We start from the raw sequence: 72,089 nt of genomic DNA, 5'->3' as shown, positions 1-72,089 counted from the left end.
GGCTGAAGGCTGAGGAGGAAGAAGAGATAAATATTGAGAGTCACCTGCTACAAATAAAGACTCTTGTCTCAGGCTTCCTTGATGGACCAGTGGTTAAGACTCCATGCTTCCACTGCAGGGGGAACAGGTTCAAATCCCTGGTCATGGAAATAGAAAATAAGATACCACCTGTCACTCAATGCAACCAAAATAAAAATGTGAGTCAACTTTTAAAAGATGAAAGAAAGGAAACAAAGACTCAGATGCTTACACCAGTGTTCATTGCAACATTATTCACAACAGTCAAGTGACTTACAATTATATTTAACATTTCTGAGCCTATTTCCTTATACCAAAAATGAAGCTAGTAAACAGTGATTAGAATTTACTAAAAATCAGATGACATGATATTAAGAAACATACTTTACTTTTTTTTTTAAAAAAGCATAAATGAAAATGAAGAGGAACACATTTCTTTTCTTCTTTTTTTTTTTTTTCATTTATTTTTATTAGTTGGAGGCTAATCACTTTACAATATTGTAGTGGTTTTTGTCATACATTGACATGAATCAGCCATGGATTTACATGTGTTCCTCATCCCAATCCCCCCTCCCACCTCCCTCTCTACCCGATCCCTCTGGGTTTTCCCAGTGCACGAGGCCCGAGCACTTGTCTCATGCATCCCACCTGGGCTGGTAGTCTGTTTCACCATAGATAATATACATGTTTCACTGCTGTTCTCTCGAAACATCCCACCCTCGCCTTCTCCCACAGAGTCCAAAAGTCTATTCTGTACATCTGTGTCTCTTTTTCTGTTTTGCATATAGGGTTATCATTACCATCTTTCTAAATTCCATATATATGTGTTAGTATGCTGTAATGTTCTTTATCTTCCTGGCTTACTTCACTCTGTATGATGGGCTCCAGTTTCATCCATCTCATTAGAACTGGTTCAAATGAATTCTTTTTAATGGCTGAGTAATATTCCATGGTGTATATGTACCACAGCTTCATTATCCATTCATCTGCTGATGGGCATCTAGGTTGCTTCCATGTCCTGGCTATTATAAACAGTGCTGCAATGAACATTGGGGTACACGTGTCTCTTTCAGATCTGGTTTCCTCAGTGTGTATGCCCAGAAGTGGGATTGCTGGGTCATATGGCAGTTCTATTTCCAGTTTTTTAAGAAATCTCCACACTGTTTTCCATAGCGGCTGTACTAGTTTGCATTCCCACCAACAGTGTAAGAGGGTTCCTTTTCTCCACACCCTCTCCAGCATTTATTGCTTGTAGACTTTTGGATAGCAGCCATCCTGACTGGCGTGTAATGGTACCTCATTGTGGTTTCGATTTGCATTTCTCTGATAATGAGTGATGTTGAGCATCTTTTCATGTGTTTGTTAGCCATCTGTATGTCTTCTTTGGGGAAATGTCTGTTTAATTCCTTGGCCCATTTTTGATTGGGTCATTTATTTTTCTGGAATTGAGCTGCAGGAGTTGCTTGTATATTTTTGAGATTAATCCTTTGTCTGTTGCTTCGTTTGCTATCATTTTCTCCCATTCTGAGGGCTGTCTTTTCACCTTGCTTATAGTTTCCTTTGTTGTGCAAAAGCTTTTAAGTTTCATTAGGTCCCATTTGTTTATTTTTGCTTTTATTTCCAATATTCTGGGAGGTGGGTCATAGAGGATCCTGCTGTGATTTATGTCGGAGAGTGTTTTGCCTATGTTCTCCTCTAGGAGTTTTGTAGTTTCTGGCCTTACATTTAGATCTTTAATCCATTTTGAGTTTATTTTTGTGTATGGTGTTAGAAAGGGAACACACATTTCTAAATGCCATTGTTATTCTTGTTGTGGGGAGTAAGACGGGAAGGGAGCAGTCTCAGGCACAAAACAGATCATTCAACTCCCTCTGGAAATCGCAAGACCAAGCTCACTGGAGTCGGGAGAGACTGGGAGGGAACACAGTTCTTAACACAGGCCCCTGAGAGCCACTCAGAGGCACAGAGGTGGAACCCAGGGCATTCCTCACCAAGCACCGTACGTCTCCATGTTAGGTCCCACTGGCCAACAGGAATCAGCACTCAGCCTACAGACATCTCAAGTCTGAGCACAAAAGGGATTCTGTGCAGCTCAAAGACATCCCCTCTGCCCCAGAGGCACCAGGACTCTGGACCCGCCCAGCCCAGTTCTGTTATTGACACTTAGAGGAGAGGTGAGAAGTGCTGTTCTAGGAGACAATCTCCTACAGTGCACCCTCTAGTGGCCAGTTTGAGAAATAGCAAGAAGCTGGGTGGGAATCCTTGTAATCTAAGAAAAAACAAAACAAAGGTTTACCTTCCTGATAACCTCTCAGTCTCTACCTCTAATTCCTGTCCAGTCCCACAAAGATGCAAAGGCTAAGGACCCCTTGTTCTCCACACATCTCTGACCTGGAATCCGGGCTCCTGCACTCACACACCTGTCTGAGTCTCAGTAGCACTTGCTTCCAGCATAGAGGTGCCCTCTTTTCTCTCCACACTGGGGCCAGGAACTGACAGCTGACATTCAGGTGAACACTGAAAGCTTTCTCTCTTGATACTCCACAGGCTCTAAAAGACACATGTTAAAGGTCACCTCTTAGCATAGTGTTCAGATCTGAGAATTTCGTGGACCTCTGTATTTTCCAAGTGAAAACACTTGAGTACAAGGCTAATAAGAGTGTGATGGTTTGGGCTTTTTCTTTGTATCTTTCTTTCTGGAAAAAATATACCCAAAAAAAATGTTTTTAACTGAACGTCGACCATCATCACCATTTCCTAGAAAAAAACACATTTTAAAAACAAAATTGGAAATGATCATCTCAGAAAACATAAAAATCTTCAGTTGAAATAAATTGCTTTACACAGTGACACTACTTTATCTTTGAATTTCTCATTTTCTCCCACAAGCTAGTGAACATTTACTACAGAGGAGCAAATGCAGAGACTACACATGGGAGGATGTCAGTACAAACCACCCTGATGCTTCAAGCTTCCTCCATCATTTCTATTCCAGTGGTGCTCCTCTGTTCTCAGATTCTCCCTTCAGCTATAATAGAATAGATCCATTCCTCCACAGTGATACCACATACCTAATACATAACTTCATTATACCACTGATCATATCTCAAGCCTTAGGAAAAGACTGAACCTTTTGTTATTGTTGTTGTTACGCCAACATCTCCTGTCTTTGTAGGTTCAGAGTACTGATTTACACAAAATACAAAACAGATTGATAAAGGAAAATAAAACACTGCCCAAGAAGAAAACTCCAAAGAAAACTTATGCTGGTAGTATGTTCTTTTATTACTTCTAAGACATAACTTTTCATACTTTGACATCTTCCATTTCCTTCTGCATTTCATCCTATGTGGTGTGAAGTTAAGGAGCAACCTACGGCTGACGGCACATAAGCATCTGGGGAAACGGTACAAGTAACATTAGGGACATCACACCTTCTGACCACCTTCATCCAGACACAGCCAGTGACTGTGTCCCGTACATTCTACCTCCTACTTCCTGTTCAATCTGTTTCCCACACCACTGCCCTTAAGCCGCACTGCCCCTGACATTTGATTAGTTCAGGTCTAGATCAGTTGCAGGGCTTCCCTTGTGGCTCAGCTGGTAAAGAATCTGCCTGCAATGCAGGAGACCTGGGTTGGGAAGATCCCCTGGAGAAGGGAAAGGCTACCCACTCCAGTACTCTGGCCTGGAGAATTCCGTGGACTGTATAGTCCATGGGGTTGCAAAGAGTGGGACACTACTGAGCAACTTTCACTTTCAGGTCAGTTACAAGGCTTTTAACTAGAACTAATACAAAACCTATCTCAAAGCGACTTGAACAAAAAGCATATACATCACGTCATGTAACAGGAAATTCAGAGGCAAGGCAGTTTCCGGCTTGATTGATGGCACCAGCTCAGTGTCTTCAAGGACCTGGGCACTTTCAGCCTCTCTACCCTGGCTCATCCTCTGGCTGAGGGTAAAATATCTGCTGCTGCGCAATACTTTTCTAGGTCTGTGCTTGCTCGCTCAGTTGTGTCCAACTCTTTGCAACCCCTATGGACAGTAGCCCACCAGGTGCCTCTGTCCATGAGGATTCTCCAGGCAAGAATACTGGAGTGGGTTGCCCAGCCCTTCTCTAAGGGATCTTCCCAACTCAGGGATTGAATCAGGGTCTCCCGCTTTGCAGGCGGATTCTTTACCATCTGACCCACCTCACACAGCAAAGAATCCCCATCGACAGAGGAGCCTGGCAGGCTACACTCCAGAGTCGGACACGACTAATAATTTCACTTTCCAGGTCTACCATAACACAGTACCACAGACTCATAAGGAGAAGGAACTTAAACAGCAGACTTTTTTTTCTCTCAGAGTTCTGGAAAGTGGAAGTCCAAGATCAAGTGTTAGCAGGTTCCAGTTTCTTCAGGGGCCTCCTTCTTGATTTGCAAATGGCCAGCTTCTCACTGTGTCTTCACATGGTCTTTCCTCTCTGCATGCATCCCTAGTGATGTGTGTTGTTGAAGTGCTCGCACTTATAAGGATATAAATGAGTGGATTAGACCCACACTAATGGGCTCATTTTAAGTACATAATCTCTTTAAAGGCCTGATCCTCAAATGCAGTCATGTTTTGAGGTACTTAGGACTAGGGTTCTGGTATGAATTTGGGGAGAATAAAGTACAGCCTATAATACTCTATAAGACTAAAACACATCCAGAGGGAAAAGAAGATTCTCTTCCTCTGGCTATTTTTGAGAAGAAATGAAGGTTTTCCCAGAGGCCCCAGTACACTTTTCCTCATTTCTCATTGGCCAGAGACAGGACACATGACCACTCCCGAATCAGCCTTTGGCTAGGAGTGAAACAATCTTTATTGCTTCAAATTAATCCTCCGGGATGATGTTGGTGACCATAGGTCAAGGTCCAGCTGAAGGAGGGGGAACTAAGATGACAGAGGAATAGGACGGGGAGACCACTTTCTCCTCTACAAATTCATCGAAAGAACATTTGAATGCTGAGCAAACCACAAAACAACTTCTCATCACTAGCAGAGGACATCAGACACCCAAAAAAGCAGCCCATTGTCTTCGAAAAGAGGTAGGACAAAAGATAAAAGATAAAAAGAGAGACAATAGAGTTAGGGACAGAAATCCATCCCGGGAAGGGAGTCTTAATAGAGGAAGTTTCCAAACACCAGGAAACCCTCTCACGGGCGGGTCTGTGGGAAGTTTTCAAATCTCGGAGGGCAACCTAACTGGGAGGAAAAATAAATAAAACCCACAGATTACAAGCCTAAAAGCAACTCCCAGCAGAAAAGTACCCCAGACGCTCGCATCCACCACCAGCAAGTGGGGGCGGAACAGCGAGGAGCAGGCGGCATTGCTTAGGGTAAGGACCAGGCCTGAATGCCCTGAAGGCAATCGGAGGGAGCTAACATGAGATAGCAACTTAAACTGTGGGATAGCAAGAGACAGAGAATTAAGTTGGAAAAAGCCCTAAACTTAGGCACTACCCACCAGTTCCCAGAACGAAGGACTGAGCAAATACCAGAGAAGAGCTAGCCGGCGGCGGACCAGCCCACCCCCCGCTGGAGGCAGGAGGCAGGGGGGAGGGGAAAGGGGCAAATGCGGCCCCAGAGACGGCACCCCCTACCAAACTGCAAACAGGTTTACAGCTTCTATCCAAAGACTTCCTGAGATTCTGGATGGTCGACATCTGCCGGGAGGGTCATAGCTAGAGACCAGCTCCCCAGATGTGACACAAGGCGCACCCAACCTGCGCACAGGGAAACTGAGGCTGGGACTGCAAAGGGGAAGGCTCACTGCACCTGAGTAGAGTGCGCCCGTCAAGCTCCTGGCTGCCTGAGCTGCTCCAACCCGGGAAGGCACAAAACGCAGGCCCAACCGAGTCTGTGCTTTTGTGGAGTACCCAAAAACCTGAATCTGAGCGGCTTAGGCCTGGGAAGTCCACACAACGCAGGGCCCACTCCCTGGAGAGCAGCCTGGAGCCTGAGCAATGTAGATGCGGGAAGCACACACCCACCCCTAGCGGGGGCAAACCCAGTGTGACCGGAAAACCGCAAGTGCTCCCCACACAGGCCAGCGACACTTGTCTGCAGTGCCCCTCCCTGCCCACAGCACGACTGAACAAGCGAACCTAAACAAGAGACCACCTCCGCCCATGTGGTTCAGGGCGGAAATTAGACACTGAAGAGACCTGCAAACAGAAGCCAAATAAACAAAGGGAACCGCTTCAGAAGTGACCGGTGCAACAGGTTAAAATCCCTGTGGTTAACACCGACTACACTGGAAGGGGCCTATAGATAGCGAGAAGTATAAGCTCGAACAAGGAGCTATCTGAAACTGAACCGAACCCACACTGCCCACAACAGCTCCAGAGAAATTCCTAGACATATTTTTACTACTATTTTTTTTATTTTTAATTAAAAAAAAAATTTTTTTTCTCTTTCTTTTTCTACTTTTTCTTCTTCTTTTTTTTTAAAGTCCTCTATTACTCTTCTATTACTCCTTAATTTCCATTTTTATAATTCACTATAACCTGGCCAAAAAAAAAAAAAAGACCCTATTTTTAAAGAGAACTCCATATATATTTTCTTAAATTTTTTTGTGTTTTTGTGGTTTTTTACTATTGTATTTCTAAGAGTCTAACCTCTACTCTAGATTTTTAATCTTTGTTTTTCAGTATTTGATATCAATTTTGGACATTTTAGAATCCAACCTTCAGTACCCATTTTTATTCAGGAGTGTGATTACTGGTTTGATCACTCTCTCCTCCTTTTGATTCTCCTTTTTCTCCCCCAGATCACCTCTATTTCCTCCCTCCCCCTTCTCTTCTCAATCAAATTCTGTGAATCTCTGTGGGTATTCTGGGCTGCAGAGAACACAGGGAACAGAGTACAACCTAGACATGTCTCTCTCCTTTTGAGTCCCCTTTTTTCTCCTCCTGCTCACCTCTATCTCCTTCCTCCCTCTCCTCTTCTTCATGTAACTCTGTGAACCTCTCTGGGTGTCCCTCACTGTGGAGAATCCTTTCACCATTAACCTAGAAGTTTTATTATCAGTGCTGTATGGAGGGAGAAGTCTTGAGGCTACTGAAAGAATAAGACTGAAACCCAGAGGCAAGAGGATTAAGCCCAAAACCTGAGAACACCAGAGAACTCCTGACTCCAGGGAACATTAATTAATAGAGATTAATTAATAAGAGATCATCCAAAAGCTTCCATACCTACACTGAAACCAACCACCACCCAAGAGCCAATAAGTTCCAGAGCAAGACATACCACACAAATTCTCCAGCAACACAGAAACATAGCCCTGAGCATCAACATACAGGCTGCCCAAAGTCACACCAAACACATAGACCCATCTCAAAACTCACTACTGGACACTCCATTGCACTCCAGAGAGAAATCCAACTCCACCCCCCAGAACACCGACACAAACTTCTCTAACCAGCAAACCTTGACAAGCCAAACACCCAGCCCCATCCACTGGGAGAAACCTCCATAATAAAAAGGAACCACAGACTACCAGAATACAAACAGGCCACCCCAACCCAGTAATCTAAATAAGATGAAAAGGCAGAGAAATACCCAGCAGGTAAAGGAACATGAAAAATGCCCACCAAGCCAAACAAAAGAGGAGGAGATAAGGAATCTACCTGAAAAAGAATTTAGAATAATGATAATAAAAATGATCCCAAATCTGGAAAACAAAATGGAGTTACAGATAAATAACCTGGAGACAAGAATTGAGAAGATGCAAGAAATGTTTAACAAGGACCTAGAAGAAATAAAAAAGAGTCACTTAAAAATGAATAATGCAATAAATGAGATCAAAAACACTCTGGAGGGAACCAACAGTAGAATAACGGAGGCAGAAGATAGGATAAGTGAGGTAGAAGATAGAATGGTGGAAATAAATGAAGCAGGGAGGGACAAAGGAAAAAGAATTAAAAGAAATGAGGACAACCTCAGGGACCTCTGGGACAATGTGAAACACCCCAACATTCAAATCATAGGAGTCCCAGAAGAAGAAGACAAAAAGAAAGGCCATGAGAAGATACTCGAGGAGATAATAGCTGAAAACTTCCCCAAAATGGGGAAGAAAATAGCCACCCAAGTCCAAGAAGCCCAGAGAGTCTCAAACAGGATAAACCCAAGGTGAAACACCTCAAGACACACATTAATCAAATTAACGAAGATCAAACACAAAGAACAAATATTAAAAGCAGCAAGGGAGAAACAACAAATAACACACAAGGGGATACCCATAAGGATAACAGCTGATCTTTCAATAGAAACTCTTCAGGCCAGAAGGGAATGGCAGGACATACTTAAAGTTATGAAAGAGAATAACCTACAACCCAGATTACTGTACCCAGCAAGGATTTCATTCAGATATGAAGGAGAAATCAAAAGCTTTACAGACAAGCAGAAGCTGAGAGAATTCAGCACCACCAAACCAGCTCTTCAAGAAATGCTAAAGGATCTTCTCTAGACAGGAAACACAGAATGGTTGTATGAACGTGAACCCAAAACAACAAAGCAAATGGCAACGGGAACATTCTTATCAATAATTACCTTAAATGTAAATGGGTTGAATGCCCCAACCAAAAGACAAAGACTGGCTGAATGGATACAAAAACAAGAGCCCTATATATGCTGTCTACAAGAGACCCACCTCAAAGCAAGGGACACATACAGACTGAAAGTGAAGGGCTGGAAAAAAATATTCCACGCAAACGGAGACCAAAAGAAAGCAGGAGTCGCAATACTTATATCAGATAAAATAGACTTCAAAATAAAGGCTGTGAAAAGAGACAAAGAAGGACACTACACAATGATCAAAGGATCAATACAAGAAGAAGATATAACAATTATAAATATATATGCACCCAACATAGGAGCACCACAATATGTAAGGCAAATGCTAACAAGAATGAAGGGGGAAATTAACAATAACACAATAATAGTAGGAGACTTTAATACCCCACTCTCACCTATGGAAGGATCAACTAAACAGAAAATTAACAAGGAAACACAAACCTTAAATGACACAATGGACCAGCTAGACCTAATTGATATCTATAGGGCATTTCACCCCAAAACAATCAATTTCACCTTTTTCTCAAGTGCACATGGAACCTTCTCCAAAATAGATCACATCCTGGGCCATAAATCTAGCCTTGGTAAATTCAAAAAAATTGAAATCATTCCAGTCATCTTTTCTGACCACAATTCAGTAAGATTAGATCTCAATTACAGGGAAAAAAACTATTAAAAATTCCAACATATGGAGGCAAAACAACACACTACCGAATAACAAACAAATCATAGAAGAAATAAAAATATGCATAGAAACGAATGAAGATGAAAACACAACAACCCAAAACCTATGGGACACTGTAAAAGCAGTGCTAAAGGGAAGGTTCATAGCAATACAGGCTTACCTCAAGAAACAAGAAAAAAGTCAAATAAATAACCTAACTCTACACCTAAAGCAACTAGAGAAGGAAGAAATGAAGAACCCCAGGGTTAGTAGAAGGAAAGAAATCTTTAAAATTAGGGCAGAAATAAATGCAAAAGAAACAAAAGAGACCATAGCAAAAATCAACAAAGCTAAAAGTTGGTCTTTTGAAAAGGTAAATAAAATTGACAAGCCGTTAGCCAGACTCATCAAGAAACAAAGGGAGAACCAAATCAACAAAATTAGAAATGAAAATGGAGAGATCACAACAGACAACTCTGAAATACAAAGGATCATAAGAGACTACTACCAGCAGCTCTATGCCAATAAAATGGACAACTTGGAAGAAATGGACAAATTCTTAGAAAGGTATAACTTTCCAAAACTGAACCAGGAAGAAATAGAAGATCTTAACAGACCCATCACAAGCATGGAAATCGAAACTGTAATCAGAAATCTTCCAACGAACAAAAGCCCAGGACCAGATGGTTTCACAGCTAAATTCTACCAAAAATTTAGAGAAGAGCTAACACCTACCTTACTCAAACCCTTCCAGAAAATTGCAGTAGAAGGCAAACTTCCAAACTCATTCTATGAGGCCACCATCACCCTAATACCAAAACCAGACAAGGATGCCACAAAAAAAGAAAACTACAGTCCAATATCACTGATGAACATAGATGCAAAAATCCTTAACAAAATTCTAGCAAACAGAATCCAATAACATATTAAAAAGGTCACACATCATGATCAAGTGGGCTTTATCCCAGGAATGCAAGGATTCTTTAATATCCACAAATCAATCAATGTAATACACCACACTAACAAATTGAAAGATAAAAACCATATGATTATCTCAATAGATGCAGAAAAAGCCTTTGACAAAATTCAACATCCATTTATGATTAAAAAAAAAAAAAAAAAAAAAAACTCTCCAGAAAGCAGGCATAGAAGGAACATACCTCAACATAATCAAAGCTATATATGACAAACCCACAGCAAACATTATCCTCAATGGTGAAAAATTGAAATCATTTCCCTTAAAGCCAGGAACAAGACAAGGGTGTCCACTCTCACCACTACTTTTCAACATAGTTTTGGAAGTGTTGGCTACAGCAATCAGAGCAGAAAAAGAAATAAAAGGAATCCAGATAGGAAAAGAAGAAGTGAAACTCTCGCTGTTTGCAGACGACATGATCGTCTACATAGAAAACCCTAAAGACTCTAACAGAAAATTACTACAGCTAATCAATGAATAGAGTAATGTTGCAGGATATAAAATTAGCACACAGAAATCCCTTGCATTCCTATACGCTAACAATGAGAAAACAGAAAGAGAACTTAAGGAAACAATATCATTCCCCATTGCAACAAAAAGAATAAAATACTTAGGAGTATATCTACCTAAAGAAACAAAAGACCTATATATAGAAAACTATAAAACACTGATGAAAGAAATCAAAGAGGACACACATAGATGAAGAAATATACCGTGTTCATGGATTGGAAGAATCAATATTGTGAAAATGGCTATACTACCCAAAGCAATCTATAGATTCAATGCAATCCCTATCAAGCTACCAACAGTATTTTTCACAGAACTAGAACAAATAATTTCACAATTTTTATGGAAATACAAAAAACCTCGAATAGCCAAAGCAATCTTGAGAAAGAAGAATGGAACTGGAGGAATCAACCTGTCTGACTTCAGGCTCTACTACAAAGCCAGTCATCAAGACAGTATGGTACTGGCACAAAGACAGAAATACAGATCAATGGAACAGAATAGAAAGCCCAGAGATAAATCCATGTACCTATGGACACCTTATCTTTGACAAAGGAGACAAGGATATACAATGGAAAAAAGACAACCTCTTTAACAAGTGGTGCTGGGAAAACTGGTCAACCACTTGTCAAAGAATGAAACTAGAACACCTTCTAACACCATACACAAAAATAAACTCAAAATGGATTAAAGATCTAAATGTAAGACCAGAAACTATAAAACTCCTAGAGGAGAACATAGGCAAAGCACTCTCCGACATAAATTATAGCAGGATCCTCTATGACCCACCTCCCAGAATGTTGGAAATAAAAGCAAAAATAAACAAACGGGACCTAATGAAACTTAAAAGCCTTTGCACAACAAAGGAAACTATAAGCAAGGAGGAAAGACAGCCTTCAGAATGGGAGAAAATAATAGCAAATGAAGCAACAGACAAAGGATTAATCTCAAAAATATACAAGCAGCCCCTGCAGCTCAATTCCAGAAAAATAAATGACCCAATCAAAAAATGGGCCAAGGAACTAAACAGACATTTCTCCAAAGAAGACATACAGATGGCTAACAAACACATGAAAAGATGCTCAACATCACTCATTATCAGAGAAATGCAAATCAAAACCACAATGAGGTACCATTACACGCCAGTCAGGATGGCTGCTATCCAAAAGTCTACAAGCAATAAATGCTGGAGAGGGTGTGGAGAAAAGGGAACCCTCTTACACTGTTGGTGGGAATGCAAACTAATACAGCCACTTTGGAGAACAGTGTGGAGATTCCTTAAAAAACTGGAAATAGAACTGCCATATGACCCAGCAATCCCACTCCTGGGCATACACACCGAGGAAACCAGATCTGAAAGAGACACGTGCACCCCAATGTTCATCACAGCACTGTTTATAATTGCCAGGACATGGAAGCATCCTAGATGCCCATCAGCAGACAAATGGATAATGAAGCTATGGTACATATACACCATGGAATATTACTCAGCCATTAAAAAGAATTCTTTTGAATCAGTTCTAATGAGATGGATGAAACTGGAACCCATCATACAGAGTGAAGTAAGTCAGAAAGATAAACACCAATACAGTATACTAACACATATATAAGGAATTTTAAAAGATGGTAACGATAACCCAATATGCAAAACAGAAAAAGAGACACAGATGTACAGAACAGACTTTGGGACTCTGTGGGAGATGGTGAAGGTGGGATGTTCTGAGAGAATAGCACTGAAACAAGTATACTATCAAGGGTGAAACAGATCACCAGCCCAGGTTGGATGCATGAGACAAGTGCTCAGGGCTGGTGCACTGGGAAGGCCCAGAGGGATGGGATGGGGAGGGAGGTGGGAGAGGGGATCAGGATGGGGAACACATGTAAATCCATGGCTGATTCATGTCAATGTATGGCAAAAACCACTACAATATTGTAAAGTGATTAGCCTCCAACTAATAAAAATAAATGGAAAAAAAAAAAAAAGTCAAGCTGAAGCCTCCATTCCTGAAATGGCTTCCTGCCCTTTCCTAATCTTCTGTGTCCAGTGTTGGCCCACAGCAATGCCTTCCCCACACTGCTGCCAGCAACGGTCCTTGTAAAGCAGAATCAAATACACAGTGCCAACAAAATACCCACGCCTTCAGCTAGAGCTCCAGGCTCAGGCTGCACACCATGGAGGTTGGATCAGTTACAATAAGCCACTCCAAACACACTGGTGTAACAAAGAATAATCACTTCTTTTGCTCATCAGTCTACAGTTTGAGCAGAGCTCAGTGGGGATGGCTTGTTCCTACTGCATGTGGTGTCACTGGGACATTTGAAGTGCTTCTCTCTCCTCTCTTCCCTCAGTGACCTTCCTTCCCAATACCTCAATTTTACCTTCTCTTTCCTGACTCTCCCTAGATTCTCTTTCTCTTTGCTTTTTTCAATCCCCTGACCCCTTCCACCTTTTCTCCTTCCTCTTTCTCTGCCCACCCTTGTCCTTGCTTTTCATGTGGGATTAACTGTCAATACCCACTTACTACCCCATTCTAGACAATGCACCATGGGACTTGGGACAGATTTTGGGTCAGTCCTCTGCTTCCTCCATGTCTTTTCCAGAATCAGTATAAAGAGACAGGCAGAATGATCCCAAATCACATAGCTTCTAATAAGTTTCATCTCTCCCACTTTTTCCTACTCCTCGTCTCTGCGCTGTCAGGTCCACAGTCAAGAGTTAACACTTGCATCTTTGCCTCAGGTTTCATGTGTGGAGGACCCAGGCTAAGATATACACCACAGAAATGATTCTGAAGACAGGCTGTGAGGATGGACTTTAGAATCAAAGTGCTCACATATCTGAAAGGAAGAGTGACCCGTTGCTGCTGGTCGGTGGGATTGTACGAACGCAGGCTGTCTGCCCTCTCCACCTTTCTCCTCCCCATTTTGTGTCTTTGTGCCCTGTAGATCAATTTCTCTCACACTGAACATCCATGGACACCAGAAACTAGGAAACAGGGAGAAAAGCTAAGAAGGAAACTGTAGAAAAAGAAGCAAGAAGCTGTTCGAGTACTGACCATGAAGACAAGCAGGGGAAAGTGAGGGGAACATTAGGAGGTAGTGACTGCAGCCAAGGGATCATCCTAACACAGGACAGCCTAAAATGAGGAGACAGGGTGGAATTTGAGTCTGGACTGTGTGTAATGACAGGTTGGAAATTGCTGGAAGGTGGAGGAGGTTTTGAAGAATTAAAAGAAGGAATAAATAATTGATTCCAAGAGACTACTGCTTTTTTGAATTTAGATGCAGCACCAAAGAGCAGTCCTTGTCAGCAGAACTCAAAAATACTTTGGGCTAAAAAAGAATGTGTGTGCATAGAGAGAAAATGAAATTTTTCCCCCATCCTCACCTCACATCCAACCCAGCTTCTCCAACTGACATTTTATGTCTTATGCTAAAAAGAAAACTTCATTGTAAAAATTAAGACATACAGAGAAGGATATAAAGCAAAAATATACCATTTAATGAATTTTAAAAAGAAAATGCTATAGACTCACTAACCTCCATAAGAAATAAAATTTTGTCAGGACTCCAAACGTGTTCCCTCCAGATGACAAATACCTTCTGAGACATATCCTTCAAGATCATTTGAAGATACAAAAACCTCCAATGGGTAGTTAACCATATGCTGTTACAAGCCGGTAGAGTCCAGATCACTGAAACCAGAAGGCTGATGATATTGACCCTCAATTACATCACTAACAACCAATCAGAAGAATGTCCTCTAGCTGATCCTGCACCACACAACATTCTTCCTCACCCTGTCTTTAAAACCCTTTCCCTGAAAACCAATGGGGAAATCAGAGGCAATGGGTGGGGGGAGGAGGGTGATGTTAGCTACCCAAACTTCTTGCTGTCACCTGCAGTAAATGCCACACTTTCCTTCACCATAATCCTGTGTCAGTAGATTGGCTTTTTTGTGCACAGGCCAGCACACTCAAGTTTGATTCAGTAACCCCTTGACATGAGAAGACAGAAATAAGGCAAGAGGTAACTAAAATAAATAGAGGAATAAAAAAATAAATTAGCAGGAAAATCAAGAATGAGCTAGTAAGGAACAAATTTTCTTCTTTTATTTTCCTCCTTTTTTTTCTTTTATTGGGCTCCAAAAATCACTGCAGATTGTGACTGCAGCCATGAAATTAAAAGACATTATCTTCTTGGATGAAAAGCTATGACCAACCTAGACAGCATATTAAAAAGCAGAGACATTACTTTGCCAACAAAGGTCCATCTAGTCAAAGCTATGGTTTTTCCAGTAGTCATGTATGGATGTGAGAGTTCAACCATAAAGAAAGCTGAGCACTGAAGAATTGATGCTTTTGAACTGTGGAAAGACTCTTGAGAGTCCCTTGGACTCCAAGATGATCAAACCCATCAATCCTAAAGGAAATCCATCCTGAATATTCATTGGAAGGACTGATGCTGCAGCTGAAGGTCCATAATTTTGGCCACCTGATATGAAGAGTTGACTCATTGGAAAAGACCCTGATGCTGGGAAAGATTGAAGGCAACAGAGGATGAGATGGTTGGATGGCATCACTGACTCAGTGGACATGTTTGAGTAAGCTCCAGGAGTTGGTGATGGATGGGGAAGCCTGTCGTGCTGCAGTCCATGAGGACACAGAGAGTTGGACATGACTGAGCATCTGAACTGAACTGAACTGGAGTAAGGAACAAAGATTTAATAAGGAGGTGGGAAAAAGAGAAGACACAAGGGGAAAAAAATGCAGTTAACCCTGGAGCAAAGCAACTTTGAACTGTACTGGTCCACTTACACGTGGGTTTTATTTTCCACTATTAAATAATATAGACTACACAATTCATGCCGTTGAATCTGCACATGTGGACCGCAAACACAGAGGAACCTCAGATGTGGAGGAATTATGGGTACAGATGATTGACTATAACTTATATGTGGATTTTAGACTCTGAGAAAGAATGGTGCCCACAATCCACACGTTGTTCAAGGGTCAAGTGTACATTAACAGTAGCTTACCAACTACCACACAAATCAGGTTTAGCCAAGAACAGCTATAGGCTTTCACTTCATCCTTCTCCAGGCCGTCTGCCTCTCAACCCATAGCAAGCCCGTGGCCTCAGCTGTGGCTGCAGCTCTCCTTCAGGAGACACCAGACTACCCATTCTCACAGTCTTGTCTTGAAACCTACACAGTGAGCTGTGGGTAAATGATGTATTCCTCTGTCATGAGCTGACCTTGGCAAATCTGCCAGAGATACTTTCAAGAAAGGATTGGTTTGGCTTTGTCTGGATGAGAAAACAAAATCATGCACTGACACAACATTTTCAACATCTGCATTATCTAACAGACAGTGGTCAAGTTCCTGGGACTGGAGAAGGGAATGGTTACCCACTCCAATATTCTTGCCTGGAGAATCCCATGGACAGAGATGCCTGGGAGGCTATAGTCCATGGGGTCACAAAGAGTCAGACATGACTGAGTGACTATCACGAGTTCCTGGGAACTTGGAAACCAAACACTGTCACAAAACAGTGCAAAACTGACAGAACTCTGAGAGCGGAACTGAATTACCGCTGAGGCCCAGATCTGACAAGGTTTGACTCTGAGATTTGATGCTGCCTTCTCACACTGCCATGGTAAAGAATAGTAACATCAAGTCTTCTTACAAGAGGGAGTCTATACACCTTAGTTGTGATGTTGACTCAGATTTTGCTGGACCTGCAATCCATGGTTCAGCTATCTTTGATTGTGATGGCCGGCTTGCCAGGTTCCAGCCCATGACCTGGGACAGTGCCAAATCATAGCTAACAAGGAATAACTTTGCAGGACACTACAGGACTGCGGACTTCCAGCTAAACCCAGTGTCGCTGATTCTGGGGACAGAATATGAAGCATCAGTTTATCAGAGAGAAATTCATCTTGACATTTGGGTGAATGTTGCTCAGACATTAGGTACCAGCTGCACTCATTTGGGCGTTACAGCTAAATATCACTTGGATCTCACTGCTTCTGTTTCTGAAAAAACCAACAACTCTAGTTTAGTTGGAGTAGGCTACACTCAACCTCTGTGCCTGGTCTGAACCTAACACTCTCCTGGTAAACAGGAAGAACATACTGCCTGGAGGCCATGAACTTGACCTTTCTCTGGGGTTGGAAGTTTATCCAGCTGGAGAAACCTCTGGGAAGGGGTATCAGAAGATTGGGTCTTAACACAATTGCCCTGTGACCAAGTAGGATTAACTACCCCTCCTGGGCTTCCAGGTGGTGCTAGTGGTAAAGAACCCACCTGCCAATGCAGGAGGCATAAGAGACGCAGGTTCAATCCCTGGCTCAGGAAGATCCCCTAGAGAAGGGCATGGCTACCCACTCCAGTATTCTTGCCTGGAGAATCTCATGGACAGAGGAGACTGGCAGACTACAGTCCATGGGGAACCAAAGAGTTGGACTCGACTGAAGTGACTTAGCATGAAGGCACACAACCCTGAACCCCAGTGATCAAAACAAAGGATGATCTATACAAGAACTGTATTTTAAAAGTCTACACAATTTCATATTACCTGGTCTCTTGTGAAACTGGTTATCTATCTAGTTATCAATGCCGCATTCATGGAACATTTTTAAATGTATTCACCTTGCATTTTTAAACCTATTTAACTGTTAAATGTACTAACCACCAAAATGAAACTGACCTTTGTGAAAATTGTTTTTTAAAAAGTGAAGACAAAAACCCTCTCTCCAGGGTTTCTCAACTACAGCACTGTTGGTGTTTTATATCACTCTGCATTTGGGGAAGGGGTCCTGTACCATGCCCGGCATTTCTCAGCAGGAGCTGGCCTCTATCCAGGAGTACTCATGTCCCCCCATATCAAGTGGTGTCTGCACTGGATCCGTCAAGAGGCAGCCTTCACCTGGGGATCTGAGGATTTCTCCTGGTAGATTGGGTCAAATTTGAGTTGAGTTGGAGGACACTCAGCTAGCTGTCAGTGAATTACTTGATGTTGTGGGAACCTGCCCCAACACATAGATGTTGCAATTAGCACTAAAATCATTTTAGGGACACTGTCCTAAGGAATAAAGGACATGGCAGGTGTGACCTCCATCTTTTTTTCCTACTGAATCTAAGTAACAGTTATCTTTTCTGCTCTAAGATGTTTATGTTGAGGGTTTGATTTGACCAGCCGATAATGGAAGGGTAGGAAAATTAAGGAATGGATTCCCCTGTTCCTTATCTCCCTCAGGGAGTCCAAAGAAAGAGGAGCAAACTTGTGTCTGGGACCCAAGACTTGAAGTTCCAAACTCAAAATGTCTAAAATGGAAATCAACCCCAAAGGAGGCATTATTTAAAAGTCTCCTTTTAGGTCTCAGTCAGCTTGCAAAATGAAGTCAGAGAAACTCAGAACCACAAAGTGATGTAATTTATTCCCCTCCCCTCCATGTTAGCATTCCATTTTTCAATCTCAGAGTATCTGGGCTTAGGGGCTGGCTTCCATGTCTCACACCACACAGCTCTCAGCTGTAGAACAGGAGTACAACTGCCTCAGTGATCTCCCGGCTGGAGCTGTAACCCCGGTGAGCTCCACACCTATTCCAGTCAAAGGAGGAGAAATCCCCACACTGCACCGGATTGCCCTCTGCGAACTATCCTTCTCCACCGAGGCAGTGCTGGGGGGCAGGGAAAAGTCACAATGAGGGTTGGCTGTGGACACCAACAAGCTCTGGATCTTCAAATCCCCTGGAATCTTTAGTCTGTTCCTACTTGGTTTTCCTCCCCCCCGTCCCCCCCCCCACCCCATCCATAAAACCCACTCCTCCAGTAGACTCCAAAACAATGTACTTCTCTGAATTCCTTTAGAACTCCCTTCACATTAACTCTCAGGCCTGCTAGCCTACCTTCCCCCATAAATGCTTTTCCTTGGGGCTCTGTCCACACCTCACTATCTGGATGATGGCTCGTCTTTTTTTGTTGTTGTTTTTGTGGGGTTTTTTTTTTTTTCATTTATTTTTATTAGTTGGAGGCTAATTACTTCACAACATTGCAGTGGGTTTTGTCATACATTGACATGAATCAGCCATGGAGTTACATGTATTCCCCATCCCAATCCCCCCTCCCACCTCCCTCTCCACCCGATTCCTCTGGGTCTTCCCAGTGCACCAGGCCCGAGCACTTGTCTCATGATGATGGCTCATCTTCATAAACCAGGGCCCCTTGTTTATGTTGCTACCATAGGTGATACCTCATGAAGATTGCCATCATGCATTTGTATCTCTGTCCCACTTCATCTGAGTTCCTTAATAACTCAGTCAGCTGTGCATGTCTAATATCTATTGCTTTGTAAGTACCTATCATGTATTTTACAAGAATCATTTTTTGCAGGGGTACATGCAAATGAGGCTTTCTAGGTGTCCCAGTGGTAAAGAATCTGCCTACCAATGCAGGAGATGCCAGAGACGGGAGTGGGATCCTGGGTCGGGAAGATCCACTATAGTAGGAAATGGCAACCCACCCCAGTACTTCTGCCTGAAAATTTCCAAGGACAGAGGAGCCTGTCTGGCTACAGTCCATGGGTTGCAGAGAGTTGGACACTACTGAGCACACACTCACAACTCACAGCATGTGCAAATGGGCGCCGATGAACAGGATAAGCTCCATGGAGGCCAGAGGAGGGGGGAAACACCTACCTCCCCAAAGCCGACATCTGTATTATCCTCTGAACATAAGCTCGGGGCCCTTCCACAAGGGTGCATCTGCTGCATCTTGACTGACATATGGACAAACTAATAATTGAAGGGGGAAGTGAAGATGTCCTTCACTTCAGGGTCACATTTCTCAGAGTGACAGGTGTGGAAGGAAAATGTGCTAAGTGAACTTTCTTATTCTTAGAGCTCTGACTCCCTCTTTCTCTTCCCCCTCAGCCAAAACATGACCCTCAAAGGCAGTCTCCAGTCACCACAACTATGGTGCTCTCTTCTACAACACTGGAAAAACAACAAAAACATAAAGCTTCTACATGTTAATGTGAATATTGGAGAATAACTTCATGACTTCAACATATGGAAATACTTCTTAAACACAATATAAAAGTACTAATCATATGTGAGAATACAAACAAATTAGACTTCAATACAGGAAATTATGTCCAACGTTCAAAAGATAAAAACTTTCAATTATAAAATAGGTCCTGGGGATATACTGTACAGAATGGTGACTAATACTATATTATACATTGACAAGTTGTGAGAGAATAGATATTAATTTCTCATCACAAGAAAAAAAATTATAACTACATATGCTTGTGGGTGTGGACTAGACTTATTATACTGATCATATGCAGTGTATAAAAATATAGATTATGGCATACACTTGAAATTAATATAATGTTAAATGTCAATTGAATTTCAATTAAAAAGTGATAGCAACACTTTAAAAATTATGTTCATGAAATATCAGCAAAAGAGTAAAACTACAAGCCATGGAGAAGCATATCATCATACTCCATAGGGTGGGTGCCCTCTCAAGCACACACACACGGACAGGTCGTTGCCTGTGTTGTCCAACAACTCACTTGCTCGTTGTTGCAGCCAGTGACTTTCATCCCAGCACACAGGGCATTGGCTGCTCTCTTGTGGTCACTGCACATTATATGAGATTCAGATTCTCTAAGTGCAGAGTTCCTCTCCTGAACCCAATCCTTCAGAGAATAAATTCTCTGATAGGGAAAACTCCTGCTGTTTCTTGACAAGCCAAATTTTCCAGCCTGCTTGGCAAACAAACTACCTGTGCGGCTGTCTCCTGGCCCTCTTGCCATTCCTCTGCTGGAACTGAGGCTCAGGAAACCAGCACAAGAAAATTCTGATGCTCTGACAACTGCTACAAATAATAAATTTCCTTGCCGCACTGCCAGGAGTTTCCTGTTTTCTGCCAGCATCTATGAAACTGTGAGTGGCTAATTTTTTAGCTTACAAGAAGGGGAAAATCTTACAATCACCACTGCTCAAGAGTCACCAGGATAGACAGAAGAGATGGGCATGCTCTTCTTCATCTCCATGACGGGGATGTGTTCAACTTAAAAGTGACTAAAAGGAGAGGATCCCATGTTGATTTATTACTTACCACCTGCTTCACCACAACTTTCTTAGATTTCCTTGCTGCTTCGAGGCCGGAAAGACTAGAAAGGGGCATAGTTTCTGCTCTTGCAAAATGTCTCAGGAGAATGGGATGCTGCTAGAGGATGCAAATATAATTCTCTAACAGTCTGGAGCTGCTCACACCAGCCTTCCAGACCATCATCTCCCGGCCCCTGTGCACTTCACCAGTTCTTCACTGGACTGTGAAGCCACAGAGGTCAGGGTGCTCTCGGGTAAGACTAGCTGACCATGATCTAGTACATGCTTGACACTTGCATTCTTCTGCTCAGCTAATTAAAAATAAAAAGTATCATTACTTCTACTGTGACCTTTGTACTTGAGAGGATGGGGAACTAGACAAGGTTGCCACAACCCTCACCAGCTCCTTCTGGGAAACCCGAGGCCATGGCAATAGGAGCAGGAGCAGCTAGAAGGAAGCGCTGTCTTCTCCACAGCTCCCCTGAGCTCCCTGAGTTCCCTCAGCCACCCAGAGGCACAGAGTGGGGCCCCCGGACATGCATTAGCTTCAGAGCAGATCCAGAGAGGCCAGGCAATCAGCACCCAGATCACAGCTCTGTCAGCTGCAAAGTAAGACTTCTCTGCATCTGCACGACTCCCTCTCTGGGCCAGAACATCAGCCTCCTGCCCAGCTCTACTGCCTCTGGTCCACCTGGGTGCACGCCTGTGTGAGCTGAAGGAGCAGCAGCACCTGAGTGCCGCACCTGCACTCAGACCTCTGGTGGCCACAGGGAGGAACAGCAGGAGGCGGAATCTGGGCCGTGTCCTCTCAAGGGCATGCAAACGGTTAGTCCATTCATTCTCTTGCCGCCATCTTGTTCCGTCGACTTCCTAGTAAGGGAAACTCAACAGAAAGTGATGGCCTTCTAGGCATTCTGGAACCTCCTGGAATAGCCCCCACCCCATCCAACCCTATGAACCCTTAAGGGGCCGTGAGTTTCTTTCTCTGGAACTCTCCATCCCTGAGACTAAGACCAGAACTGAACCGGAACTGTGGTTCCTCACACACTTGGATCTTGTCTCATACTCAGAAGAGATTCGTCACTTCACAGAGAGCTCCCTCCTTCCTTCCTCGCAGATGCCAGGAGCCGAGAGTTCCCTGCCAGGTGGAGACTTAGAGTACCGCCTCTGCAGAGAGTCTGAGGTGGCTGAAATGCTGAGCCTTTTGGGGAGAGCAAATTGTGGGCCCTGCCCAACCCTGCCCATGTTGGGCTGCAGGCCCCGCCCTCGAGCATTCTTCCCTTGAAGGTTCCTGGGCCTCGGCCCCTGGCTATGGGAAGGAGTGTATGACTGTCTGGAGGGGCAGGAGGCAGCGCTCTTGGGCACACAGGTGACACTCGCCATGAGGAGGGCCAGCCCGGCTGGGTCAGAGCACACACAGTGTTCCTTCCGTAACAGATTCTCAGGATGGACGGGACCTCACGGTTCTTCCCTGCAGCCTGTCCTGCTCCCACCTCAGTCAGATGCTCCAGGGCCTCACACACCTGTCAGGTCGTCATCCTTCCAGTCTCTCCTGAAACCTCTCCGTGAAGCCTGCCCTGACACCTCCACTGCCAGGCAAAGCTGATGGATACTCCCCTGACCTACTACTGGACTTTCTCCAACCCCTAATTGTGGCACGTCACACGGTCATGTCATTCTTTCATTTACTTTTGGGTTAGAAATAACTGAAAATTTACAGAACATTGCCAAAATAACAACATTACTAAAAAAAATTCATATAGTTTCTACCTAATTTAATCTATTTTTTGAAAACTAAATATTCACAGGAAATGTTTACAGGGTGGAGGAGGGTTAGTAAGAATGTGAATTGTATTTTTTCGTATCTCACCCCATTTGCTTTATCATGTATTCCCTCTCTCTAAATGCACACACAGACTCACAAATTCACTGTGCTTCCTTCTAGATGTTCCTGCGAGTCCTCCCAGAGCAGCAGCACCCCACCCGCCTCACCTGTGCCACCATGATCTGAGGTCTGGGGAGGGTGGCTGGCCTGGCCTCTGCACCTCCACACCTCATATATCCGGTACAATTATTTTGTACCAGAAACAACTTTGAGAAAGTATTCTGTTGAGACAGAGGCTTCCTTGCTCCTGAAGGAGTGGCCATCCCACACCCACCCACCTGTGCCACAGAGCAGGAGGCCCAGTCGGCTGCCCAAGCCACAGAGCCCACTCCTAACACTGCAGTGTTTTTATCTTTCAAAGTCCATACGTCCTCATTCACTCACCTAGCCCTTCAGGTGCCCCCTACTCTCCCAGTGCCAGGGCCAGCCCACAGGAGTTTCCTGCTGCAGGAATTTGGGGCTGGGAAAAGCAAGAGGGATAGTAGTCTGGGAACGGGGTTAGCATTCTCTACTTTGTGGAAAGGCCCACTCAAATGCACTGGGATTCTTCACTCTGCCTCAACCCCCTTTTTAGGGCAAATAACACAGCAGAACCAGGTGGGTATTTTAGTATATATGTATAAAAAGAATTCTAATTTGCAAAAGAAAGAGAGAAAGACAGGCAGAGTGATCATACATCACAGAGTTCCTGATGCTTTTCTTCATTGCTTTCTTTTTTTCCTTGTCCTTATCTTTCTGAATTGGCATATAGCAACTCATGTGTTGGCACTTTCATCTTTGCCTCAGGTTTCCATGTGTGGAGGACACAGGCTAGGATAAAAAGCATCAGAAATGGTCCCGGAAACAGGCTGTCAGGATGGGCTTTAGAGTCACATTTCTCACATACCTGGAAGGAAGAGGGACCCACTGCTGCTGGCCAGTGGGATTATGAGAACGCCTGGCACTTGCCCTCTCCACTTTTCCTTTCCCATTTTGTGCTCTTGTGCCCTGTAGATCAATTTCTCTCCTCTCTGAACTTCCTTGCACCAGAAGTCAGGAATCAGGGGGAGAAGCTAAGAGGGAAACTGTAGAAGCAGCAAGGAACATTAGAGCACTGGACATGAAGAAAAGCTGAGGAAAGTGAGGGAAATGTTAGGAGATGGCAATTGCAGCCAACAGATCTTTCCAGTACAGGACAGCCTCAACTGGGGAAACATGGAAGAGTTTGAGGCTGGATTGTGTGTAGTAACATGCTGGAAATGTTTACAGGGTGGAGGAAGGTTCAGCTCAATTCAGTCTCTCAGTCGTGTCCAACTCTTTGAGACCCCATGGACTGCAGCACACCAGGCCTCGCTGTCCATCACCAGCTCCCGGAGTTTACTCAAACTCATGTCCATTGAGTCGGTGATGCCATCCAACCATCTCATCCTCTGTCGTCCCCTTCTTGTCCCACCTTCAATCTTTCCCAGCATCAGTGTCTTTTCCAATGAGTCAGTTCTTCGCATCAGGTGGCCAAAGTATTGGAGTTTCAACTTCAGCATCAGTTCTTCCAATGAATATTCAGGGTTGATTTCCTTTAGGATGGATTAGTTGGATCTCCTTGCTGTCCAAGGGACTCTCAAGAGTCTTCTCCAACACCACAGTTCAAAAGCATCAATTCTTCAGCACTCAGTTTTCTTTATAGCCCAACTCTCACATCCATACATGACTCATGGAAAAACCATAGCCTTGACTAGATGGACCTTTGTCAGCAAAGTAATGTCTCTGCTTTTTAATATGCTGTCTAAGTTTTTCATAACTTTCCTCCAAGGAGCAAGCATCTTTTAATTTCATGGCTGCAGTCACCATCTGCAGTGATTTTGGAGCCCAAAAAATAAAGTCTGTCACTGTTTCCATTGTTTCCCCATCTATCTGCCATGAAGTGATGAGAACAGATGCTGTGATTTAGTTTTCTGAATGTTGAGTTTTAAGCCAACTTTTCCACTCTCTTTCACTTTCATCAAGAGGCTCTTCAATTCTTCTTTGCTTTCTATGCTAAGTGTGGTGTCATCTGCATATCTGAGGTTATTGATATTTCTCTGGCAATCTTGATTCTAGCTTGTGCTTCATCCAGTCCAGCATTTCTCATGATGTACTCTGCATAAAAGTTAAATAAGCAGGGTGACAGTATACAGCCTTGATGGACTCCTTTCCTTATTTGGAACCAGTCTGTTGTTCCATGTCCAGTTCTAACTGTTGCTTCTTGAGATGCATACAGATTTCTCAAGAGGCAGGTCACGTGGTCTGGTATTCCCATCTCTTGAAGAATTTTCCACAGTTTGTTGTGATCCTCACAGTCAAAGGTTAGTAAGAATGTAAAAGAGTAAACAAGTATTTGATTCTGAGAAAGTATTGTTTTTTATGAATTTAGATTCATCACCAATCACCAGTCCATAACAGCATAATTCAAAATGTACTTTAGGAAAAAATTATTGTCAATCTGTGTCTGTGTGGAGAGAGAATAGTGTGACTTAAAGCTGCCCCATTCCAAACTTGCATCCAGTCCAGCTTCTCCCTGTGAACTATTTATGATTTATTGTTAAAAAAAAATACTTTACTGTAAAAAATTAATACACATACAGAAAAGGATTGAAAGCACAAATATACAGTTTAATGAATTACAAAAAGTAAATACCTATAGAGTCACCATCCTGTTTAAGTAACAAAAATTTCTTTCCCACACAACTGCCAAAGATGGCGGAGGGGCAGGTCCTGGTGTTTGATGGCTGAGGCCATCTCCTGGCCTACCTGGCAGCCATCCTGGCCAATAAGGTGCTTCTGGGCCAGAAGGTGGTATTCCTGCACTGCTGGGGAATCAATATTTCCTGGCAGTTTCTACAGAAACAAGTTGAACTGCCTGGCCTTCCTCTGCAAGCAGATAAACACCAACCACTCCCACATTTTAACCCCCAACTGCATCTTCTGGCTGACAATGTGAGACATGGTACCCCCAAGACCAGGCAAGGCCAGGCCACTCTGGACTGCCTCAAGGTACTTGATGGGATCCCACCAGCCTATGACATGAAAAAGTGGACAGTGATCCCTGCCATCCTCAAGGTGACATCTTGACGTCTATGTGCATCTGACACCTATGTGCAAGTTTTCCTGCCTAGGGCACCTGGCTCATGAGGCTGGTTGGAAGTAGCAGGCAATAGCAGCCACCCTGGAGGAGAAGAGAAAGAAGAAGAACAACATCCATTAGTGGGGAGGGGGAGGGGGAAGCAGCTCATTAGGCTATAGAAGCAAACTGAAAAGAACGTGGAGAAGAAAACTGACAAATTCACAGACATCCTCAAGACCCATTTATGGGCCTGAGACCCATAAAATTGACTGCTGAGTTTTCAAGAAAAAAGAAACAGAAGTTTGCCAGGACTCCAAACGTATTCCTTTCAGATGACAAATCTCTTCTGAGCCATATCCTTCAAGATGATTTGCAGATAATAAAATCTACAACAGATGGAAGAAGGTAACTGGGGTCTGACCACAAGCAGGTGGACTCCAGATCAGTTGGAGAAGGTTGATGATGTTGAGTCCCAATTACCCCACCAACAACCAATCAAAAGAGTGTCCACCTGTTGATCTTGCATACAACAACCCTCTTGGCCAGTCTGCCTTTAAACATTTTTTCCCTGAAAGCCAGTAGGGAGTTCAGGGTCCAGGATTTGAGCATTAGCTACCCTAATTCCTTGCTTAGTGTCTGCAGTAAATGCTGGACTTTCCTTCACCACAATCCTGCATCAGTAGATTGGCTTTACACACCTAGCGGATTCAAGCTGGGATTTGTAGCAATCTGACGTAGAGAAATAAGGCAAGAGGTAACAAAAAGAAGTAAGAAATAAGGGCTAAAGGAGAAGGACAGAAAACTGGAAGGAGCTAGTAAGGGGAAAGATTTATTAGGGAGGTGAAAAAAAGAGAAGATACTGGAAAAAAGCAAATACAGCTGACCCATGAGCAAAGCTGGTTTGAACTGTGCTCGTCCACTTACATGTGGGTTTTTTCCAATATTAAATCATATAGTACTACACAATTTATGAAGATCCCCTGAAGAAAGGATAGGCTACCCATTCCAGTATTCTTGCATGGAGAATCCCCATGGACAGAGGAGCCTGACGGGGTCCACAGGGTCACAAAGAGTCGGACATGACCGAGATACTCAACACAGCACAGCACACAATTCAACTTGTTGAATCTGCAGATGCAGAACACAGACCCAGAGGGACTGCAGATATGAAGAAACTATGGGTACAAATGATCAGACATAAGTTGTATGTGGACTTTAGACTGTTTGGAGGATTGGTGCCCACAATCTACACATTGTTCTAGGGTCAACTGTACATTAACCATCATTGACAACCACCATACAAATCAGGTTTAGCCAAGAACAATCACAGGGCTTTCACTTCACCCTCCAGCCAGGATAGCTGTGGCTCAACCCAGAGCAAACCCCATGGCCTCAGCTGTGGCTGCAGAACTCATCTGAGGAGACACCGGACCACCTCTTCTCACAGTCTTGCCATGAGACCTATACACAGAACTCTGTGTGTGAGCAATGTGCACTCATCTACATATGCTGACCTTGGCAAATCTGCCAGAGATATTATCAATGAAGGATTTGGCTTGGGGTTGTCACAATGTGAAGACAAAATGAGCACTGACAGCGAATGTTCAGCACCTGAATCATCTAATACACAGATCATGTTCCTGGCAGCTTGCAGACCAAACACATGGACTGCATGATCAATCACAGAACAATGCAACACTGACAACACTCTGGGAACAGAATTAAACTACAAATGAGAACCAGATCTGTCAAAGTTTGAATCTGAGTTTGGTACTACCTTCGCACACTAACATGGTAAAGAAAAATGGTAAAATCAAGTCTTCTTACAAGAGAGTGTGTTTGTGATGTTGACTAGGATTTTGATGAAACTGCAGTCCATGATTCAACTATCTTTGACTGATTCAGCTGTCCCAGCTCATGACCTGGGACAGTGCCAAATCCAAGCTGACAAGGAATAAATTTGCAGTGCATTACAGACTGGGAACATACAGCTACAAGTGATTCTGTGGACAGAATTTGGAGGATCAATTTATCAGAAAGAAATTTATCTTGACACTTGGGTGAATCTTGCTTGGGCACTAGGTACCAGCTGCACTTAATTGAGCATTGCAGATAATATCGATTGGAACCCACTGCTTCTGGTTCTGCAAAAACCAACAACTCTAGTTCAGTTGGAATGGGTTACATTCAGACTCTGACTAAGAGATCTTCAGTCATTTTAATGAAGTTAGAATCTGCATTGAAATGAGAGGTTTGAAACTTTCAAGCCCATTCACCCTGACACTCCTGAAGAGAAGAGGGTTGGAAGGTTGAATCAATTTCCCTGGTCAATGATTTAATCAAACCTGTCTGTGTAAAACCCCAAATGGATATGGTTTAGGAAGCTTCAGGGTTGGTGAATATGTGGAGATTAGAAAGAAATGCTGTGCTCAGAGAGGGCAAGGAAGCTCTGGGCCCTTCAGCTGTACTGGCTCCAGCTGTCTCTTCCATCTGGCTGTTCCTGAGTCATACCCTTTTCTAATAAACTCATCATCTAGTAGGTAAAATGTTTCATTGAGTTCGCTGAGCCACTCTAGCAATTTGAACCCAAGGAGGGATTCACCGGAACCTCCAGTCTACAGCCAGCCAGTCACAACACAGGTGACAATCTGGGCTTGCAACTGGTGTCTGGAGTAGAAAATTCAAGGGACAGACTTGTAGGACTGAGCCCTTCACACGGGGATCTGCCGCGGTCTCCTGGCAGATTGGGTCAAAATGGAGTTGAGTTGTAGGACATCCCACTAGGTATCAGTGAATTTCTTGGTATTGTGAGGACCCTCCCCAAAACAGAGATGTTGCAAATAGTACCAAATCATTTTACAGACACTGTCCCAACTGTCAAAACTGGAGGAATAAAGGAAATGGACAGCTGTGACCTCAATTTCTCTTTTTCCTACTGAAACTAAATAATAATCAGCTTTTCCTCTTTAAGATACTTACACAGAGAGCTTGATTTGATTAACCAATAATAGAATGGTAGGAAAATTAAGAATGATTTTTCCCTGCTCCTCAGTCTCCCATAGGGGTTCCCTAGAAAGAGAAGCAAATGTGTGTCTGGGATACTCTGAGACTAGAAGTTCCAAACTCCGAAAGTTTAAAGTGGAAATCACCAGATTACAAAGCGTTATTGTAAAACATCGCTCCAGACTTCAATTTGTAAAAGGAATTAAAAGAAACTGAGAGTCACAAAGTGCACAAACTGATGTAATTTATTCCCTTCCCCTCCTTGATAGCATTCCATTTTTCCCTTTCTGAGGGTCTGGGCTTAGGAGCTGGGTTCCACGACTCACACCACACAGCTCTCAGCGGTAGAACAGGAGCACAGCTGCCTCAGTGATCTCCCGGCTGGAGCTGTAACCACGGTGAGCTCCGTATCCATTCCAGTCAAAAGAGGAGAAATCCCCACACTGCCAGGGACTGCTCCTTGGGAAGTATCCTCCTCCACCGATGCAGTGCTGAGGGGCAGGAAGAAGATGCTGTGAGGGGTTGGCTGTAAACACACCAGTGAGCTCTTAATGGTCGAATCCCCTGTAAGTTTGGTCTTCTTCCTACTTGCCTTGACCCCTCCCCTGAAAAAACCTCTTCCTCCTGTAGACTCTGAAACCATGCTTCCCTGAATTCCTTTCTACCTTCTTTCATGCTTATTCTCAGACCTCTCAACCAGCCTTTTTCCTCAATGGCTCCCCCAAAGGCTATCCCTCACAGTTCTGTCCACACCTCACTCTCCCAACGATGGTCTGTCTTCCCCCCATGACTTTTGCTAGAACCAGCATAATCGTATACTGTCAAGATATACTCCTAAGTCTGGAAGACCAGCCAGGTATTTTCTGGGTTGAAACCCCATATCCAACTGCCCTGTGAATGTCTCCACCTACATATCACTAGATCTAAAACTCCACTTAACCAAAACAAAACTAATTTGCTCTCTTGCTGCCCTTGAATCTATTTCTCTTCTTGTCACCCATCTTAATTGATAGCACTCAGTCACCCAAAACAAAACCCTGAAGTCTGTTGCCTCCTTCACTTCCCATCCTCCACATTCATTTAATCATCAAGAACTGCTGATTTCACTGTCTATGCATCCATGCTTGCTCTTTCAAATTTATCAAGGCCACCCTGGCTCAGGTCCTCACTATTTCACATCTGCACCTTTATACCTGCCTCATGATCTCGTTGACTCTAATTTCCCTGCTCTTGAATCCATGTCCCCCTCCTTGCTAAACCAAAGTGATCAGGTCACTAATCTGGTCAAACTCCTCTGATGTGTCCCATCACCTATAACATTAACTCTATGTCCTGAACAAAATGCAAAAGCCCCTCCTTGCCCTACTTCCTGCAAGTATTTCCAGCATCTGCTCTTGATTTTACACCATGTGCATACCATGATACAATTTACACAACAGCTCACTGCCCCCTCAACACACCATGGTCTATCAAATCCCAGTGATTTTGAACATGTTAGTCACTCATGCTCAAAGGACACTACTCTGCCCCTTGCTGCCTATTGAACTCTACACACATCTTTTGAGATTCAGCAAAGATGTCACCTTTCTTCAGAATCAACTGTGTGCCATTAGCAGAGGTAGAAGCTCCTGTATTGTGTCCCCAGAGCCTCTTGTTTATGTTGCTATCTCAGAGGATACCACATGAAATTGCAATTGTGCCTTTATATCTCTCTCTGTCTCAGTCTGAGTTCCTTAAGATGACTCTGTCAGCTTTGCATCTCTAATAGCTGCACTCTGTAGGTTCCCTACATGTATTTTAAAGGAATCAGCGCTTGCAAGGGTACATGAAAATGAGCATTAATGAGCAAGATAAGGCTCCTTGGAAGCCAGTGTAGGGAGAACACACTCCACCCTACTCCTAGGGTCTATACCTGCATCATCCTCTAAACCATAATCTAGGGGCCCTTCCATGAAGACACCGCTATTACACCTTGACTGAGAAATGGGCAACTGGTAACTGAAGGGGGGAGTAAAGATGTCTTTGACTTCAGGGTCATGTTTCTCAGACTGACAGGTGTGGAATGAAAAGGTACTGAGTGAGCATTCTTGTTCTTAGAGCTCTGACTCTCGTCCTCCTGCCCCCCGGCCGTAAAATGTCCTTCAGAGACAGTCTCCACTAACCAAACTATGGTGCTCTCTTCTCAGTACTGGAAAAAAATAAAAAAAGTTTCTACATTGAATGTGTGAGAATATCATCATGATCTTGACATAAGGAAATAATTCTTAAACACAGCATCAAAGTACAAATCATACATGAGAATACAGATAAATCAGACTTCAATACAGGAAATTATATCCATTGGTCAAAGGTACAAACTTTCAGTTATAAAATAAGACCTGGAGATGTAAAGTATAGACTAGTGACTATAGTTAATAATACTGATTTGTACACTGAAAAGTTACTAAGAGAGTAGATATTAAAATTTTTTATCACAAGACAAGAGAATTTGCAGCTATGTGTGGTGGTGGGTGTTGACTAGAGTTACTGTGATGATCATTTCAAAATACATAAAAATATAGGATCATTGTGTTGTATACCTGAAGCTAATAAAATGTTTTATGTCCATTGAATCTCAGTTTAAAAGCAATAGTAAAAATTTTCAAAGTATGTCCACAAAATACCAGCAAAAGAATAAAATGCAAGCCAAAGAGATATACATTAGAACATCCCAATCAAGTGTTCCCATGCACACATACGCACACACACACACACACACACACACACATGCACACACACACATGCACACACATCACACACATGTGCATGTGCACCAGGGATTGTCCCAAAACTCACGAATTCAGTGTTGCAGCCAGTGACTCTCATCCCAGCACACAGGGCATTGGCTGCTCCCTCATTGTTAAACACCCTGAACTGGACAAACCCTGCAACAAATTCCCCTGGAAAAGAAGAGGCAGAGAAAGGCCTAAGTATTTAAAAGATGAACTGGAAACAATTTCCCTTTGATCAGCCCAGGGATTTCCTAAATCAACAGGTCAGGTTATAGCTCAGTACTCCGAGCTTAGGGGATGAAACCCAGCCCTTCTGTGGACAGCGGCTGCTACATCCTGGCTCTGAACTTGGCTGGCAGGGAACCTCCTTCCATCTGGAGTAACAGGACGAAGGCTCGTGTTCACAAGAGTCACTTGTCTGCCTGGGGCTCACAGGAGAAATCAGAGTCCACTGAGAGATCAGCAGGAAGACCTCCAGAGGCCCAGCAGGAATATGCACTGATCTCTGCTGGCACACTGCTCATCCAATTACCGTGACTTTATTTGCCCTGCCTATCATTACCTGCTCTCATTGAAACAGTAAATGTAAGAACTGATGCTTCACATTTTCCCACCAAACATTAACGTTCTATGGCTTTAGTTCACTCGTGGTCGACTCTTTGTGACGCCATAGACTACAGTCTGCCAGGTTCCTCCATCCATGAGATTTTCCAGGCAAGAATACTGGAGTAGGTAGCGATTTCCTTCTCCAGGGGACCTTCCCTACTGAGGTATCAAACCCACATCTCCTGTTTTATCATGCTGAAAAAATGTCTTCTTTCAAATAACAGCAATCCATCATAACAAAAACAAAATTTTTCCCACTACTTTCCAAGTTGTTCTCACCTGTGAACATTAGTTTGCCTCTTTCCTTAACTATTATGTCACACAGTGTATTGATTAAGAAGTCTGGCTTTATAGTCTCTACAATGGAGAGGACAGTAATTCTAACTCCACAGATTTTTCAGGATGATTAAATGACACAAAACCATGTCAAGTTTCTAGAAAACAGTTTGGTGTGTTGTATTGATATGTGTTCCACAAATGCTGGCCATCATTAATTGTTGTTATTTACCCTTTCCCCAAGAGTGCAGCGGACTGATGACTGAGTTTTGGAAGGAGATACTCACGCTGACCATTTGGCGAGTAATAAGATGCTGTTTTCTCAGCATCACCAAAGTCGTAGGCAACAGGAATGGCTGGGCCATTGTCAGTCCAGCACTTCCCTGCTCCATACTTCACTGGGAATTTCTACAGGAACCAAAATACAGATTGAGGAGAGTAGAGACACTGCTGTACTGGGAAGTAGAGGATTTAATGCGCTCAGGCGGCATTATTCAGACAACAGTCCAAATAATAGTGATTCTTTGCCACCCCTACTCATAGCTCAGAACCTAACCAGCCTTAAGACCCTTGTTTTTCTCCTTCTTTACCCACCCTCCTCTCTTCCCTAGCTTCTTGTGCTTCCTGGCTCAGAGTTCCTCTGAGAGAGGTAGCGCACTAGTTCACAGGGACCCAGAGGTAGGAGAAAGCCAAGCAGAGGCACCTTCTAGTGCAATGAACAGAGCAGACTTACTCCTCATCCAAAACATTGACTCTCTGTTCACCAAAGGAAGTGCCCGCACCCCCAGCCAGCAGCCCCATGTACCTGGTAGAGTCCAAACAGATTATGTCCCAGTCTCCGGAAGAAGCCAGTGTTGGTGTGGTACCTCAGCAGGGAGCTGTTCCTCCAGTGCTGCAGGGGGGACTTGTTGGGCACATGCCAGATGCCCAGGTCCTGGGCCTGGATGTCGTAGTAGCCAGGGTTCTGCAGAGCGACACACACTCAGCCTTACTGACCCAGGAGGTGCCACCAGCCAAAGACCCACACACACAGCCCTCCCTTGAGCTGAGAGCTCAGGGCTCCAGGGAACAGGTGCCCAGCAGTGCTCAGACCCCTACCTCCCTCCAGCAGATGATGAGGCCCCACCACCCAAACAGCCTTGGCAGGAAGAAGCTGTGACTCAAGACATGGACTTCTGTCCTTCTCCAGCCCCACCTCCACATCCCCATCTCCTGCCTTCTCTTCCACATGCTCTGCTCCAGCCACACCCCGCTCCCCACCCTTTCCACCTGGAAGCTCAGTGCCACCCACCTTGTAGTCATCACTGGTGGCCGCCTCTGCAGACCCAAACGTGTTGTAATTGGCCCAGTTGCCGTCCCCCTCTGGGTAGTCAGCCCTGTTGCCCTGCTGACTGGACCAGCGATCGCCCACAGTGCACTTCCCAGGTAAATGGTTCTCATGCACACTGGCCACAAGGGTCCAGCCGCCGCCCCAAGAGGTCATGTCACAGAAGGTCTGGTAGACGACACCATTCTCAGTGCGGAGGTGATACAGGCCATCTGCATAGGGAACCAGTCAGAGACCCTCTGTCTGAGAGCAGGGAGTCCCTGTCAGGCCCCATTACCAGAAAGAATTTGGAAAGTCAGAAATGTATTCTGAAGGCTCCTACACACACCCATTTCCTGAGGACAATTCTCTATATGTCATCTAAGAACAGAAACACTGACTGCCTTTGTTCCATGCTACCTCTTCAGAGATTTATAGAGCAAACATCCAAGGATACAGAGATGGTATCTCCCTTTGGATAGAGCCTCCTTCTGACCACTCGAGGCCTGATAACAGTACCTGACCACATCTCAAGTCCACATCAGGATGTGGCCTCTGCAACTCAGAGCTAAGGGCAGGCATGGTCACTGCCCATTTTATGAGATTCAGATTCCCTAAGTGCAGAGTTCCTCCTCATACTCAGCCCCAAAGAAAATAAACTGTAATATCAGAAAAGACTCTACTTGCTTGACAAACCAAATTTATGAGCTGCTCAGAGGGTAAAGAGTCAACCTGTAATGTGGGAGACCGAGTTCGATCCTGGGGTTGGTAAGATCCCCTGGAGAAGGAAATGGCAACCCATTCCAGTATCTTCGCCTGGAAAATTTCATGGACAGAGAAGCCTGGCAGGCTACAGTCCATGGGGTCACAAAGAGTCAGACACAAATGAGCAACTTCATTTTCACTGCTCACTTTTGGCAAACAAACTACATGTGCAGATATCTCCTGGACCTCTTCACATTACTGTGATGGGATGGGACCAGAGGAACAGCACAGGAAAAAGTTATGCTCTGGCTACTTCTGTGATAATGAGTAATAAAGTTCTATGTCTCTGCCTCTAGAGGCTCATGTTTTCTACCAGAATCAATGACACTGGGGCAGACTAACTACTTAGCTTACTTACAAGAAGGAGAGAATCTTACAGTAATCAGAGCTCTGTTGGCCAAGCTAAGAGTCACCAGGAACACTACATTCTCCCTGTGTTCAGAAGATCATGTTTCCTACAACTAGATGGGACCCAAAAGCCTGAAAATTCCCACTGGACGTCTCCTAGGCTGCAAGCTGGAGTCAGAGCAGACAGGAGTGGTAGGCACACCCCTCTTGATCTCCATGACCAGGATCTGTAGCAAAAAAGGAGCCAAAAAGAGAGGATGCTGAGTTGGTTTATTACTCACCACCTGCACTGTGGCAACTTTCTTTGATTTCCTTGCAGCTTCTGGGCAGGAAAGACAGGAAAGGGGCACAAGTTTCGTCCCCCCAGAACTTCCCAACAGAAGGGGTCACTGTAGAGGATGTGAGGATAATTCTCATTAATGGTGTTGTATGGCTCACTCCAGCCTTCCTGGTCATTGACTCCCAGCTCCTTTCCCCTTCACAAGTTCATCACTGGGCTTTGCAGCCCCAGAGGTCAGTGTCTTCTCTGCTAAGACTAGCTGAGCCACCATCTAGTACAGACTTAACTTGCATTCTTCACAACTAATTAAACATGAAAGTTCTCTTTATGCCTACTGTGATAAATGGAACTGTGAGGATGAGGATTAGGGAAGAACGTTCCCGGGACACAGCCCTGACCACCAAGCACCCTCTGGAAACCCTAAAATCAAGCCCATAGGAGCAGAAGCAGCTAGAAGAAGGCAGTCTTCATCACTATGACTTCCCTGAGCCCCCCTCAGCCACCCAGAGGCACAAACTGGGGCCTCAGGACAGGCCTTAGCTTCAGACCACACATCCAGAGAGACCAGCAATCAACATTCAGGCCACAGTTCAATTTGGATGCAAAGTGTGGCTTCTCTGCATCTCCATGCCTCCCACTTTGGGCCAGGACTTCAGCATCCAGCCCAGCTCCACTCCCTCTGCTCCTCTGCACACCTGGGTAGCTGATGAAACTGCTGCTCCTGAGTGACTTGCCTGCACCCCGTCCTCTGGCAGCCAGAGAGAGGAACAGCAGGAGGCAGAATCTGGCACCTGGCCCCTAAAGAAGAAAGGAGATGCAGAAAGTCATTGGCGGGTTCATTCTTTCTCTCCCTTCCATCCTTGCTGATTCATCATTTTTCATCTTCCCATTATGATCTCTGAACTTTCTGCATATGGAAACCTCAAATGGAAAGTGATGGGATTCTGAGCAATCTCGAACTTCCTGGAATAGACCCCACCTCATCCAACCCTCAAATCCTTAAGGGCCCACAGGCTCCTTTTTCTGAAACTCTGCATCCCTGAGACCAAGATCAGACCTGAGCTGGCATCGTGGCTCCCCACACACTCAGATCTTGTCTCAGATTCAGGTTCCTCACAGCACAGAGAGCTATCCCCTTCCTTCCTCACAGATGCCAGGAGCGGAGAGCGCCCAGCCGGAGAAGTCTCAGAGCTGCTGCCTCTGCAAAGTCCTGACAGGAGTGAAGTGCTGACCCTTTATGGGGAGAGCAAAGCATGTGGGCCTGCCCATCCCAGCCCACTTTGGTCTGCAAGCCCCTCCCTCAGGCTTTCTTCCCTTGAAGGTTCCTGGGCGTCGGCCCCCAGCAATGAGAAGGATTGTGTAACCAGCTGGAGGGGCAGTCGGCAGCGCTCATGGGCACACAGGTGACACTTGCCATGAGGAGGGCCAGCCCTGCTGGGTCGGAGCACATACAGCGTTCCTTCTGTAACAGACTCTCAGGATGGACGGGACCTCATGGTTCTTCCCTGCAGCCTGTCCTGCTCCCACCTCAGTCAGATGCTCCAGGGCCTCACACACCTCTGTCGGGTCATCATCCTTCCAGTCTCTCCTGAAACCTCTCCATGAAGCCTGCCCTGAATCCCCTACCCCCAGGCAAAGCTGATGGATACTCCTCTGGCCTACTATGGTCTTTGTCACCCTAGTTATGACATGTGCCATACTGTCATGTCATTCTGTTTTAATTTGGAGGCTAAAGTAATTGAAAATTTACAAAATATTGCAAAAATAAGAATAGTGTAAAGACACACATATAGCTTCTACCTGGATTCACTGATAGTTTGTGTTCTACCCAATTTGCTTTATCATGTATGCTTTCTCTCTATATGTGTACAAAAACTCATGCAACCTTTCTTTCTTTAACATATTGAGAATAAGTTACATATATGAAGGCCTTTTCCCTAGATAAGTATGTCTTTCCCAATACAGATATTCTCATATTAACCACAGTGCAATTATCAACTTCTATCATTAATTCTTTTTAATATAACTGGTACTTTGCTAGGGTCCGCTAGCCTGGGAGTTCTACTCAGCTCAGCCAGCATTCATCAGACTGAATTTTCTCTGGCTTTCATTGCCTCCCATTATTAGGAGATTTCCTGTCCACACTGAAGCCCAAAATCCCCAGGGGATGTTCTTGTTGTTATTCAGTCACTCAGTGATGTCCAACTCTTTGCGAGCCCATGAACTGCAGCAAGCCAGGCTTCCCTGTCCCTCAGTATCTCCCAGAATTTGCTCAAACTCATCTCTATTGAATCGGAGATGCCACCCAACCATCTCATCCTCCATCATCCCCTTTTCCTCCTGCCTTCAACCTTTCCCAGCATCAGGGTCTTTTCCAATGAGCCAGCTCTTTGCATCAGGTGGCCAAAGTATTGGAGCTTCAACTTCAGCATCAGTCTTTCCAATGAATAGTCAGGGTTGATTTCCTTTAGGATTGACTGGTTTGATCTCCTTGCAATCCAAGGGACTCTCAAGAGCCTTCTCCAACACCACAGTTCAAAAGCACCAATCCTTCAGTGCTCAGCTTTCTTTATGGTCCAACTCTCACATCCGTACATGACTACTGGAAAAACCATAGCTTTGACTATACGGACATTTGACCATATTTGACTATATGGACTACAGGGTCAGAAAAGTGATATCTCTGCTTTTTAATACACCGTCTAGGCTCATCATAGCATACAACTAGATTTCACCATTCCATACCCATGTCAGCCTGACTCCTTTCAGCTCTATCCACTGCCCAGGCTCTGGCTGACCACTGATACCTCATTTCTGTCACCTCTGCTGCTGGCTCTCGGCGTCAGATGCTGATGTTCAGGGCACTGCTTCCTCTCCCTCCTCGCCCTCCAGCCCCTCATCTCTTTGATGTCCAAGGTGCAGGAGCCCTCCAGCTTGTTCAGTGTGGAGGAAAGCAAATGCCTTACACCCATACAAAACACTATCTAGTCCAAGGCATGGGATGTTTTTCACAACTTACACTTACCCATGCACTCTACTACATTACAACCACCTGAATTTGTTTTCACAGAGGACAGGGTTGGAAGGAGAAATGGAGAGAGGACTGACCTATCGCCCATATATCTCTGCTGTTTGCTCCAGCCATAGGGAAATGACCACTAACACCACTTAATCAGGGGATTTCTCAAGTCGTCATTTGGGTTGTTCACTGTGATTAATTCCCTCTGTTTGGAGCACAGGAAAGGCTGCCCCTCTCCTCTGTGAAGTTAAATGGGCCCTGGGACCTGTTCTAGCCAAGTGAGGTGAGCAGGAAGGGTCAGTTTCAGGCTGAAGCCCTCACCAGGCAGGGCACAAGTCCATACTGTCCTTTTTCCAGCCTCAGGAAACAAGGCAAATACGGAGCCCTGGCTTGGTGGTACATTTATGTCTGATGAGGAAACTAATCTTCGAGGTTGGAAGGATGGCGTTCTGTGTTCTGTTTTAGGGGAAATGTTAAATGTGCTGCCTGTGGTATCTCAGGAGGTGTGAGATGTACAGACTGCACTGGGGCGTTAAAGGAAGGCCTCGGAAACAATGTCAGTACTGCATGTCAGCTGACTCGGTTCTATATTACAAAGGAGAGGGTCTGGGAGAAAAACTGGCCTGTTTTGCAAAGAGAAATGAAAGGAATAACAGAATCTGGGTCTTCAGCAGGCAAACAGTGTGGAAAATTTTCTTCACAAATCATCTTCAACAAGGGCACACACACATGCACACATAATAGCTCCCAAAATATTTTTCCATATTCACCTCAGTAAAGAGCAAGAGTTTTACTGTTTGGTGCCCCACGTGCGGGGCGTCCCTGGGGGCTCAGACCGTACAGAATCTGCCTGCCATGTGGGAGACCTGGGTTCTATCCCTGGGTCGGGAAGATCCCCTGGAGGAGGGTATAGCAACCCACTCCAGTATTCTTGCCTGGAGAATCCCCTTGGACAGAGAAGCCTGTGACACTTAAAGTTCAGGGTGTCACAAAGAGTCAGACACAGCTGAGTGACTAAGCACAGCATATTCCGTGTAAAATAAACTGGCTAGTTACCCAGACCCAGCCTAGCAGCTGAGAAATATTGTTCCCACATGATATCAAACTTCTAAAATCTGACTAGTAAAATTTGGGGGAATAAAGCAATACATTTGGATTGAGTCACCTTCCAGATGTTCACTCTTTGGCCATCAACAAATGGCATCCTCTGCTGAATACTGTTTCTAACATGGGACAATTGAGAATACGTAACATGGGACAATTGAGAATACGTGGCCAAAGGCATATTCAGTGACCTCTACCAGAAGGATGTGTAACTACCAGATGACACCATAAAAAGCCCGAAAACCTCGGCCAGGGAAGGAGGGGTTGTGTCTGTAGTACAGGTTTGGCATGTGCTGACATTCAGAAATAAAGTGTGCCTAGTATCCAAAATCCTAATATTTGGGGTATAATAACATGTATTACTGTCTTTTTAAAAACTATGAATTCTGAATTTATATAACAGTATATATCTTGAGGATCACTTTGCTTTAAATTTTCAAATTGAATAATTCTACACTCCTTTAAAAAAAAGTCACCAAAAAAAAATAAAAAGTCACCGTATCTATTCTCACTTAAAAGCCCATCCTGATTTTATCCCAGTAAGTACACTAGCATTTCAACGTTACAGAATATCACAGTGTACTGGGATACTGAAAGCTTGTTTTGTAAAGAAGGCTGAGAGCCAAAGAATTGATGCTTTTGAATTGTGGTGCTAGAGAAGACTCTTGAGAGCACCTTGGACAGCAAGGAGATCACCAGTCAATCCTGAAGGAAATCAACCCTGAATGTTCATTGGAAGGACTGATGGTGAAGGTGCAGGTCCAATACTCTGGCCACTTGATGGGAACAGTGGACTCACTGGAAAAGACCCTGATGCTAGGAAAGATTAAAGGCAGAAGAAGAAGAGGGCAGCAGAGGATGAGATGGTTGGATGGCATCACCAACCGAATGGACATGAGTTTGAGCAAACTCTGGGAGATAGTGAGGGACAGGGAAGCATGGCTTGCTGCTGTCCTTGGGGTTGCAAAGAATCAGACTGGACTTAGTGACTGAACACCAGCAACAATGGGGTACTGAAAGCTTGTTTTGTAGTCACAGCACGGTGGCAGACCCAGGTTAGACCTACATATAGTCTGTTATTGCAATTGCTAAATATTCTTACTCCTAGACGCCTCAGTCTTTTTCTTTTGTAATTAATCTGGTTCTATTGAGTAATTCATTTCCTTAACATTCTCAAAATAGAAAATATTAGCTTACAGATATGGGAAGCCATCAACCTTTTCCTGGGAATTGCTATAAGAGAAAAATAAATATTCGAATACAATGCTATCAATTGTTTAATAAAGGCTTGCCTCAAAATTATGAAAATATACTGGAGGAAGTAGTTGATTCTGTCATGGGGAAAAGGAGGTAAATCTTCTTTCTCAAAGAAATCATTGACTCCAGTGTAAGAGCAATATCAAATGTTTAGATTATAAGGGGAATTTAAGCTGAATCAAATATTCACAAAATCTAAAGATTGTGGCAGGTAATGATATGTCAATTGGTTGACATGCAACATACATAATTCTTTTCCCAAGAACTAGATATATTCAAGCTAAAGAAGTATATTTATTCTGTGGTTATGGCCTTTCTATTTTGTTAGTGTTTAAATTCTTTCCACCTTGCTGTACACCTAAACTAACACAACAATGTAGATCAACTATACTCAAACAAAAATTTTTAATGTCTTTCATGTAAAATGATATGAATTATAGATGTTCAATTTTAGCTTCTCAGTCTTTAACTGACAAATTCAGTAACTTTATATTGTTCCCCATGGAAGTAAGTGAATTTTATGTAAGTGGTAAGTTTATGATTCTGTGCTGAGGCTAATCTAGCCCTGAGAAAAATAAAGTCCTCATCTCTATTGGGCAAGTATTTGGGCAGAGGCACCACTAAGCTTTCCTCCTAAAAGACACAGAAGCAACCCTAGAGAACTTAATACAAGAAAAGATCCCAACTTGGCAGGGAACTCTTCATTCCAAGAAGCTCATGGAAGGAGAGAAAGATAAGGGAAAGCTCCTTCACCCCTTAGAAGGAGAATGCAGGGGCAGTTACAGTTTTGCGAAAAGTCTCCCGCCCCTTTCCCTTTGGGGTTACACACTTATTATACAACTATCTCTTCTTTCAATAATGTCCATCTTTGCTTTATATTTTTTAAAAGTCTTTTGTTAGTTGCATAAATGTTTATAATTGCTGTATCTTCTTGCCATATTGAACCATTATTAATATATAATGTACTTTGCCTCTTACAAATTTTTAAGTCTAATTTATCTGATAATACTATACCATCCCTGCTCTCTTTTTATTTTCAATTTCATTGTTGTTGTTCAGTCACTCCGTCCTGCCCAACTCTTTGAGACCCCATGGACTGCAGCATGCCAGGCTTCCCTGTCCTTCACCATCTCCCAGAGATTGCTCAAACTCATGTCCATTGAGTCAGTGATGCCACACAAACATCGATTGCCCTCCATCATCCCCTTCTCCTCTTGCCTTCAATCTTTCCCAGCATCAAGGTCTTTTCCAATGAGTCAGTTTTTCACATCAGGTGGCCAAAATATAGGAACTTCAGCTTCAGCATCAATCCTTTCAATGAATATTCAGGACTGATTTCCTTTAGGATTGACTGGTTTGATCCCCTTGCAGTCCAAGGGACTCTCAAGAGTCTTCTTCAACACCACGGTTCAAAAGCATCCGTTTTTAAGTGCTCAGCATTCTTTATGGTCCAACTCCCACATCCATACATAACTACTGGAAAAACCATAGCTTTGACTAGATGGACCTTTGTCTGCAAAGTAATGTCTCTGCTTTTTAATATGCTGTCTATGTTGGTCATAGCTTTTTTTCTAAGGCACAAGCATCTTTTAATTTGATGGCTGAAGTCACCATCTGCAGTGATTTTGGAGCCCAAGAAAATAAAGTCTCTCACTGTTTCCTTTGTTTCCCCATCTGTTTGCCAAGAAGTGACAGAATGGATGCCATGATCTTTGTTTTTAGAATGTTGAGTTTAAAGCCAGCTTTTTCACTCTCCTCTTTTACTTTCTTTTTTTTTTTCTCCTCTTTTACTTTCATCAAGAGGATTTTTAGTTTCTCTTTTCTTTCTGCCATAAGTGTGATGTCATCTTCATATCTAAGGTTATTGATATTTCTCCCAGCAATCTTGTTTCCAGGTTGTGCCTCACCCAGCTCAGCATTTCACATGATGTACTCTGCATGTAAGTTAAATAAGCAAGGTGACAATATACAGCCTTGATGTACACCTTTCCCAATTTTGAACAAGTCCATTGTTCCATATCTGGTTCTAACAGTTGCATCTTAACCAGCATACAGATTTCTCAGGAGGCAGGTCAGGTGGTCTGGTATTCCCATCTCTTTAAGAATTTTCCACAGTTTGTTTTAAGCCACACAGCAAAGGCTTTAGCATAGTCAATAAAGCAGAAGTACATGTTTTCCTGTAATTCTCTTGCTTTTTCTATGATCCAACGGATGTTAGCTATTTAATCTCTGGTTCCTGAGTTGAACTTAATTGATATTTATAGAACATTCCATCCAAAAGCAACAGACTACACATTATTCTCAAGTGCACGTGGAACATTCTCCAGGATTGACCACATGCTGGGCCACAAGGTGATTGGTAAATTTAAGAAAATCAAAATCATGTCAAGCATCTTTTCTGATGACAATGCTATGAGATTAGAAATAAACCACAAGAAAAAAACTCTGAGAAATACAAACTTGTGGCTGCTAAACAACATGCTACTAAACCACCGCTGGATCACTGAAGGAATAAAAAATGCCTAGAGACAAATTAAAACAAAAGCTAAATGGTCCCAAACTTACGGGATGCAGCAAAAGCAGGTCGAAGAAGGAAGTTTATAGCCATACAATCTTACCCTAAGAAAAACCTGAAACAAACAACTTAACCTTACACCTAAAACAACTAGAGAAAGAAGAACAAACAAAATCTAAAACTAGTAGAAGGAAGGAAATCACAAATATCAGAGTGGAACTAAATGAAATAGAGACAAAGAAAACAATTGCAAAGATCAATGAAACTAAAAGCTAGTTCTCTGAAAAGATAAACAAGACTGATAAACCTTTAGCCAGACTCGTCAAGAAAAAAAGGGAGAGGACTCAGTTCAGTAAGATTAGAAATGAAATCGGGTAAGTTACAACTGACTCCATAGAAATACCAAGAATAAGAGACTACTGTGAACAATTGTATGCCAATAAAATGGACAACCTGGAAGAAATGGACAAGTTCTTAGAAAGGTACAGTCTCCCAAGACTGAACCAGAAAGAAATAGAAAATATATGAACAGACCAAGCACTGAAATTGAAACTGTGATTGAAAACTTCCCAACAAACAGAAGTCCAGGACCTGATGGCTACACGGGTGAATTTTATCAAACACTTAGGGAAGAGTTATCAAACATTTATCCCTCTGAAACTGTTCCAAAAAGTTGCAGAGAAAGGAAAACTTCCCAATTCATTTCATGAGGCCACCATCACCCTGATATCAAAACCAGACAAAGATATCACAAAAAAAGAAAATTAGAGGCTAATATCACTGATGAGGATAGATGTAAAAATCCTCAACAAAATACTAGCAATCTGTATCCAACAATACATTAAAAATATCATACATCATGATCAAGTGGGATTCATCCCAGGGATGCAAGGAATTTTCAACAACTGTAAATCAGACAATGTGATACACCATATCAACAGTTTGAAGAATACCACATGATCATCTCAATAGATGCAGAAAAGGCTGTCGACAAAACTCAGCACCCATTTATGATAAAAACTCTCCAGAAAGTGGGCCTAGAGGGTACATAGCGTAACATAATAAAGGCCATATATGACAGACCTACAGCTAGCATCATCAGTTCAGTTCAGTTCAGTCGCTCAGTCATGTCCGACTCTTTGTGACCTCACGGACTGCAGCACGCCAAGCCACCCTGTCCATCACCAGCTCCCGGAGTTTACTCAAACTCATGTCCATTGAGTTGGTGATGCCATCCAACCATCTCATCCTCTGTTGTCCCTTTCTCTTCCCACCTTCAGTCTTTCCCAGCATCAGGGTCTTTTCCAAGGAGTCAGTTCTTCGCATCAGGTGGCCAAAGTATAGGAGCTTCAGCTTCAGCATCAGTCCTTCCAATGAATATTCAAGACTGATCTCCTTTAGGGTGGACTGGTTGGATCTCCTTGCAGTCCAAGGGACTCTCAAGAGTCTTCTCCAACACCACAGTTCAAAAGCTTCAATTCTTCAGTGCTCAGCTTTCTTTATAGTCCAACTCTCACATCCATACCTGACTACTGGAAAAACCATAGCCTTGACTAGATGGACCTCTGCTGGCAAAGTAATGTCTGCTTTTTAATGTGCTATCTAGATTGGTCTTAACTTTCTTTCCAAGGAACAAGTGTCTTTTAATTTCATGGCTGCAGTCACCATCTGCAGTGATTTTGGAGCCCAAAAAAATAAAGTCAGCCACTGTTTCCACTGTTTCCCCACCTATTTTCCATGAAGTGAAGGGACCAGATGCCATGATCTTAGTTTTCTGAATGTTGAGCTTTAAGTCAACTTTTTCATTCTCCTCTCTTTTCCATCAAGAGGCTTTTAGTTCTTCTTCACTTTCTGCCATGAGTGGTGTCATCTGCATATCTGAGGTTATTGATATTTTTCCCAGCAATCTTGATTCTAACTTGTGCTTCATCCAGCTCAGCATTTCTCATGATGTACTCTGCGTATAAGTTAAATAAGCAGGGTGACAATATACAGCCTTGACGTACTCCTTTCCTTATTTGGAACCAGTCTGTTGTTCCATGTCCAGTTTTAACTGTTGTTTCCTGACCTGCATACAGATTTCTCAAGAGGCAGGTCAGGTGGTCTGGTATTCCCATCTGCTTCGGAATTTTCCACAGTTTGTTGTGATCCACACAGTCAAAGGCTTTGGCATGGTCAATAAAGCAGAAATAGATATTTTTCTGGAACTCTCTTGCTTTTTCAATGATCCAGCAGATGTTGGCAATTTGATCTCTGGTTCCTCTGTCTTTTCCAAATCCATCTTAAACATCTGGAAGTTCACGGTTCACATATTGTTGAAGCCTGGCTTGGAGAATTTTGAGCATTACTTTGCTAGTGTGTGAGATGAGTGTAATTGTGCAGTAGTTTGAGCATTCTTTGGCATTGCCTTTCTTTGGGATTGGAATGAAAACTGACCTTTTCCAGTCCTGTGGCCACTGCTGAGTTTTCCAAATTTGCTGGCATATTGACTGCAGCACCTTCACAGCATCATCTTTTAGGATTTGAAATAGCTCAACTGGAATTTCATCACCTCCACTAGCTTTGTTCATAGTGATGCTTCCTAAGGCCCATTTGACTTCACATTCCAGGATGTCTGGCTCTAGGTGAGTGAACACACCATCGTAATTATCTGGGTCATGAAGATCTTTTTTGTATTACTTCTGTGTATTCTTGCTACCTCTACTTAATATCTTCTGCTTCTGTTAGGTCCATACCATTTTTGTCCTTTATTGAGCCCATCTTTGCATGAAATGTTCCCTTGGTATCTCTAATTTTCTTGAATTAGAGTTAGTGTCACACTCAGTGGTGAGAAGCTGAAAACATTCCCTCTAAGATCAGGAACAAGACAAGACAAGGATGTCCATTCTCATCACTTTTATTCAGCACAGTTTTGGAAGTCTAGCTATAGCAATCAGAGAAGAAAAAGAAGTAAAGGGAATCCAAATTGAAAAAGAAGAAGTTGAAGTGTCAGTGTTTGCAGAGGTCATGATACTATACATAGAAGATCCTAAAGATGCTACCAGAAAACTACCAGAGCTCATCAATGAATTTGGTAAAGTTGCAGGCTACAAAATTAATACACAGAAATCTACTGTATTCCTGTAAATGGGTTTGGGTAGACTCTGGCAGTTGGTGATGGACTGGGAGGCCTGGCATGCTATGGTTCATGGGGTCGCAAAGAGTCGGACATGACTGAGTGACTGAACTGAGCTGAACTGAATAGCAAAAGATCAAAAAGAGAAATTCGAGAAGTAATTCCATTTACCATTGCATCAAAAAGAATAAAACACTTAGGAATAAACCTACCTATGGAGACAAAAACCTGTGCTTCAAAAACTATAAGATGCTGATGAAAAAAATCCAAAAAGACATTAACAGATGGAAAGATACACCTAGACTGTGGATTGGAAGAATAAAAATATTGTCAAAATAACTATACTACCCAAGGAAATCTACAGATTCAAAGCAACCCCTATCAAATTACCAGTGGCAGTTTTCACAGAACTAGAACCAAAAAAAAGTCTCAAAATTTATATGGAAACACATAAGACCCCAAATAGCCAAAGCAATCTTGAAAAAAGAAAAATGGAGCTGTAGGAATCAGGCTCCCTGACTTCAGACTATACTACAAAGCTATAGTCATCAAAACAGTATGGTACTGGTACAAAAATAGAAACATAGATCAATGAAACAGGATAGGAAACCCAAAAATAAACTCATGCACCTATAGTCAATCTAATTAATCAGATTAAATTAGTCTATGATAAATGAGCCAAAACTACACAATGTTGGAAAGACATGGAAAAAACCTAAATGTCCATCCACAGAGGAATGGATAAAGATGTGAAATATACATATATATATATATATATATATATATTAGATATATATTAGAAATATAGATATATATTAGAAATATAGATATATATATAATATATATCTAATATATATATTAGATGTCATACATATATATGTATACACAGACACACACACACACACAGAATGGAATATTACTCAGCCATTAAAAAGAATGAAACAATGCCATTTTCAGCAACACAGATGGACCTAGAGAGTGTCATACTGAGTGAAGTAAGTCAGACGGAAAAGGAGAAATATCATATCCCTTATATGTGGAACCTAAAAAGAAATTATACAGATGAACTTATTTACAAAATAGGAAGAGACAGACTTAGAAACCGAGCTCATGGTTGCTGCCACCTACAGTAAACGCTGCGCTTTCCTTCACCACAACCCTGTGTCGGTAGACAGGTTTTTCTGCACATAAGGCAGAAGACTCGGTCTCAGTTCAGCATCACCTTGACATGAGGAGAGAGAAATAAGGCTAGAAGTAACAAAAATAAGTAGAGAAAGGAAAAATAAATGAGCAGTAAGGAAAATCAGGAATGAGCTAGTAAAGAACAAAATTTAATAAAGAGATGGAAAAAAAGAGAAGATACTAGGGGGCAGATAAAAGCAATTGACCCTAGAACAAAGCAGGTTTGAACTAGACCGGTCCACTTACACATGGATTTTTTTTTTCAAATATTAAATTATATAGACTACACAATTTGTGACTCATTGAATCTGCAGAAGCTGGCCATAAACACAGAGGAACCTCGGATATGGAGGTGCTATGGGTACAGATGGTCAACTATAATTTATATGTAGATTTTAGACTGTGGGGAGAGTTGGCCCACAACCCACACATAGTTCAAGAGTCAACTGTACATGAATAGTGGCTGATTAACTACCATACAAATCAGGTTTAGCCAAGAGCAACCGCAAGGCTTTCACTTCACCCTCCAGCCAGGACAGCTGCCACCCAACCCATGACAAGCCCACGGCCTCAGCTGTGGCTGCAGTGTCCCCCTCAGTAGACACCAGATGACTTCTTCTCACAGGCTTGCCATTGAGACCTACACAGTGAGCTGTGTGTAAACGATGTGTACTCCTCTGTCAGGAGGTGTCATTGGAAAACTGCCAGGGACATTTTCAAGGAAGGATTGGTTTGGGGTTGTCTGGATGTGAAAACAAAATCACACACTGACACAACATTCTCAAAATTTGGATCATCTAACACAAACACAGGTCAAGTGCCTGGCAGCTTAGAATCAAATACATATACTGTATCACCTATCACAGAACAATGAAACTGAGAGCAGAATCAAACTAAAATGAAGACCAGATTTGTCAACGTTTGAATCTGAGTTTGGTACTACCTTCTCTCACTAACACGGTAAAGAAAAATGGTAAAATCAAGTCTTCTTACAAGAGAGTCAATAAACCTTGGTTGTGATATTAACTTGATATTAACTTGGATTTTGCTGGACCTGCAATCCATGGTTCAGCTGTCTTAGACTATGAGGGCTGGCTTGCTGGGTTCCAGCCTGTGACCTGGTACAGTGCCAAGTCCAACCTGACAAGGTTGCAGTGCGTTACAGGACTGGGGACTTTCAGATACATGCTATGGAGTGATTCAGGGGACAGAATTTGGAGGATCAGTTTAACAAAAAGAATACGAAGATCTTGACAGTCGAGTGAATGTTGCTTGGATATTAGGTATCAGCTGCACTCATTTGGGTATTCCAGCTAAATGTCAGTTGCATCCCATTACTTCTGTTTCTGCAAAAGTCAACAATTCTGGTTCAAATGGAATGGGCTACATTTAGACAGTGTGTTTGGTGTGAAGCTGACATGTCTTCTGGTTAACAGGAGGAGCATTACTGTTGGAGGCCATGAACTTGGAGTTTCTCTGGGGTGGGAGGTTTATCTAAATGCAGAAACTTCTAGGAAGAGATATCAGAAGATGGGTCTTGATACAATTCCACTGTGACCAGTAGGCTTCATTCTCCCTCTCCTGATTCCCAGTTATCAAAATAAAGGATAATCTACAAAAGAACTGTATTTTAAAAGTGTGGGCAATTTTAAGTAAAATGGCTATCTAGCTAAATAGAAATTATCTATCTAGTTACCAAGGCTGTAGTCCTCCATTCACCTAAGCATTATTTAGTCAATGAAGAAATTAATCAGATGATCTATGAAAGAAATGGAGTTTTATTCAAGCTAAACTTAGGATGGTAACTCAGGAACAGCCTGTCAAAAAGCTCCAAGAACTGTTCTACCAGTTAGAGGTCCACGCCTAGTTATATAGGTTTTCTTTTTCATTTATTTATTTATTTTGGCTGTGCTGGGCCTTGGTTGCTGCTCATAGGCTTTCTCTAGTTGCAGTGGCCAGTGGGGGCTACTCTCTAGTGGTGGTGCACAGGCTTCTCATTGTGATGGCCTCTCGTGTTGTGGAGCATGGGCTCTAGGGCATGCGGGCTTCAATAGTTGTGGCAGTCAGGCTCAGAAGGGACAGCTCCCAGGCTCCAAAGCTTGGGCTCAGTAGTTGTGGCACATGGCTTAATTGCCCCACGGGAAGTGAAATCTTCCTGGAGCAGAGATCAAACCCATGTCCTCTGCATTGGCAGGCAGATTCTTTACCACTGGCCCACCAGGGAAGTCCTATATAGGTTTATGAGACAGACGGCTGTACATTAAGTGATGTAGAGAGTTTGCAAAATCCTGATCTCTAAGTGCAAAGTGATGGATCATGGTGACCCCTTACGAGTTCAAGAAGGAATGTGGCCTATTAAGGAGTTGCCTTGGTGTTAGGAAAATGGTGCTGTTTATGACTGAGCAAGTACTTCTGCCAGTACAGAGGTCTGGGGGATGAATAAGGCAGATACACTGTCAGGGAATGTTTGACGGGAGGATTCCTACATGCTGTCTCTCATGAGTCCTTTGTCCCTCTTCAAGCAGAGCAGCACGCTGCTCCCAGGGACTGAGGTCATTGTGTGAGGCAAGCATGAGTCTCCTTTAGTAAACATTCTCCTTAGGACAAAACAGCTTAATCTCCTTCCCCTTTCTTGAGATATGGATTGTCTCCTGACCTTGTGACTAACATTACCCCTTGTTCCCTTGGTAACGGTTGCTGTACATTTGGTTTTCTGATCTCTGTCATTCCCGAAAGAAGTTTCTTGTACTGCAGCCTATATATACTCATAGAAAAATCATTAAAGCACCTTTGCTCCATCAGAGCTTAGGTCCCCGGGTCTTTTCTGTCTCTCTCTCTCTCTCTCTCTCTCTCTCTCTCTTTTTCTGGCTGACTCTCTGGAGCATGGAGACCCGTCGTGCTCACTTTTCTGCCCGGGCTTCTAAGACCCCCTCGAGAGGGCGCCTGGTGCCTTCGTGAGCGATGCAAGTCCTGTGTCAAGGACTTTATTGGTCCTCTGTGTAAACCAAGGGATATCAGCCTCTTTCTCTCTTTCACTTTCTTATCGTCGACTCCGTACCACAAGGTTCTGGTCCATTAAAGGACCCCAACAAATGCACAGTAGAGGAGACCAAGGAGGCCAAGGGGTGGAGAAATTTTTATGCTTAAATTTTCTTGACTTCTCTTAGAATACGAATCTCCATTTCATCAATTTAAATGCATAAAATTATTAAATACTTGGGGCTGATAATGAAATAGATTTTTGTGAAATTTTTAAATTAAACACATTTTCTTAAATTTTTCTTTCTGCCCTCAGCTACAAATGTTCAGAAACTCAGAATGTCAGTACTCTACAAATAAAACAAGTTCTGTGTCCAGGGTTTCTCAAACACACTCTTGACATTTCAGATCACATCACTCTCCATTTGAGGGAGGGGTCCCGGGCAATGGATGGTGTTTCACAGCAGCCATGGCCTCTATCCAGTGGCACTCCAGCCCCCCAACATCACTTCCCAGTCATGAAAATGTCTCCAAATGTTCCCAGGAGTTCGCTGGGGGTAGGGTCTCCAGGTAAATATTGGAGGAGACACATTTATATTAAAACCATTATTCATTATTTATCTGAAATAAAGTGTGGGTGAGTCTCCTATATTTTTATTTGCTAAATCTAGCAGTCCTCCTGAGAGACAACAGCACCCTCGTCTCCTCCATCTCCCACCCTATTTGAGAACCACTGCTCTAATTCACAAAGAGCAATGGAGAAAGAGTACAGTGATGGGAGGTGAAGAATGTTATGATCAGATTTGTGTTTTGAACAAAATAGAATAAAATATGTGCACTCTGCTCATAGCCAGAACTGTTGTCATTGAATTCGCATTGTACAGATGATACACAGACCTAATTCAATGTGTGGCTCTGCTTTTGAACAAGCAACTGAAGATGGGAGCCCAGATCCTGCCATTCACATCCTTGGGGAGTGTGATATTGATTCACACTAAGTATAAATTTTGTTTTCATTGTGTTTCTGGCACTGAGATCCTAAAACTCTTGGATTTCTTAAGTGATCAGGGCGAAAAAACAAAAAAAAAAAAAAGTTTTTTGTGTTAAGTAAACGAAGTCACTTTTGGATCACACCTAAGGAAGTAGGCTAGTTGCCAAGTGACTAACCACGGGATTAAAGGGTTAGAACTATCAGTACTACAAACCCTGACCCTCCTGGAGGGAAGAGGAGCTGGAGATGGAAACAACTGCCCTGGCAAATGATTAAATCAATCATGCCTATGTAATGAAGCCTTTGTTTAAAAGAAAGAAAAAAAAAAAACCCAAAGAAGTGGGTTCAGAGGGTTTCTGGACTGGGGAACAGATGGTGAATCGGGGTTGGTGATACGCTGAGAGGGCATGGAGTCTCCTTACACTGTCCGCATACTGTGTCCTAAGCATCTCTTACATAGGGCAGTTCCCACTTTTTATCTTTTTATAATAAACCCATCACCAGTTGTTTCTGAGTTCTGCGAGCCACTCTAACAAATTCGTTAAACCAAAGAAGGGATTCATTGGACCCTCAAATATATAGCCGGTCCTTCCAGACTTGCAACTTGTGTCTGAAGTCGGGGATCCAAGGGGCAGATGTATAGGACTGAGCCATCACATGTGGGATCTGAGGATTTCTCATAGTAGATTGGGTCAACATTGAGTTGAATTGTAGGACCTCCACCTAGTTGTCAGTGCATTTCTTGGAGCTGAGACAACCCTCCCCAACACACACACATTGCAGTTCATACTAGAATCATTTTAGGGATAACGTCTTAACTGTCAAAGCTAGAGAAATAAAGGAAATGGGTAGTCTCAACTACCCAACTCTACTTTTTTCCTACAGAATCTAAATAATATTCATCTTTTCTTCATTATGTTTCCTTTGAGAGCTTGATTTGATTAGCCAATAACAATATGGTAGGAAAAATTAATGAGAAAAACTTTCCCTTGCTCCTCAGTCTCACTCAGGATTTGCCTAGAAAGAGGGGCAAACTTATGTTCTGGGAGCTGAGACTAAAAGTTCCCAACTCAGAAAGTCTAAATCAAAAATCACCAGAATAAGAGGCATTATTTTAATACATCCTCCAGGTGTCAGTTAATTTGTAAAAAGAATTCAAAAAGACTTAAGAGTCACAGATGATGCAATTTATTCTCCTTTCCTTGTTGGAGAAAATGGAAACATTTTTCCATCTCTGAGTTTCTGGACTTAGGAGCTGGGTTCCACGTCTCATACACTCAGGTCTCAGCGGTAGAACAGGAGCACAGCTGCCTCAGTGATCTCCTGGCTGGAGCTATAACCACGGTGAGTTCCGTATCCATCCCAGTCAAAGGAGGAGAAATCCCCACACTGCACAGGATTGCCCTCTGGGAAGAATCCTCCTCCACCGATGCAGTGCTGGGGGGCAGAGAGCAGACACAGTGAGGGGTTGGCTGTGGACACATGGAGATCTTAATCTTTAAATTCCCTGGAATCTTTGGTCCTCCTCCTTCTTGGCCTTGACCACTCCCCTGCCAAAAAGCCTCCCTCCAGTGGACTCTGAAATCATGTTCTCGCCTGAATTCCTTTCCACCTTCCTTCACATTTATTCTCAGGCCTTTTAGCTCACCCATTTCCCTCAACTGATTCCCCCAAATGCTATTCCCCAGAGTTCTGTCCACACCACAGTCTCCTGATGACTTTTGCTAGTATCAGCATAATCATACATTGTCAGGAAACTCCTAAATCTCAGAAGTCAGGTCCATGTTTTCTGTGCTTGAAACCCCATATGCAACTGCCACCGCATGTCTCCATCTACATATCTCTAGATCTAAAACTCCAGCTGAGCAAAACAAAGCTAATTCTCTCTCTTATTGTCCTTGAACACCCTGGCTCAGGTCCTCAGCATTTCACATCTGCAACTTTACACCTGCCTCATTACCTCCCTGCCCCTAATTTCCCTGCTCTTGGATCCATGTCCTCCGCCTGGCTATACATTATAGAAACATCAAAGCTGATCAGGTCACTCCTCTGTTCAAAATCCTCTGATGAGTCACATCTTCTATAACATGAAATCTACATCCTGGACAGAATGGAAATGTCCCTGCTTACCCTGCTTCCTGTAGGTATTTCCAGCTTCGGCTCCTGCTTCTACCTAAATGCACAAGATGCTCCAAAAGCAAACAAAAGTTCAAGGGCCCTTCAACACCCCCATGGTCTTTCAAACACCAATGATTCTGACAATGTTTGCTAGACAGGCATCTTTCTGCCCTTGTTACTTGTTGAACTCTACACACAGCTTTTGAGATTCAACAAAAATGTCACCAACTTGGAGAATCAGCTATGTGCCATCATTAGAGGTAGAAGCTCCTATATTTTGTTCCCCAGGCCCCTTGTTTATGTTGCTATCACAGGTGATACCACATTGCAATCATGCACTTATGTCTCCATCTCATTCAGTCTGATTTCCTTAAAATGACTGTCAGCTTTGCATATCTAATATCAAGCACTTTGTGGGTGCTCTATCATGTATTTTTATGGAAACAGGCTGCAAGGGTACATGCAAATGAGCACTAATGAACATGATAAGGCTCCATGGAAGCCAACATAGGGGGCAATGCAACCCACTCCACTCCCAAGGCCCACACATGCATTATCCTCAGAATCATAACCTAAGGGCTCTTTCATGAGGACACAGCTGTCTCACTTTGACTGACAAATGGGCAACATATTTGAGGGGGAAATGAAGACATCCTTCAGGATCACACGTCTTGGACTGACAGGCGTGAAAGGAAAAGGGCCTAAGTGAATGTTCTCCCCACTATATTTCTGACACCCTCTTCTTCTTGCCCCTCCAGTCACAAAATACCCATCAAAGACAGTCTCCAGTCAACACACCTACGGTGCTCTCTTCTACAAGACTGGAAAATCGACAAAAACCTAAAGCTTCTAGAATTTACTAAGAATATTTGAGAATGTCTTTGTGACCTCAACAAGCAGAAATACTTCTTAAACACAACATAAAAATGCTAATCATATATGAGAATATACATAAATTGAACTTCAATACAGTAAATTATGTCCAGTGGTCAAAAGGTATAAACTTTCAGTTCTTTTTTCTTGTCCATGCCACGCATGTTACAGATCTCAGTTCCCCAACTAGGGATCCAGTTGGGCCCCCTACAGTGGGAAATTGATCATCAAAGCATCAGGAATATAAATATGAAGAAGCAGGCAGCGGATCAGCTCCACGGTGGACTCTTGGCTCCAGGGTGGCCAGTGGCAGTGGTGAAGGAGAGTGCCCTCTGCTCCTGGGAGTCCTCCAACATCAGCTCCAGCCTTCTCTGGACCCACTTCCCAACCACTTCAGCAGGGCCTTTGCCTCAACCCCCAGACACAGACTGACCGACACCTGATGGCCCGTGAAGGTTTAAACGTTCACTGTGGAGTAGCAGTGGGACAGCCAGGGCACTGAGCATGTCATCCAGCTACGCTGAGCAGCTAAAGGGCATGTCCCTGTTAATTAGGCCCTGAAAAACGTGGTCCACTGGAGGAGGGAATGGCAAACCACTTCAGTATTCTTGCCTTGAGAACACCATGAGCAGTATGAAAAGGCAAAAAGACATAACCTGAAAGCTGAACCCCCCAGGACAGTAGCCAGCCAATATACTATTGGGGAAGACAGAAAAATAGCTCCAAAAAGAATGAAGAGCCTGAGCCAAAGCGGAAATGACACCCAGTTGTGGTTGTATCTGGTGGTGAAAGCAAAATTCAATGCTGTAAAGAATAATATTGGATAGGAAGCTGAAATGTTAGGTCCATGTGGTCAAACAGGAGATAACAAGAGTGAACGTGGACATTTTAGGAATCAGTGAACTAAAATGGACAGGAATAGGAGAATTTAATTTAGATGACCATTATATCTACTACTGTGGGTAAGAATCCCTTAGAAGAAATGGAGTAGACCTCAGAGTAAACAAAAGAGTCTGAAATGCAGTACTTAGGTGCAATCTCAAAAATGACAGAATGATCTCATTTTGTTTCCAAAGCAAATCATTCAGCATCATGGCAATCCAAGTCTATCTCCCAACCACTAATGCCAAAGAAGCTGAAGTTGAATGATTCTATGAAGACCTACAAGACTTCCTAAAACCAAAACCAAAAAAAGATGTCTTTTTCATCATGGGGACTGAAATGCAAATGTAGCAAGTCAAGAGATATCTGCAATAATAGGCAAGTTTGGCTTTGGAGTACAAAATGAAGCAGGACAAAGGCTAACAGTTTTGCCAAGTGAGCACACTCATCATAGCAAACACTCTTCCAACAACACAAGAGACAACTCTGCACGTGGACATCAACCAATGGTCAGTACCAAAATCAGATTGATTATATTCTTTGCAGCCTAAAGTGGAGAAGCTCTATACAGTCAGCAAAAACAAGACCTGGAGCTGACCATGATCAGATCATAAGCTCCTTATTGCAAAATTCAGGCTCAAATTGAAGAAGTAGGAAAAACCACTAGGCCACTCAGGTATGACCAAAATCAAATCCTTTATGCTTACACAGCGAAAGTGATGAATAAATTCAAGGCATTAGATCTGATAGAGTGCCTGAAGAACGATGGATGAGGTTTGTAACATTTACCAGAAGTGGTGACCAAAACCATCCCGAAGAAAAAGAAATGCAAAGGCAAAATGGTTGTCTGAGGAGCCCTTACAAATAGCTGAGAAAAGAAGAGAAGCAAAAGGCAAAGGAGAAAAGGAAAGATATGCCCATTTGAATGCAGAGTTCCAAAGAATAGCAAGGAGAGAAAAGAAAGCCTTTAGGGCCTTAGGAAGCATTACTATAAACAAAGTTGGAGGTGATGGAATTCCTGCTGACCTATTTCATATCCTAAAAGATGATGCTGTTAAAGTTCTGCACTCATTATGCCAGCAAATTTGTAAAATTCAGCAGTGGCCACAGAACTGAAAAGTTCAGTTTTCATTCTAATCCCAAAGAAAGGCAGTGCCAAAGAATGTTCAAATTACCATACAATTAAATTCATTTCACATGTCAGCAAGATTATGCTCAAAATCCTTCAAGTTAGGCTTCAGCATTATGTGAACTGAGAACTTCCAGAGATGTACAAGGTGGATTTAGAGAAGGCAGAGGAACCAGAGATAAAATTGCCAATATACGCTGGATCATAGAAAGCAAGGCAATTTCAAAAAAAAAAAAATCTATGTTGCTTCATTGACTATGCTAAAGCCTTTGACTCTGTGGATCACAACAAACTGTGAAATATTCTTAATGAAATGGGAATACCAGACCACCCTACCTGCCTCCTGAGAAACCTGTATGCCGGACAAAAAGCCACAGTTAGAACTGGACATGAAACAATGGACTGGTTCAAAATTGGGAAAGGAGTATGTCAAGGCTGTATATTGTCACACTGCTTATTTAAGTTATATGCAGAGTACATCATGCAAAATGCAAGGCTGGATGAAGCACAAGCTGGAATCAGTATTGCCAGAAGAAATGTCAACAACCTCAGATATACAGATGATACGACTTTAATGGCAGAAAGTGAAGAGGAACTAAAGAACCTCTTGATGAAGGTGAAAGAGGAGAGTGGAAAAACTGGCTTAAAACTCAACATTCAGAAAACAAAGATCATGGCATCTGATCCTACCACTTGATGGCAAATAGATGGGGAAAATGTAGAAACAGTGTCATATTTCATTTTCTTGGGCTCCAAAATCATTGCAGATGGTGACTGCAGCCACAAAATTAAAAGACGCTTGCTCCTTGGAAGAAAACCTATGACAAACTTAGACAGTGCGTTAAAAAGCAGAGGATCACTTTGCTGACAAAGGTCCCTATAGTCAAAGCTGTGGTTTTTCCAGTAGTCATTTATGGATGCGAGAGTTGTACTATAAAGAAGGCTGGGAAGCAAAGAATTGATGCTTTTGAACTGTGATGCTGGAGAAGACTTTTGCGAGTCCCTTGAACAGTAAGGAGATCAAAGCACTCAATCCTAAAGGAAATCAACCCTGAATTTTTATTGAAAGGACTGGTCCTGAAGCTGAAGCTCCAATACTTTGGCCACCTAATGCAAAGAGCTGACTCACTGGGAAGGATCCTGATGCTGGTAAAGATTGAGGGCAAGAGGAGAAGGGGTCAACAGAGGATGAGATGGTTGGATGGCATCACTGACTCAATGGACATGAGCTTCAGCAAACTCCAAGAGATAGTGAAGGACAGGGAAGGCTGGCGTGCTGCAGTTCACAGGGTCACAAAGAGAGGGACACGACTTAGCAACTGAACAACAACAAGAGTGGAATTCCAGAGTCCTAATCACTGGAAACATCAGTGATGTTCCAAACTTTTATGTATAAAATAAGTCCTGGGGATGTAATGTACAGTATAGTGACACTAGTCATAATACTATATTATACATTGAAAAGTTACTAAGAAAGTAGATGTTAAAACTTCTCATCACAAGAAAAAAGAATGGCAACTGTAAGTAGTGCTGGGTGTTGGCTAGACTTGTTACAGTGATCCTTTCATAATATATAAAAATATAGAATCACTACATTATATACCAGAGACTAATATAATGTTATATAGGTCAATTGAATGTCAATTAAAAAATAATAGCTACAGTTTAAAACTTATGTCCACAAAATGCCAGAAAAGAGTAAAAATGCAAGCCACATCAAACACCCCAGACAGGCACACATGCACACGCACACACACACACACATGCACACACATGCACACACATGCATACACACGTGCACACACATACACACACACACACATGCACACACACACAAGCCAGGGACCGTCCCCAAACTCACGTGCTCGGTGTTGCAGCCGGTGACCCTCATCCCAGCACACAGGGCGTGAGCTGCTCTCTCATTGTTAAACACCCTGAACTGGACAAACCCTGCAACAAATTCTCCTGGAAAAGAAGAGGCAGAGAAAGCGCCAAGGATTCAAAGGACGAACTGGAAATATCTTCCCTTTGACCAGCCCAGGAATTCCCTAAATCAACAGGTCGGGTTACAGCCAATCTGTGGGCATAGAGCCCAGCACTTTTCGACCGTGGCTGCTACATCCTGGCCTTGAAAAAGGCAAGAAGAGACCCTCCCTCCATCTGGGGCAAGAAGACCAAGGCTCAGGCTCACAAAAGCCACTTGTCTGTCTAAGGCTCATAGGAGAAATGGGAGTCCACTGAGAGATCAGCAAGAAGACCCCCAGAGGTTCAGCAGGAATAAGCAATGATCAGAAGTAGCCGTCGGTTTCTGCTGGCACACTGCTCATCCAATTACCGTGACTTTAAAGTAAAATGACTTATTTTCCCACCAAAGGCAAGTTCTGTGGCTTTATCATGCTAAAAAAAGGTCTTCTTACAATAAGAGCTATCCATCATAACAAAAGCAAATTTTTCTCACTACTTTGCAAGTTGTTCTCACCTGTGCACATTAATTAGCTTTTAACTATTATAAGATTCTTACAGTGACTCAGGAGACTCAAACCAGGGCTCTGTGACATCCTAGAGGGGTAGAATGGGGTGACAGGTTCAAGGGGGAGGGGACATATGTATACCCATGGTTGATTCATGTTGATGTATGGCAGAAACCAACACAATATGGTATTGGTTTAAAATAAATAAATAAACTAAGGTGAAAGTAAATCAAAAATAAATAAACTAAGGGGGGAAAAGAATCAAACAGGGTTATTAGCTAAGAAGCCTGAGCTTATAGTTTTTTCATGATGGTGATAAATATTTTTGTGACATAACAAAAATCCATGTCACATTCCTAGGAAACAGCTTGGCATATTGTACACATTTAATAAATGCTAACAATCATTAACTTCTCTTATTTACACTTTCCCCAAGAGTGCAGAGAAGGGTTGACGACTAGGCTTTGGAAGCAGATACTCACGCTGACCATTTGGTGAGTAATAAGATGCAGTTTTCTCAGCATTACCAAAGTCATAGTCAACAGGAATGGCTGGGCCATTGTCGCTCCAGCAATTCCCTGCTCCGTACTTCACTGGGTATTTCTGCAGGGACCAAAATACAGATTGTGGCAGACAATAGAAATACTGCCATTCTGGGCAGTAGAGGATTTAATACCCTCATGCGACATTATTCAGGAAACAGTATGAATAATGCTGATGTATTTTCCCCCATACCACCCATAGCTAGGACCCTAACCAGCCTCAAGACCCCTATCCTTTTCACTATCTAGCCATCCCCAATCCTCTCCCCTAGGCTTCCTCCCCTTCTGGCTCATAGTTCCTCTGAAAGAGGCAGCGCACTAGTTCACAGTGACCCAGAGGTAGTAGAAAGCCAAGCAGAGGCACTTAGTGATACGGACAGAGCAGACTTACTCCCCATCCCAAACACTTGACTCTCTGTTCACCAAAGGTAGTGTCCCCAACTCCCAGTCGACAGCCCCATGTACCTGGTAGAGTCCAAACAGATTATGTCCCAGTCTCTGGAAGAAGCCAGTGTCGGTGTGGTACCTCAGCAGGGAACTGTTCCTCCAGTGCTGCAGAGGGGACTTGTTGGGCACGTGCCAGATGCCCAGGTCCTGGGCCTGGATGTCGTAGTAGCCAGGGTTCTGCAGAGGGACACACACTCAGCCTCACCGGCCAAAGACCCAGAGGAGCAGCCTTAGGTTGAACTGAGAGCTCTGGGCTCCAAGGGGCCAGGTGGCAATAGCGCTCTGACCCCTCCCCCTCCAGCAGATGATGAGACCCCACCAACCAAACAGCCTTGGAGGAGATGTTGTGGTTCAAGACATGGACTTCTGTCTTTCTTCTTCTCCAGTCCTTCCTCCATGTCCCCATCTCCCACTCTCCCTTCCACATGCCCTGCTCCAGCCACACTCAGCTCCCACCCTTTCCCACCTGGGTGCTCAGTACCTTGTAGTCATCACTGGTGGCCGCCTCTGCAGACCCAAACGTGTTGTAATTGGCCCAGTTGCCGTCCCCCTCTGGGTAGTCAGCCCTGTTGCCCTGCTGACTGGACCAGCGATCACCCACAGTGCATTTTCCATGCATGTTGTTCTCATGCACACTGGCCACCAGGGTCCAGCCACCACCCCCGGAGGTCATGTCACAAAAGGTCTGGTAGATGACACCATTTTCAGTGCGGAGGTAATACAGGCCATCTGCAGAGGGAACCAACCCAGAGACACCTTGTCTTAGAGCAGGGAGTCCTTGTCAGGCCCCATTACCAAAAAGAACTTGGGAAGTCAGAAACATATCCTGAAGGCTCTCACACATACCTACTTATTGGAGGACAATTCTCTGTGAGTCACCTAAGAGCAGGGACACTGACTGCCTTTGTTCCATGCTACCTTTTCAAACACGTTGTAGAGCAAACATCCTAGGAGACAGAGATGGTATCTCCCTCCTTCTGACCACTCGAGGCCAGAAATCAGTGCTCAACCACATTTCAAGTCTAGATCAGGATGTGGCCTCTGCAACTCAGCGCAAAGGGCGGGCATTGCGCTACTCATTTAATGAGGTTCAGATTTCATAAGTGCAGAGTTCCTGTGAAACAAGAGAGGAGTAAACTAATCTACAAAAGGCTTGTAGTTTCTTTACCAGCCCAATTTGTCATCTGCTTGGAAAATAAAATACATGCGCAAATGTCCCCTGGCCCTCTTAACATTAACCTGTTCAGATGGGAATCAATAAAAAGCACAATAAAAAGTGGATGCTTTGCCTACTGCTAGGGTTGTGAGTAACAAACTTCTGTGTCTCAGCCTCAGGAGGCTCAGGTTTTCTGCCTCTATCCATAAAGTTGTAGCAGGTTAACACTTTAACTAATAAGGAGTAGAAAATCTTCATTGTAGCTCTGGCCACCACCGTAAGAGCCACCAGGAACATCACATTCTTGTATTCTGAAGATCATGTCTCCTACAACTAGATAAGAATGAAAAGCTTCAAAATTTCCACTGGAAATCTCCTTGGCTGGAAGCTGGGAGTCAGAACAGCAGACACTAGTGGACACACTCCTCTTGCTCTCCATGACTGGGATCTGTTTAACTGAAAAGTGGCTGAAAGGAGAAGACGCTGGGTCAGTTGATTACTTACCACCTGCTCTGCTGCAACTTGTTTTGATTTCCTTGCAGCTTCTAGGCAGGAAAGACAGGTAAGGGATGCAGGTTTCCTCCTCCCAGACCTTCTTAACAGAAGGAGTCGCTGCTAAACAATGTGTGGATAATTCTCATTAACAGTCTGGTACCACTCACACCAGCCATCCTGATCATCAGCTCCCAGGCCTGGCCCACTTCACAGGTTCTTCATTGGGCTGTGAAGCCCCAGAAGTAAAGATCCTCTCTGCTAAAAATAGCTGACCACCATCTAGTACAGGCTTGACATTTGCATTCTTCTGTTCAACTAATTAAAAATGAAAACTATCATAATGCCTACTAGGAGGAAGGGAATTGTGAGGATGAGGACTAGGGAAGGATGTCCCCTGGACACAGCCCTGACCACCCAGCTCCCTCCAGGAACCCCAAAGCCAAGGCCATAGGAGCAGGAGCAGACAGAAGGGAGCACAGTCTTCACCAGGGCTCCTCTGAGCCCCCTCAACCACACAGAGGCATAGATCGGGGCCCCAGGACAGATCTTCACTTCAGATCGGACCTCAAGAGGGGCCAAAAATCAACACCCAAGTCACAGCTCATGTAGATGCAAAGTGTGGCTTGACTGCATCTCCATGACTCCCCCTCTGGGCCAGGACTTCAGCATCCAGCCCAGCTCCACTCCCTCTGCCCCACTGCACACCCGGGTGAGCTGATGAAACTGCTGCTCCTGACTTACCTGCACACCGCCCTCTAGTGGCCACAGTGAGGAACAGCAGGAGGAAGAATCTGGCCCCGGTACCCTAAGAAAACAGACGCACAAAGTCATTGGCAGATTCATCTTCTCTCCCTTGTATCCTGGTTCTTTGAACTTTCTGAGTTAGGAAACCTCAGATAGAAAGTGATGGGATTCTGGGCATTCTGGAACCTCCTGGAGTAGCCCCCAACCCATCCAACACTACAAACAGAGGCCATGGGCTCTGTTCTCTAAATCTCCCCATTCCTGAGACCGAGACCTGAGCTGGCATCATGGGTCCCCACACACTCGGATCTTGTCTCAGACTCAGAACAACTTCCTGAGAGCATGGAGAACTCCCTCCTTGCTTCCTCACAGATGCCAGGAGCTGAGAGTTCCCAGCCAGGTGGAGACTCAGAGCTCCTGCCTCTACAGGGCCCTGCAGTGGGTGAAGGGCTGAGCCTTTATGGAGGAAAAGGGCCATGCGGGCCCTACCCAGCCCTGCCAACTTCGGGCTACAGGCCCCTCCCTCCGGCGAGCTTCCGCTGTAGGGCCTCAGGCCCTGGCAATGAGAAGGAATGAGTGACTGGCTGGCGAGGTAGGAGGCAGCGCTCTTGGGCACACAGGGGACATTCACCATGAGCAGGGCGAGCCCTGCCGAGTCAGAGCACACAGTGTTCCTTCCGTAACAGACTCTCAGGATGGACGTTACAGTTCTTCCTCTTCTGTGTGCAGGTAAACAGGCCATGAGACCTGTTTGAGTCAAAAGATGTAAGCAGAAAGGGTCACTTTCAGGCTGAAGACTTTACCAGACAGGGCACAACTCTACATCATTCTTTTTCCTGCCTTAGAAAATAGCTTAAACGTGGGGCACTGATTTGGTGGTATGTTTATAGCTGATGAGACTTATCTTGGAGGTTAGAGGGATGGCGTTCTGTGTTCTGTTTTAGGGGAAATGTTAAATGTGTTGCCTCTGGTATCTCAGGAGCTGTGTGATGTACAGACTGCACTGGGGCTTTAAAGGAAGCCCTCAGAGAAAATGTCAGCACTGCGTGTCAGCTGTCTTGGTTCTGCATTACAAAGGGGAGGGTCTGGGAGAAAAGGTGGTCTGTTTTGCAAGTAGGAGTGAAAGGAATAACTGCTTCTGGGTCTTCAACAGGCAAATGGTGTAGGAAAACTGTCCTTGTTAAATCATCTTCTTTCAGGACACATACACACACAAGCACTGTATATACATTAATATATACATGTGTGTGTGTATCACTCCCAACATCTTTTTCTTCATCTCCCTCAGTCAAGAGCAAGTATTTACTTTTTGGTATCTCATGTGCGATATAGTAACTAGTGATAAAGACACAATCTAGCAGCTGAGGAAGTTGAGAAATATTGTTTCTACACTGTATATCAAACTTCTAAAATTCAACTAGTAAAATTGAGGGAATAAAGCAATGCCCTTTTAATTACATTTAGATTGAGTATGTTTCCAGACGCTTATTTGTGTGCTGACATCCTGAAATACAGAGCTTTTAAATCCCAAAATCCCAATATTTTGGGTATAATAAACTTATTTCATTATTTTTCAAAAATATGAAATTTGAATTTGTTCATCTTAATATATAACCAGAGGAACAATTTGCATTAAAATTTCCAATTGAATAAAACTATGCTCCTTTTAAAAAATGTCACCACACTCTTTGCTCACTTCAAACCCCATATTGGTTTTACCCTAGTAAGTACACTAGCATTTCAATCCTACAGAATATCACAGTGTACTAGAGTACTGAAACATTGTTTTATAGTTACAACATCCTTGTGGGAGACCCAGATTTTAGACCTAGTAATGGTCTATTCTAGCAACTTTTTAAAATTCTTACTCCTATACATCTGAGAACTCTTTTTTAATGTTACTTCAGACTTTAACTTTAATGTTATGGATTTATTGAGAAGTTCATTTCCTTGACAGCCTCAATATGGAAAATGTTAGCTTAGCAAACAAAGGACACAATCAACGTTTTCTTAAGAATTGCCATAAAAGACAAATAAATATTTGAAGTGCAATACAGTTAAATAGTACAAGCTTGTCTCAAAATTATAAAAGTACTTATGAGGAAGTAGTTGAGCTTGTCACCGAAAAGGGAAGTAAATATTTGTTCTCACAGAGCTCACTGACTCTAGAGTATGAATAATGTCACATTTTTTATCATGAGAGGGATTTGTACTAAATCAAAGTTTCACAAATTGCCTTCTGAAGATTGGGGCAGATCAATACAATTCTAGTGGATGACATACAACATAAAAAATATAAGAACAGAAATATGGATTTTCTATGGAACAAGATATATTCAAGCTAAAAAACTACATCTACTCTGTGATTACAGCCTTTCTATTTCGGTGTTGTTAAAGTACCTTTCATTTAAAATGGTATTGGTAACAGACGTTCTGTTTTTGCTTTTTAATCTTTAATGGGATTTTTGTTAATTTTGTAACTTTTTTGCATTCCCCATAGAAGCATATGAACTTCATGACAAGCTCTAAGTCAATGTTTCTGTGTTTAGCCTAGTCTAGGCCTGAGAAAACCTAAGTCCTCAACTCCGTGGGGCAAAATACTTGGTCAGAGGTAGCACTGGGCTTTCTCCCTAAAGGACTCAGCAGCAATCTGCAGGGACTTTATAAAACAAGCAAAGGATCCCAACATAGCAGGGAATTCTTCATCCCAAGAAGCTCATGAAATGAGGGAAAAATAAGGGAAAGCTCCTCCACCCTTTGGAAAGAGAATTCAGGGGCTGTTCTGGTTTGATGATTGAATCTCCCACCCTTTCGGGTTGTATGCCTATGGTAGAACTATGTCTCCTTTCAATTATGTCCATCTTTGCTTTATATATTTTAAAGGTATTCTATTAGTTGCATAAATGTTTATAATTGCTGTATCTTTTTGCTGTCCAGAACACTTATAAAGTTATAATATCCTTTGTCTCTTGCAACTACTTTTTTTTTTAAGTCTATTTTGTCTGATACTAGTATACCAACTCTGGTCTCTTTTAATATTTGCATGGAATATCTTTTTCTTTCACTTTTATTCACTTTCAATCTATTTGCATCTTCAGATCTCAAATGAGTCTCTTGGAGATTTCATAGAGTCAGAACAAGCCTTTTTCTAACTTTGGCTGTGCTGGGTCTTGGTTGCTGTGCACAGGCTTTCTCTAGTTGTAATGAGAGAGGGCTACTCAAGGGATGTGGTGCATGAGCTTCTTGTTGCGGTGGCTTCTCTGGTTTGCAACATGGGCCCTAGGCACAGGGTCTTCAGTAGTTGTGGTGAACAGGGTTACTTGCTCCATGGCACGTGGGATCTTCCCAGGCCACAGAAAAAACCATGTCGCCTGCATTGGTAGGCATATTAACCACTAGACAACCAGGGAAGTCCTGATCAAGATTTTTTAATCCATTCTGCCATCTCTGTTTTTATATTGGAGAATTTAATTCATTTTAGTTTTAAGTAATTACTGATAAGAGGGAATTTACTTCTGTCCTTTTGCTTTGTTTTCTCTATGTCTTATAGATTTTCCTTTCTCCATTGTTGTATGGCAGAAACCAATGCAACATAGTAAAGCAATTACCCTACAATTAAAAATATGTAAAAAATTTTCCTTCCTCATAGCCTGCCTTACTGGCTTCTTTTGTGTTTAGCTGATAATTTTTTGTAGTGAAACTTTTAAACACTTTTCTCATTTTCTTTTGTGTATATTCTATAGTAATTTATTTGTGCTTAACATGGAGGTTACATGTAACCTACTAAAATTACAACACCATATTTGAATTTTAACAGTTTAACTGCAATATCACACAAAAACTCTGTTTCCTTATAGCTCTAGTCCCACCTCTTTCTGTTGCTGATGTCAAAAAATTACATCTTTATATATTGTGTATCCAGAAATATAAACTAAGTGTTTTTAATGCATTAATCTCTTAGATTGTAGGGAAAATGTGTACTCATAGAGTTTGAATAATGTGCTTACTTGTATGTCTCTCCCTGCCATTCCCTTGACTTCACCCTCCATTCCACTGTACTCACAACTCAGTGAACATATCTTTGTTTTCTTTTAATCCATTTCAGAGTTTATCACAATTCATAGGAATTCTTCAGCAAAATTGTCCCCAAAATGCCTTTTTAATAAGTAAGTAAAACTGAACTGATGTGGACTTTTCAAAACTCTCAAGAATGTGATGTTGTTGTTCAGTCGCTAGGTCTGAACCCATGGACCTTTGCAACCCTATGGACTTCGCTATCCTTCACTATCTCTCAGAGTTAGAGCAAACTCAAGCCCATTGAGTCGATAATACCATCCAACCATCTCATTTTCTGTTGCCCCCTTCTCCTGCCTTCAATCTTTCTCACCATCAATATCATTTCCAACGAGTTGGTGCTTCGCATCACGTGGCCAAAGTATTGGAGCTTCAGCATCAGTCCTTCCAATGAATATTCAGGATTGATTTCCTTTAAGATTGACTGATTTGATCTCTTTGCAATCCTAGGGACTCTCAAGAGTCTTCTCCAGCACCACAGTTTGAAAGCATCAGTTCTTGGGGCTCAGCCTTTTGGGGAGACTTTCCTGGTGGCTCAGACAGTAAAGAATTTGCCTGCAATGCAGGAGACCCGGGTTTGATCCCTAGGTTGGAAAGATCCTCTGGAGAAGGGAATGGCAACCCACTCCAGTATTCTTGCCTGGAGAATTCCATGGACAAAGGAGCCTGGCAAGCTGGGGTGGCAGAGAGTCGGACATGACTGAGCGACTAACATGTTCACTTTTTTCAGCATTCTTTATGGTCCAACTCTCACATATGTACATGACTACTGGAAAAAAACATAGCTTTGACTATATAGACTTTTGACAGCTAAGTGATCTCTCTGCTTTTTAATATACTGTCTAGGTTTGTCATAGTTTTTCTTCCAAGGAGCAAGCATTATTTAATTTTATGACTGCAGTCACTATCAGCAGTGATTTTGGAACCCAAGAAAATAAAATCTGCCAATGTTTGCATTTCTTCCCTATCTATTTGCCATGAAGTGATGGGACCATATGCTATGATCTTAGTTTTTTTATTGTTGAGTTTTAAGCTAGGTTTTCACACTCCTCTTTACCTTCATCAAGAAGCTATTTAGAATCCAAGGACGACTGTCTACAAGATCTGCTGAGTCAGAGATCTCCATTGTGTTCTTGTGCACTGGCTTTTGGAACTCAAATAAAGGCCCTTTCATTTCGGGTGAAGTTCCTCTTGGTAGATTGGACCTAGGCTGGCGTTTGGGGAGAGATCAAGCCCTGAGCCTTTGGAGTGGGAGCATTGACTCCAAGACCACAGATAACCAGAGAACTAACCCTAGGGAGTATCAAGTAGTGAGAACTCACACAAAGGAAACCATTTGAAAACAAGGCCCAGCATCACCCAACCACCAGTAGCACCCTGTGCAGGATGCCTCATCTAAACAACAAACCAAACAAAAATACAAACCCAATCATCAGCAGACAGGATGACCACCTCGCTCAGCCTTGCCCATCAGAGAAAAAACAAACAAACAAACAAACAAAAAAAGCACAAATCTCACCCTATAGGAAGTTTACATAAACCACTGGACCAACCTTTGGAGGGCAGAAATCAAAAGGAAGAAATATTTTGACCTTGAAGACTGGGAAAAGGAGACCTCAAACACAATAAGTTAAAAAATAATTTTTTAGAAAAGGCAGAGAAATACTACACAAATGAAGGAACAAACTAGAAACACAGAAGTCCAAATGAAGAGGAAACAGGCAAACTACCTGAAAAAGAATTCAGAATAATGATAGTAAAGATGACCTAAAACCTTGAAAAAAAAATGGAGAAAATGCAAGAATCAATTCACAAAGACATAGGAGAATTAAAGAATAAGCCTACAGAGACAAACAGCACAATTACTGAAATTAAAAATACTCTAGAAAGAATCAACAGCAGAATATCTGAAGCAGAAGAACAAATCAGTGAGCTGGAAGATAAAATGGTGGAAATAACTTCTGAAGAGCAGAATTAAGTAAAAAGAATGAAAAGAACTGAGGACAGTCTCAGAGACCTCTGGGACAATATCAAATGTACCAATATTTGAATTATAGGGGTCCAGAGGAAGAGAAAAAGAAAGGGTATGAGAAAATTTTTGAAGAGATTATAGTTGAAAGTTTCCCCAACATGGAAAAAGAAATAGTCAATCAAATCCAAGAGGCACAAAGAGTCCCACACAGGATAAACCCAAGGACAAACATGCCAAGACACATACTAATCAAACTAAAAAAAAAAAACTAAACACAAAGAAAGAACATTAAAAGCACAAAGGGAGAAGCAACAAGCAACATACAAGGGAAACCCCACAGGCATAACAGTTAATCTTTCTGCAGAAACTCTGCAGGCCAGAAGGGAATGGCAGGATATATTTAAAGTATTGAAAGGGGAAATCTACAACCAAGATTACAGTACCCGGCAAGGATCTCATTCAAAATTGATGGAGAACTAAAAAATTTTCAGATAAGCATAGTTAATAAAATTCAGTACCACCAAACCAGCTTTACAACAAATGTTAAATGGACTTATGTAGTCAAGAAATAAAAGAGAAGAAAAAATATCTACAAAATCAACCCCAAACAATTAAGAAAATAGCAATAAGAACATATATATCAATAGTTACTTTAAATGTAAATGGATTAAATGCTCCAACCAAAAGACTCAGACTGGCTGAATGGATACAAAAGCAAGACCCATACATATGCTGTCTAAAAGAAACCCACTTCAGATCTCAAGACACATATAGATTGAAAGTGAGAGGATGGAAAAATATATTCCATGCAAATGGGAAGCAAAATAAAGCTGGAGTAGCAATCCTCATATCAGACAAAATAGACCTTAAAATAAAGAAGATTACAAGAGATAGGGGAGGACACCACATAATGATCAAGGGATCAATCCAAGAGGAAGACATAACAATTGTAAATATCTATGCACCCAACATAGGAGGACCTCAATACATAAGACAAACACTAACAGACATATAAGGAGAAACTGACAGTAACACAATAATACTAGGAGACGCTAACACCCCACTCACACCAATGGGTAGATCATCAAAACAGAAAATTAATAAGGAAACACAAATTTTAAATGATACATTAGATGAGATGGATCTCTTTGATATCTTCAGGACATTCCATCCAAATGCACAAGAATACACCTTCTTCTCAAGTGCGCATGGAACATTCTCCAGGATAGACCATAAATCAAACCTCAGTAAATTTAAGAAAATTGAAATTCTGTCAAGCATCTTCTCTGACAACAATGCTATGAGACTAGGTATCAATTACAAGGAAAAAACCTGTAAGAAACACAAACACATGGAGATTAAACAATACATTTCTAAATAACCAACAGGTTACTGAAGAAATCAAAAGGGAAATCAAAAATTTTCTAGAAACAAATGACAATGAAAACACGACAACTCAAAACCTATGGGACACAGCAAAAGCAGTTCTAAGATGGAAGTTAATAGCAATACAATCCTACCTCAAGAAACAAGAAAAACATCGACTAGACAACCTAACTTTACACCTAAAACAACTGGAAAAAGAACAAAATAACCCCAAAATTAGGAGAAGGAAAGAAGTCATAAAGATCCGAGCAGAAATAAATGAAAAAGAAATGAAAGAAATAATAGTAAATATTAATAAAACTAAAAGCTGGTTCTTTGAGAAGATAAACAAAATTGACAAACTTTTATCCACTCATCAAGAAAAAAAGAGAGAAGAATCAAATCAACAAATTAGAAATGAAAAAGGAGAGGTTACAACAGATTATGCAGAAATACAAAGGATTATAAGAGACTATTATGAACAACTATATGGCAATAAAATGGATAACCTGGAAGAAATTGACAGATTCTTAGGAAAGTTCAATCTTCCAAGACTGAACCAGGAAGTAGAAATTATGAACAACCCAATTACAAGCACTGAAATTGAAGCTGTGATCAAAAATCTCCCAAAAAACAAAAGCCCAAGACCAAATGGCTTCACAGAGAATTTTATCAAACATTTAGAGAAAAGCTAATGCCTATCCTTCTAAAACTCTTTCAAAAAATTGCAGAGGAAGGAACACTTCCAAACTCATTCGACAAGGCCACCATCAACCTGATACCAAAACCAGACAAAGACAACACAAAAAAAGAAAACTACAGGCAAATATCACCGATGAACATAGATGCAAAAATTCTCAATAAAATTTAGCAAATAGAATTCAGCAAAACATCAAAAAGCTCATACACCATTACCAAGTTGGGTTTATTTCAGGGATGCAAGAATTCTTCAATAAATGCAAATCAATCAATGTGATACATTATATTAACAAATTGAAGGACAAAAACCATATGATAACCTCAAAGGATGCAGAAGAAGCCTTTGACAAAAGTCAGCACTCATTTATGATTAAAACTCCTCAAAAAATTGGCATAGAAGGATCCTACCTCAATATAGTAAAGATCATATATGATAAGCCTACAGAAAACATTATTCTCAATGGTGAAAAACTGAAAGCATTCCCTCTAAGATCAGGAACAAGACAAGGGTGTCCACTTTCATCACCACTATTCAACATAGTTTTGGAAGTCCTAGCTACAGAAATCAGAGAAGAAAAAGAAATAAAAGGAATCCAGATTGGAAATGAAGAAGTAAAGCTCACACTGTTTGCAGATGACATGATACTGTACATAAAAACCCTAAAGATTGTATCAGAAAATTACTAGAGCTAATCACAGAATTTAGCAAAGTTACAGGATACAAAATCAATACACAGAAATAATTTGCATTTCTACACACTAACAAAGAAAAATTATAAAGAGAAATTAAGGAATCAATCCCTTTCACCATTGCAATAAAAAGAATTAAATATCTAGGAATAAACTTCCCTAAGGATATAAAACAACTGCACACAGAAAATTATAAGAAACTAATGAAAGAAATCAAAGATGACATAAACAGATGGAGAGATATTCCATGTTCCTGGGTAAGAAGAATCAATATTGTGAAAATGATATACTACCAAATGCAATCTACAGATTCAATACAATCCCTATCAAATTACCAATAGCATTTTCACAGAACAAAAAATTTCACAATTCATATGGAAAAACAAAAAACTCCTAATAGCCAAAGCAGTCTTGAGAAAGAAGAATGCAGCTGGAGGAATCATCCTTCCTGACTTCAGATTGTACTACAAAGCTACAGTCATCAAGACAGTATGGTAACTGGCACAAAAACAGAAATATAGACCAATCAAACAAGATAGAAAGCCCAGAAATAAACCCATGCACCTATGGGTACCTTATTTTTGACAAAGGCAGCAAGAATATTTAATGGGGCAAAGATAGTCTCTTCAATAAATGGTGCTTGGAAAACTGGACAGCTACATGTAAAAGAATGAAATTAAAACACCTCTTAACACCATACAAAAAGATAAACTCAAAATGGATTAAAGACCTAAATGTAAGACCAGAAACTGTAAAACTCTGGGAGGAAAACATAGGCAGAACACTCAATGACATAAATCGAAGCAAAATTCTCTATGACCCACCTCCTAGAGTAATGGAAATAAAAACAAAAGTAAACAAGTGGGACTTGATTAAACATAAAAGCTCTTGCACAGCAAAAGAAACTATAAGCAAGGTGAAAGACAACCCTCAGAATAGCACATGAAACAACTGACAAAGGATTAATTTCCAAAATATACAACTCAATACCAGAAAAACAAACAACCTAATCTAAAAGTGGGGGAAAGACTTAAACAGACATTTCTCCAAAGA

General features: G+C 42.6%; 2 protein-coding genes and 4 pseudogenes across 3 annotated transcripts; 4 read left to right on the top strand and 2 right to left on the bottom strand.

Moving 5' to 3' along the window:
- The first annotated feature begins 16,427 nt into the window (after positions 1 to 16,427).
- Positions 16,428 to 17,004, top strand: LOC122676414 (annotated as a pseudogene).
- An 8,491-nt stretch (positions 17,005 to 25,495) lies between these two features.
- LOC122676413 lies at positions 25,496 to 26,116 on the top strand (annotated as a pseudogene).
- Positions 26,117 to 26,257: 141 nt separating this feature from the next.
- Positions 26,258 to 28,110, top strand: LOC122676412 (annotated as a pseudogene).
- A 982-nt stretch (positions 28,111 to 29,092) lies between these two features.
- Positions 29,093 to 36,286, bottom strand: LOC122677720 (intelectin-1-like). Of its 2 annotated transcripts, none has more exons than XM_043877931.1 (8): positions 36,275 to 36,286; positions 35,952 to 36,015; positions 35,219 to 35,326; positions 33,810 to 34,057; positions 33,324 to 33,482; positions 32,806 to 32,926; positions 31,701 to 31,804; positions 29,093 to 29,356 (listed from the first exon to the last, which is right to left on the bottom strand). In XM_043877931.1, the coding sequence occupies exons 1-8, from the start codon at positions 36,284 to 36,286 to the stop codon at positions 29,204 to 29,206; spliced, it is 969 nt and encodes a 322-aa protein (XP_043733866.1). In that variant the 3' UTR covers positions 29,093 to 29,203. The 2 variants fall into 2 exon arrangements, with proteins under 2 accessions (XP_043733866.1, XP_043733867.1); XM_043877932.1 differs by having other exon boundaries at positions 29,125 to 29,356; positions 35,219 to 35,338; positions 35,961 to 36,015.
- An 11,051-nt stretch (positions 36,287 to 47,337) lies between these two features.
- On the top strand, positions 47,338 to 48,966 carry LOC122676411 (annotated as a pseudogene).
- A 3,578-nt stretch (positions 48,967 to 52,544) lies between these two features.
- On the bottom strand, positions 52,545 to 62,678 carry LOC122677718 (intelectin-1a-like). Its single transcript, XM_043877930.1, has 8 exons — positions 62,511 to 62,678; positions 62,234 to 62,297; positions 61,502 to 61,612; positions 60,323 to 60,570; positions 59,860 to 60,018; positions 59,335 to 59,455; positions 58,243 to 58,346; positions 52,545 to 52,816 (listed from the first exon to the last, which is right to left on the bottom strand). Exons 1-8 carry the CDS (start codon positions 62,523 to 62,525, stop codon positions 52,664 to 52,666), a joined length of 975 nt encoding a protein of 324 aa, XP_043733865.1. The 5' UTR covers positions 62,526 to 62,678; the 3' UTR covers positions 52,545 to 52,663.
- Positions 62,679 to 72,089: the final 9,411 nt, after the last annotated feature.

Source organism: Cervus elaphus, chromosome 20 (genome assembly GCF_910594005.1).
Source record: "Cervus elaphus chromosome 20, mCerEla1.1, whole genome shotgun sequence".
Taxonomy (NCBI): Eukaryota; Metazoa; Chordata; class Mammalia; order Artiodactyla; family Cervidae; genus Cervus; species Cervus elaphus.
This window is presented reverse-complemented; position numbering and strand designations above follow the sequence as displayed.

Bases quoted from the DNA above. Each gene is read 5' to 3' on its own strand.
- LOC122677718 (XM_043877930.1), bottom strand. The intron at 60,571-61,501 runs GTAAGTAATCAA...TTCCCTCTGCAG, and splicing joins AAGTTGCAGCAGAGCAGGTG to ATGGCCTGTATTACCTCCGC. The intron at 60,019-60,322 runs GTACTGAGCACC...GTCCCTCTGCAG, and splicing joins CCACCAGTGATGACTACAAG to AACCCTGGCTACTACGACAT.
- LOC122677720 (XM_043877932.1), bottom strand. The intron at 35,339-35,960 runs GGGGTGCAGGCA...GAATTATCCTCA, and splicing joins CTCTCTGGCTGCCAGAGGAC to CATCCTCTACAGTGACCCCT. The intron at 32,927-33,323 runs GTACATGGGGCT...TGGTTCCTGTAG, and splicing joins ATCTGTTTGGACTCTACCAG to AAATTCCCAGTGAAGTATGG.